The sequence below is a fragment of the Dipteris shenzhenensis genome, chromosome 13 (assembly GCF_047967505.1).
Source record: "Dipteris shenzhenensis isolate YYH24624 ecotype China chromosome 13, Dip_SZ_1.0, whole genome shotgun sequence".
In the NCBI taxonomy this organism is placed as follows: domain Eukaryota; kingdom Viridiplantae; phylum Streptophyta; class Polypodiopsida; order Gleicheniales; family Dipteridaceae; genus Dipteris; species Dipteris shenzhenensis.
In genome coordinates this window covers 13,721,533-13,782,480 of record NC_141608.1, presented here as the reverse complement: position 1 = coordinate 13,782,480, position 60,948 = coordinate 13,721,533, and the positions used below count along the sequence as shown (strand labels likewise).

The 60,948-nt window shown below is 40.2% G+C and overlaps 1 protein-coding gene across 1 annotated transcript; it reads right to left on the bottom strand.

Moving 5' to 3' along the window:
• Nucleotides 1-5,454: 5,454 nt before the first annotated feature.
• LOC147895058 (pentatricopeptide repeat-containing protein At4g13650-like) lies at nt 5,455-8,061 on the bottom strand. The gene has a single exon (XM_087383402.1). It carries the CDS (start codon nt 8,059-8,061, stop codon nt 5,455-5,457), a length of 2,607 nt encoding a protein of 868 aa, XP_087239528.1.
• Between the last annotated feature and the right edge of the window lie 52,887 nt (nt 8,062-60,948).

The window sequence follows — 60,948 nt, the reverse complement described above, 5'->3', positions numbered from 1 at the left end:
TGATGCTGCCAACGACTTATCAAATCTGAACTTCTCACATTTTATTTTTTAATAGCTTCACCCTCTAGTGATGCTACTTCACTCTTAGTGGATGTTTATTTTAAAGTTTATCTATATAACATTTCTCATTCCTACTCTAAATTGTCTTCTCGTCACTATGGAAAGGGGTGTTGTAAATGTCTTCTACACACACACACATGTAATCCTCTCACTCCTTTTGCGTTTACACAATTTTAGCTTATTGAAAAAGACTCTTTCCCCTGATTTTGCCTAATTATTTCTCTATATTTTTTTGCCTAATTTTTCCTAAAAATTTCTCCTAACTTTTTGATATCCCCCCCTTTTTTCTTTAATTTTCTTAATTTTCCTAATCTCCTAATTCTCCCTTTTTTTTCCTATTTCTTCATATTTCACCTAATTTTATAAATTCTTACTAATCGTTTCTTAAGTTTCCCTTATTTTCCAAATTTGCCTTCTTTCCTACTTTTCGCTAAATTTTCAAATTTCTCCCTTTATCCTCCTCCACCAAATTCTCCCCTTTTTTCGTCTACTTTTCCCTAATGTTTCCCTTGTTGTCTCCAACCTTCCCTAATTTTTCCCATGATTTTCCCTAATTTTTCTCCTAATTTCCCCTATATTACCCCGTTTCTCTAATTTTCTCTTAATTTTTTCTAATTATTCCCATTTACCCTTATTTTTCCCTAATTCTCCTTAATTCCTTCATTTCCTACTTTCTCCTAGTTAATTCTTAATTTTCCTAATTTTTAAAATTTTCTATAATTTCACTAAGTTTCCCGTCTTCCTTGTCTTTCCTATACTCCCCCCCCTTTTTTCTAATTTTCTCTTACTTTTCCTTCTTTTTCCCATTTACCCTTCTTTTTCCCTAATGCCTCTCAAATTCCTTCATCTCCTGCTTCCCCTAAGTTTTGCCTATTCCCCTTTTTTCCCCTAATTTTTTCTCCCTAAACAATTAACCCCCACTTGTTTCTCTAATTTCCCCCTTCCATTTTTCCCACTCTTCCACCCCCCCCCCCCACCTCTCTCTCTCTCTCTCTCTCTCTCTCTCTCTCATCTGCCTTCTCCACCCCTAATTTAACTTCTTCCCTAATTTCTCTCTCTCTCTCTCTCTCTCTCTCTCTCTCTCTCTCTCCCCTCTAATTCCTCCTCCCTCTCTATTCTTCTCCCTCTCCACCCCTAACCACCCTCTCACTCTTTTAATCTTCTCCAATCCCTAATCAATCTTCCTCTTTAAACTACTTGCTTAAACTACTATCCCTAGCAAACTCCCCCTGTGCAGAGAGCGTTTAGAGGAGACCAATGTATTGTCTCCATTTGTACAGATGGAGATCAACGTAGGGTCTCTATTTGTTAATCTTGCCATGATTACTACTCTCAATGAGCGAGTAGACAACAATCTAGTGTATGCTATAGCTTGTTTTCTGTGCTTCTCACAAAGGTGGAAAATGTAAACTGGGACAAAGCTATGAGTGTTTGTCCCTATTTTCATTTTCCAGTTCAACGAGTGCCATTCTAGAATCACAAAAAACAGGCTATATGATATGACTACACTAGCTCAAGGAACACTTGCAAAACCAAAAAGAAAAGATTCTCTAGCATGCAAGGGGGCTTGAAGACTTTGTTGTATGTTAGTAACCCTTATCTAATAGAAAATTAATAGACCCAAACAAAACGGGCTAATAGGAGCTAACAAAATGCCTTATCAACCCTTGTCTGCCTAAAACACCCGCAAAACCAAAACCAAAAGGGCCTGTAGTGTGCAAGTGATCCAAAGATTCCATTGTAGGTTAGCAACCCCTACCTAATAGAGAAAAAAGGATCGAGACAAAAAGGAATTACAAAGTCTTACAAAATATAAAAAGAAAAGACTAGACAAAAAGGGATAACAAAAGCTTGCAAAATACTCGTAGTCTCATTTGTGGTGTATAGGTCATGCAAGCTCTTTACTTTACAAGTGCCTTGATGAATGAAAGTTTTATTGAGTAGAAGATGCAAAACCAAGATAGAAAAGGCCCTTCGGGGTATAAGTGAGTTCTAAGACTCCTTTGCATGTTAAAAACAAAAATTGTCTCTGTTTTATAAATAACACAAAGGTTTGAGCTAGCCAGAAGAAATGTCTAGTTTAATAGTAGGAAAGTATGCATTTGATTTTTCTGAGATTGTGTACATACCATGTCATAGTCACCTCAAACCTCATCTACAAGCTCCGAAAGACAAACTACAAATCTCTCAAGTTCAAAATTCATAAGGATAAGCAACGCACATCAAGAGTGAATTAATCAAAATCAAAGGAGATGTCTTGTGAGCTTGTTTGAATTCAAGGAGGCTATAAGCTCAGTTGGAGGAACTATGGAAGCAATCATAGAAAAGTAATAAAAGGGTATAAGCTTGCAGTGTCTTGAAGGGAAGCTCATGAGCCTTCTCCTTGGATGTGATTCACTCTCGATGCATGTTGCTTACCTTTGGCGGACCTACAAATGTAACCAGAGAAGAAAATGGACGTCAACTCGCCATTTGATCATCCCTTTGCTTTCCAATAGTGTTTATGTTTTGAAAATTTTATTCGAGAATAATAGACAAAGAGACATAATGCAAGAAAAATAATACAACTTCCATATGACTCCGAAATTTCCCAAGGTAATTTTACGATGACTCCACAATCTCAATTCCTTTACTTCTTTGTTGTCTTTGTGCCTCCCTTGCTTGTATCTCCTTTTCCTTTTCCCTTGCCTATTTATTTTTCCCAAGGTGATCCTTAGGAGTGTTCTTGACTCTCAATGTAGGCCTGTAAATTCTCCAAGATACCGCCATTTTTGTAACCTTGTTCCTCTAGCCGAATGTCAGCACCTTGGGTGGTGGGGCAAAGATATGCCCCATAGAGCATTTACATGTCAATCTTTCAATTTATAACCTCATAATATTGGTAGTAGAGGTCAACCAAGTATGATTTTCTAGCCTCTGAAGTAGGTTTCATAGGAGCCAAGATGCATACTGGTGAAATTGCATGACAACACGTACACCATGAATCACAAGAAATATGATGCATTGATCTAGAAGTAGTTCTTGAGGCCAAACCTTGAAAGGTTTAGGAAAACTACGAAAACCAAAGGTTTCAAATCTCCAAAGTCTTTTTATGAACCTAACATGCCCTTGAAAATGGATGAAAGCAGTATGATAAGTATGGACTACATAAAGCATATTGCTACTATGAATATTGTAGATAACATAGATTACTTGGAAGGTATGACTTCCTAGGACTAAGAGTTTGAGGGCTACAAAGATGTTTACTCCTAAGAGATCTTAATTTATTGAGAATCCTTACATTGTTATTTATGTAGCGTGTATTAACTGATATCGAGCTAAAATTAGACCGTCTAATAGAACTTTCCACAAAAATTCATGAAGTTTATTCAAATATGATCTGGCTGAAACATCAAATTAGTCTCTGTATTGGTTTCTCACATGCCTAGAAGCAAAACAATATTGGGTGGAAGAGTCAAAAGAACCTACAATTGAAACTTATAGAAGTCATGCTTAAGTTCTTAGTAGTCAGGATGGTGTTTAGTTTTAGGATTGGAAAAGTAAAAAATTGTGTAGTTTTAGGGATTGGAAAACTCAAAAAACTTTGTAAAAACTTATGGAGGAGGCAACATTTGTCATCTACTAAAGCAGTCAAGTTGAATTCACAAAAGTCAAGGGAATGAATCCATCTCACACAACAAGTTTTAGGTATCTATGAATGTTCTCATGCAAATAGCTATTGTGAACCATTGCTGTTGTTTCATTTGTAGCTCATTGATGATATCATCAACTAGTGGGATCTTGGTTAATGATGTTATTGATTGAGCACTCTCTGAGCTGTAGCATATCATAGACCAACTACTCCATGATTTTTGGTAGTTAGCTGACCAAGAAAAAGCTTGCCCGATGATATCATCAATTGAGCGCTTACTCGATCAATGATAAGGTATTAGCTTAATGGTAGTTAGTAGCTAGATAGTCAAGCAAAATCTTGCTCGATGGTAGTTAGTAGTTAGACAACCAAGCATAATCTTGGTCGATGGTATCATCGAGTAAGCTTTTGCTTATCGGATGTTAGTTCACCGTGTTAGTATAGCATATAAGTTTAGTATTGTACATTAGTTTAATACATCATTTTAGTTAGTCGTGTTAGTACAAGATTAGTGCAACATGTTAGTAGCTCAATAGTAGTTCATAGCATATTAGTTGGGCCATGTTAGTATAGCATGTTGGTACTTTATAGTAGCTCCGATTGTTGCATGGTAGTAGTGAATAAATAAGGTCTTCTCATGGTTGTAGTTAGGCCTTACTTTGCATGGTTATAGTTTGGAATGCCATTGGTATGCTTGTAGTTCAAAATTATATGTGGAATTTGCATTAAAATAGAAAATGTATTTCTAATGCTTTCAAAATGGCAAAAATTTTAGAGACTTCATATCTTTAATGCAATTATAAAAAAAAGAAAAGCTTTATTCATGTACTTTTTAATGAAAATTTATATCTTTAGCTTTCTTTCATAATTTCATATAAATATTTGATGCTAATTAGTTAAATCTTTAAGAAAATTTTATTCATCTAAATATTTATTTATTTGTGATACAAGGATTGCTTGTCAAATTTTATAATTTTCTCCTATTAATATATTGAAGCACGCATGTTAAAAAAAAAAAAATTCTACATGTCAAATTTGTATTTTTCTCAAATCAGTATATTTGAGCATAAAAGTCAAAATTTTGAAATGATTTTGCATGTCAAAAAAAACATTCTTCTTGTATTCGTATATTGAAGCATGTATGCAAATTTATTGTTCTTTGCATTGTATTCTATATACTTGTTTTTGCCTAGAGCCTAGTAAGTCTTGGAAAACATATGCATGAATTGTTGCATTAGTAACATGTGGCAGATGCAGTATCAAAAGTTAGCTAGCTAAGTAAAACTACACGATTCATGGATGGCCCCACTAATCTAGCCTTATATGTTGATCCAAGTCTTGCTGAAGTCCAATGATTCAACAAGGGGCACTACCTACATCACACAAATGCTTGTGAATCTCATTGAGATCCCTAGCGCCTCACTTGCCAAAAGATTGGATGTCTTTCTATAAACAACCTCTTAACATGCCCACAGTATGCACACAAAGGAAAGATTTCAGCACCACTTTAGGACGCACCAAATTGGTGAGCTTGTTCTCACATACCCACCTTGCTGCCCTGGGCATCTACATCACCAAGATTCTTAAGCACCATGACTATCTTGTAGCACAAGCGACCGCACAATAGTCCTCCCATGAAGGGAGGAGCTTGTCTAACGACAAACCACTTACACTTCCAAAAAGAGCAAGGGTCCCATGGGCCGTCTCCGGCCCCTCGAGGACTATAATATATTCTTCTCTGTCTCTCTCTCTCTCTAATGACCTTATTGTGTGCCAGCTGCCGAATAGATTTTAGATAGCATTTCATAGGGTGAAGTTTCTTTTGAATCCAGCTCAAATATGTGCTTTGCAGCATATTTGCCTCGCTCCATATCAACCTTGTATCGGCAAGCACCCAGTAATGCCATAAATGACACTGCTAGAGGTTTAAATGGCATGCTATTGATCAGATGTACAGCCTCTTCCAACTGTCCTGCCCTCCCGAGTAAGTCTATCATACAGACATAATGATCTACACTGGGTGAAATGCCATGATCTCGCTTCATAGACATAAAGAAATGGCAACCCTCAGCAATCAGACCATCATGGCTGCATGCAACAAGAGTACTAATGAAGGTGACTTCGTCTGGCATAACTCCTTCCTGCTCCATTTGGTCAAAGAGTTGAATGGCCTCCTTGCCCTGCCCATGCTCAGCATAAACTGAAATTATGGCACTGGATGAAACAACATTTCGGGTGAGCATTTTGTTAAATATACTGCATGAATTGTCTAAGCTTCCATTTTTGCCATACATATTGATGAGGGCAGTCCCTATATTGACATCTTGCTGAAATCTGTTCTCAATAATCCTAGTGTGAATCCGCTTGCCTTCAACGAAAGCTGCCTGGGTGGCACAAGCAGAAAGAACGCTGACAAATGTAATCTTGTCTGGCAAGCAACTTTCTTGTTGCATCCAATTGAAAAGTTGAAGGGCTTCATCGCTGTGGTCATGCTCATCATACACAGCAATCATGGCATTCCATGAAGAAATACTTCGCTTTGGCATATTATCAAATATTCTCCTGGCATCCACCAGTCTGCCACAGTTTCCGTACATGGTGACAAGAGCATTACACAGGATGACATTCTGCTCAAGCCCGCAGATTAGAATGTCAGCATAAATCTGCTCGCCATCAGCAAGAGCTATATGGCTAGTACATGAAGCCAGAAGGCTGCTAACAGCAACTTCATCATCTAGAATGATACCTTCTAGACGCATTTGATAAAAGACTTGGAAGGCCTCTTTGTGCTGCCCATGCTGGGTATACACAGTCATTATGGCATTCCAAGAAACCACATCACGTGTGACCATTTCATCAAAAATTCTCCGGGCTTGATTTAGACTGCGACAACTGCCATATGTGCTAATGAGAGCATTTTCTATCATCATGTCTGACTGAAATCCAGTATAAAAGATGCAGGCATGAATGCTTTCACCTGTGGCTAGTTTTGCCTGGGTAGCACAAGCAGTGAGAATGTTGACATAGGTGACCTTGTTGGGAACTATTCCTTCCGACTGCATTTTATCAAGGAGTTGAAGAGCCTTGTCACCTTGCCCATGATTACTAAACACTGCAATCATGGCCGTCCATGAGACCACGTTTCTCTCAGGCATACTATTAAAAACACTGACTGCATCCTTCAAGTTGCTACACTTGCCATACATGTTGACAAGAGTGTTCCCCACCAAAACATCTGACTCAAGGCCGCTGCAGATGAAGTGACTGTGCATTCTCCCTCCTGCTGCTAACACTTCGTTGTTAGCACATGCAGAAAAAATGCTAAGAAAGGTAACTTTGTCTGGCACAACTCCATTCCAGTGCATTATGTTAAAAAGTTCAAGAGCCTCTTTTCCACAACCATGCTTTGTGTATACTGCAATCATAGCATTCCATGAGATCACATCCCGCTCAGGCATCTCATCAAATATTCTCCATGCCTCCTGAAGGCAGCCACATTTGCCATACATGTTGACAAGCGCATTCCCAACCACTGTATCTGGCTCGAGTCCATTGCTCAAAATGTAAGTGTGCATCCGCCTGCCATTAGATAAATCTTCCTGGCTACCACAGGAAGCAAGCATGCTGACGAAGGTAACTTTGTTTGGCAAAATACATTCCAGCTTCATTTGATGAAATACCTGGAGAGCTTCATTACCCTTGCCATTATCAATATACCCTGAAATCATAGCAGTCCATGAAGCCACATTCCTTTCAGAAATCTTGTTGAGTACCTTGTGAGCAACATCCAAGCGGCCACACTTGCCATACATGTGGACCAGGGAAGTACCGACAACAACATCTGACTCCAGTCCTGCATGCAAAACGTAGGAATGCATTCGCTTGCCATCAGCCAAAGCTGCCTGGCTGGCACAGGCAGCAAGGAGGCTGATAAAGGTGACCTTATCCCCCATAAAGCCTTCTTGCTGTAATCTATTGTAAAGATGAAGGGCCTCATTACAATTCCTGTGCTGAGAATACACTGCAATCATGGCAGTCCATGACACCAGGTTCCGTTCAGGCATATTGTCGAACATTATCCTCGCATCCTTGAGGTTACCATATTTGCCATACATGGTAATAATTGCAGTTCCCAACACCATATCTGAGCCAAGCACACTGTCCACCATGATGCGAGAATGCATCTGCTTGCTTGCAGCAGAGCTGCAATTTGCAGAAAGTAGGTAGATAAATGTGATCCGGTTTGGCAGTACTCCTTGCTGCTGCATCTGCTCAAAACATCGCAAGGCCTTGTGTCCCTTTCCCTGCCTGGCATGTGCTCTGATAACGTGATTCCACAGCTGCACGTTTTCCAGACAATGCCAGTGCATTGTCTAGGGCTCCTCATTTCCCATATTGCTAAAATTTTTCCAAAATTCGATTCCCACACAAATTCACTATGTAAAATGTAGCGAGCCATCGGAAAACGCTTTTACATTGTCAAAAAGAATCATCGGTCAGAGGATCCGGCAGACTGTTGGGGAGTACCATTTCTCGCCAGATCTTTTACCCATTAGAGACGTTCAATAACAGCGGTTGAAACTCGTATGAAAGCAAACTACTGATTTTGTTGGCATGCGGCCAGAAATCATACCCTGGCTTGGCTTCAGTAGTCAGGAACCACGCTGGCTGGCAGCGGCAAATACAGAGAGAGAGAGACAGCCGGTCCCTGGGCATGCCGACATTGTGAAAGTATGGGTTGAAGGTTTGCAACCAAGAGACGAGTCGTCTCCGACGGGTTAGTGGGTGGCCAGCGCATCAGAAGGTTTGACACAGTGAACAACGAAGCCAAAAATGAAGGAGCTTGTGAAACCATCTCGCAATTTGATTGATTGGCCAACCACTCTGCGAAGAGCAAAACATAGGAGATCATAAGAGAACGAAACGTTGCAGAGTTAGTTTGCCGCTGAACAGTTTGTGATAGCATTGATGAGTGTTCGATTCAAGGAATAGTTTTAAAGTTCAATTGCAATTTTGAAGCTCTTTTATGGTTGGTTTCTCTTCGTCGTTGACAAACATTTTGAGTTTGTGGCGGAAACTATAGTTTGTGATGGTTCTCAAAATGTAGCTGAATAGTTTGTGATGGTTTCTTAGGGCTTTATAGATGCTTTTTGGTATCCTTAGGGCCTTAGCACATGGATGGGGCTAGCATGGGTTTAGAATGGGAATATTTTTATCATCATTACTCCCATCCTACACCAAGTGGTCTAGAATGGGAGTAGCCACTTTTTCTCCCATCCTGGACCATGGCCTCTAGACCCTGGCAGCCAGAATGGGTTCCCCTTTTTTAGGGATTCAAAAACATGGAAGGATGACATGTGTCCTTGTCCCCACAAGGTCCCCACCTCTTAAACACATGAAATGATGCCATGTGTCCTCTTCCTCCTAAACCCATCCTTAATTCTTTTTTTGTTAGCACATGGTGGGATGGGAATAGGATAGAAATATGCATGGGACCACTTGGGACCACCTTTTCCCATTCCCATCCTATTTCTTCCCATGTGCTAGGCTCCTTAGCAACTTTGCAATTTTGGCAAAGCAAAAATTAGGCATTTCTTGAATTTTTGGAAGTGCATCTTTAGCTTGCCCTTGGGTAGCCTAAGCAATGGCTACGTTTTGGCAAAACCAAAATTCGTTGTTTTATGATTTAAAATAAACATTTTTTAAAAGTGGGCTCCCATTGGCCAAATTGACGGCGCATTGAGTGATTTGTTGTTTTATGATTTAAAATAAACATTTTTTTAAAATGGACTCCCATTGGCCAAACTGACGGCGCATTGAGTGGTTGGTGGCGCATGTGGCAGCATCTTTTGTGCATGTGTTCGTTTGTGTGGAGCCCTTCATTCCTCTGTTTCCGACGAGCCCTTCATGACTTTCCTTCACACCTCTGCCAACGTCGAGCGTCTCCCTTCATGCCTCTGTGAACATTACCATTTTCGACGAGCCCTTCATCCTCTGCAACATTGAGGCTCTTCAACTTGCATGCATTCAAAGCTCCAGGCTTATGCCAGTTTGTGTGGCGGTGGATGGTGAACTTCGACGTGGTTCGAAGTCATTGTGATGCTTATGCGTCATTTCAATTGTGTGTTTGAACTTTTCTGTTTTCTTTTGCAAGAAGGTTAATATGTGTTTCAATTTGTGTGCAGGTGTATGGTTGATTCATTCGAATTTTTCAGTGACAGCCGTGGAGAGTTTTGTTGTCCTGTGAGACATAGGTTGATTTTACTTAACCTATTTTCTCTATTTCGTCCTTTTAATCTTTCTTACTTTTTGACAAGTATGACTAAATAATGTAATTTTCTCTAGGCACCCCTACTGCCTCTGTTTGCTCGTATGCCGAAAAAATAACATCCCCGCCTAGTCCAAGGTCAACACCCTTTATCCTTGGTAGCTCAAGTAGGCCCCCAAAGGAGAATTTGCTGAAAAATTCTCCAATTAAGAAAAATCCACGCCGTTCATTGAAGCATTCTTTCCTCGAAGTGGCACAAGAGGCATACGCTCAAGGTGATCTCATAACTAGAATTGCTTTTTACTTCTTAATGAATACTCTTTAATTTGTGTTTTTTTTTTGGGTGCCAGTGAAGAAATTTATTTGTGAAAACCCAAAGTATGTTAACTTTAAATCTACCATAACAACTCATGTGGAACATAGTAAGAGGCATGAAAAACATAACAGCGAAGAACCCAAAGTAGTGCCCTCCAAAAGAAGCAAGAAGGATGTGATTATTATTGATTAATACTCTATTATTTTGACATGGCTATTTTGGCATTTGTGAGAGGTACCTTGTCCGAAATATGTACATGGTCTTTCTTTCATTGTATTATTTTACTATTGGCAAATATGTTATCTTTTGAAGCATTGGAAATATAATTCACATGAAATTTATAAGTGCTTCTATTATTGTTTCAACTTCTCGATCTTAATGGATTTAATTTGTACATGATATTGTGTTTTTCATTCAAACAATATGCTATTTCCAATCACATTGCAACACAAAGAAATATGATTGTTAAATAATATTGTTGTAAATAGTGTATTAGCTTACTTTCTTCCACATTTGTACTTGCAGCAAGCAAACAAGTGTTGTGCAAAGAGGAAAATGATGAGGTTAACTCCTACAATGGACCTAATCATTCCCAAAATTTGCAACCACCACCTCATAACTTCCCTTCTATTGCCAATGCCATATTGCCATCAAAGGAAAACTATGTAGGTGGGGGCAACTCTCTAGTGCAACTTAGCATTACTCAACTATCGGATTGCACTCCTCATAGATTTGTGTTTGAGGGAAAGTTACTTTGTAAGTATGGTACTTACAAAGTAGCAAATCCAAAATATCCCTCATTCTTGAAAGGTGACCTTACCGATAAGTTTTGTTCTCACACTGTCACTTTACTCATTCCTTCCACTTACATTCATCAATTTGTAAACTTTTTGCAAGTTGGAGAATTCTATAGAATCGAAGGAGCAAGTGTTGTAGTAAAAGGGCCAACAGAGGGTGGAACCTCTAGATTATCTTTACTTGTTGATGGTACCACTTGCATTGTTAGAGGTGAACCATTTGAAGGAAATCTTCATTTATTGCCTGATCATCCTATATGCACATACGTCTCTTGGGCAACAAAGCATATAAACTTTGGCAGGTTGAGCATATCAAATGTGATGGGCACAATTGCAATTGTGATAATCAAAGTGGCAAATGAAGAAGGGATGGTCGATTAGATTATTGTTGTAGATTGGACCAAGAGACGAAGATTGAGTTGTAGTGAGTTAATCCCAAAAGTTATTTCTTTTCTTTATCATGAAGTATGATTTGTCTCATGTTCATTTTTTTTTGTAGTTGTCATTCGTGAATGAGAGAAAACCTACATTGACTCAGCTTGTTCAAGAATTCAATGACAAAGATGTTGTTATGTACATCTTAAAGAACGTATCATTCTTAAAGGCAAAGAATACAATTTGTGTATTTGACTTCACCATTTTGGCGGAGGTTGTTGATGGTCCAACCAAAGATGCTTTGTAATTAGCATTTTCTAGCCAAGTTTCTCAACTAGGATATGGCACAAAGGTGCATAATCTTTCCTCCACACTTTTAATAATTATGAAACCATTAAATAATTTCTAACAAGTTGTGATGCCTAACACACAATATTACTATTCCTTGAGATTACTAAACAATGAACAACGTTTGCTTTTCCAAACAGGCAACGCAAGAATAGGGAAAACATTCACACTACTACTCATAGTACAAGCCCTTTTACGACACTACTCACACAACCAATCATTAGACGTAGATCTTTTGAAAGTGTTATTGCTTGCATACATAGGCAAGGCTACTTTCAACATTGGTGGCACAACTATACATGCAACACTTTATTTGCCACTAATGGCATCTCATTACACAAGCCTCTTAGTCAAAAAATTACAAGAACTATATCAATTGTACAAAGACCTTGAACTAGTGGTATTTGATGAGGTTTCTTTAATTGGACACAGTACACTTGTCGCTGCTATTGTTGACATGCATCTTTGCAAGATTAAACACAATCACTTGCAACCTTTTGGAGGAGTAGACATTATTCTTTGTGGAGATTTGTGTCAAGCAAGTCCAACAAAAGAGTCATGGATATTCATGGACCAAGCAACAGACACAAGATCAATGTCATCATTTTGGATAGACAATGTCCTACTTTATGAATTAATAAAGTCGATGCACCAAAACGACAACATATACATTGAAATTCTAAATTGCATTAAAATTGGAGAACACACTCTTCAAGACATATCATATCTTAACAATAAATACTTCCGTCAACCAATAAAAAAGAAAAACATACCTTAATTATTCTACACAAGTGCAAGCAAGGATGCACACAATGAGGAGGTCTTCTCATTGCTTAAGGAAAATCCATGCTCAAGGAAAATCCACATATCTTGAAAGGAATTGACAAAAGACACAAGACATGTAGCAAAACAATAAACATTCCTACATCTCCTAAGAACACACTTGGATTGCACCAAACATTATACCTAAAGTCGGGAAGGATAATAGAAATATGTTTAGGAAACTTGGACATTAGTGATGATCTAGTCAATGGTGCCAATGGAATATTCAAACAATCGTTCCCCACAATTAAGCCTCAAATTGTTTGGGTTCAATTTACTAATAATATCATTGGAAGAAAAACTCGCTTCAACAACAAGCACCTCTACACTAATGAAATTCCCCCACAATGGACACCAATACACCAAATAACAAGGGAATTTCAAATTGGAAAAAACCTTTTAAACATTGTCTCACTAGACGACAATTTCCACTACAACTGCAAGAACAATACATCATTCCCAAGGTCTATCTATGAACTATCTTGCATTTGATCCTTCTTTCATCAAGGCACATGGCCTTACATACATAGCACTATCACGTGTTCTCGCAACCCAAAGAACCTTTACCTCGTCAAGCCACTCGAACCTAAATACATCAAAATCGACAAAAATGTTGTGAAAGAAATAGAAAGATTGAGATCACATCGACAATGGATTGAAAAACAAATTAACAACTCCTTCAATAACACCCCACAAATGATATTGAAATCTTTAAATGTTAGAGCATTCTCTTCACAGCTATGCAGACATTGAAAAGCCTCATGAGTGCCACAATATTATGCCTCCAAGAGCTTCATTGCCAAAATAATCAATCACTCTTCTTGAAAAATTTCACAATCTTGCAAAACAACAATGGTGCTGGTATTGCAACATGTTACAAAACTCATGTTCAATTGCAAACGCAAGAATACATTATACATAAGAGATCAGAGTATTTGTTAACAATATTCAAAACACATCAAAATTCAACATTTGCAATAATTAATGTTTACAAACACCCTTCCTCACCATAATCAACACTTATAAATATATTGCAAATAATGATAAACAAAGTACAACAACAAATTCCAACTACAATCTTAGGGGACTTTAATATACATTGCAACAACACTACAAATACAACACAACTACACAAATTCATGGCACAAAACAATTTCAAACAATTAATAGAAGAACCAACTTGTGTTCATGGTTCCACAATTGACCATATGTGGAAAAACAAATATTGTAACAAAACTTATGGAACAAATTTTATTTACTGGTCCGACCACTCCCTCTTATACACGATAATTGATGATATTGGGCAGGCCTTATGAATGTAATTCACCTTGTTCTTATTGGCTCTTCTTCATTGGACTTGAATGCAAACTTTAAAGTGGTTGACTTTCTCTCTCTCTCTCTCTCTCTCTCTCTCTCTCTCTCTATCTCACCTCTCTCTCTCTCTCTCTCTCTCTCTCTCTTCCCTTCTTTATCTCCTCAAGTCTTCTTACACAAGATCTCCACCTTTTCTCCCACACCCTCTCTCTCTCTCTCTCTCTCTCTCTCTCTCTCTCTCTCCCCCCCCCCCCCCTTTATCTCCTCTAGTCTTCCTCCACACCATTTCCAGTGGATTCATTTTTGTTTACTTTTTTGATCTTGGGTAGGCCTTATGAATGATTGAATATCATTCACCTTGTTTCATCACCTTCGTGTGGCCACCTTCAATTTGCTTCCCACAGTGTGGGTGCGAAGCTTCCGATCACTCTCATTGCTTTCAGCATCCATTGCCAACTTTATTATAGTCCCAGTTACGCTAGGGTTATTGAAAAAATTGAAACCATGCAAAGTATTTAATTGGTACACGAATTGTGGGTGAGCTCAAGGTGGCATCGGCTTGCTTCTGGGAGTGGCCATGTTTGGAAGAGACCAAATCTTAGATCACCCTCAACATGCCCTTGAGCTTGATTGCATCCAAGATAGCCTTTTGGGTTCAGTATTCTGCTTCGTCCAGTAATTATTGAGCTTGATTCTCTATTGCCCTTCCATCTTATTTTAGGCTGCTCCAACTTCTGCGTTCAAGATCTCCCCTCAATGGCACATGTACTGCTTACCTTTGAACATGGAACATCCTTGTATATCATGCTTTACTTTTGCAAACCACCTCAATTGTTGATCCTCATGCTTGCATTCTTATACGCTTGTGTCGGTTTGCTACTTAATTCATACCCTCTGCCCGTCCCTACGCAGTTATGAACAATCTCAAGCTATAAAATTGGCCTTGCTTGCACATTGCTCCTCTTCCTTGGACTTCTCTCTTCCTCTAATGATTTGGTAGATATAAGCGTGGATCCTCCTTCAATTTCACCTTAAAGATCCTTTCATCCCTTGCATCTTCTAGGCTGTTTTCAATGCCTTCTTGGTGCCTCCCATCACTTCATTGTTCTCATGACTCAAAGAAGGCTAGTGGATTGTTCTCATGGCTATATCTTTGTTGTTGTAAGGTCCACAATTCCTAGCTTGCTACGTTTGGTTTGACACCTGCATCATTGATTTGGAGATCACTTGAGCTTTGAAGAGAGCCTAGTTGAGTTTGTGGAGATCCACCATATTCCCCCACCTGCATGTAGTTGCTGGTTGCACTGACCTTGCAATTATGGAGCAATTTAGAACACCGCATTGCAATCTTTGGAGGATACACACTCTTCACTCTAGAGTGGTGTTGGACTATTTCTTGGGATGCTGGGGGAGCTTGGTTTCCTTGAAGGTAAATAAATTATCCTCCTCCTCTAATACATGATTGGGAAATGATAATTTAAGGCCACTCCATTGACTCCAGCTCTGTTTGGTTGTTTCTAAGCAAAGAAGCAACCATAATCTTCTCCCCAACGACCATGGTATTGGAAGAAAAAGTTTTGTTGCTACTCCTTCTCCTCGTCCTCCATTGTAGTTAGTTGGAGCAGCTACCTCCTCCCTTCGCCAGCATGCGATGGCTATTTCTCTTTTTAGGTGACAATGCTTCCCCGTGTGCTTTACTCTTGACGACTGCCTTTTCCTTAACTACATCTACTACAGGCCCACAACATGCCACCACCACACCATTTGCCAATGCTCTAATCTTCTTGTTTCTATAGCAATCATCACTATCATCAGGCACAAACAACAATAATTAATACTTACCTCTCTCTCTCTCTCTCTCTCTCTCTCTCTCTCTCTCTCTCTCCCTCTCTCTCTCTCTCTCTCTCTCTCTCTCTCTCCCCCCCCCCAGGTCTTCTCTCATTCTCCTAGCCCGAGAGACTAGGGGGGTTCCTCACAATAAGAGCTTGCTCAATACTCCAAAAGTGCATCCATGCTTTCCTGATTGTTGATGACTTTGAGTCCAATGCCCTAAGCACATATAAAATAGGTTTCATAGCATTAGCAGCATCCTCAAACCGTTTCCATAATGTAAGGGATCCCAATGTTTCTTTCAGGAGGTCATGCATTTTCTCCTTTGTTGCCCTATCGGTCAACTCTGACATCCATCGTTCAAATGCATCACAATGAAAAGTCTCTATAAGAAAACTCCTATTTTTCATGCAATGTGTGGTAAGAGGTGGCTTGAAGCCCAACCCATAGTTAGCAATGCAATTCCATGCAGCTCTCATATCATCGTTATTGACCATACTTAGTGGATATCCTGATTGCAAGATTGATCTACCAAGTACATACTGTTCATTCTCGAAGTCTTGAACCCAGATGCTCTCAACTATCATGCGTTGCCTCAAGTTAGGAGTAGCGATTGCTAATCTAGCTTCACGAGCCATAGGTGGTGATCTATCTTGCATGCTAGTATCTACACAAGGAGTTCTGGCATGGGAGCCTGCAACACTAGTGCTTACAGACTCTTCTCCACTTATACCTTGACTTTCCCAAATTTATCTTCTTCGTATTTTTCCAGAAGCTTGCATCTTCTCTATCAAGGAGGTGAGCTGCTGCAACAGCTCCTGGGGCCACACAATTCTGAATGCTCTTTCTTGAGTCAAGTGGCCCCTTATGCAAGGTGCTCCCCCAGATTTTTGTATTCCACAATACTTGCATTTCCACTTAATGTAGTCATGAATATTAATAACAAAGTCCCACTCTGGACCATGTGACTTAGTTTTTTCCCCCTATGCACGTGGAACAAATCTTTGAGAGGATTGTGACACCTGCATAAATCCTCTCCCCGTATCTTGGTTAAAAACCTCACAGGGTGGATCAATTGTTGGGGTAGTGCCCATTTCGGCGATGAAATCCTCTTCTACAACTCCTTCTTCAACCCTGGGAATATTTTCAGACATATCAATACTGGCATGGGCATGACTTGATGCATCCACAGTTTCCCTAGTCACAACTTGGCTTGAAGATTGTGAATGAGCATTTCTAATTTCAGGCATTTTCGATTGTGCATTCGTAGTCGCAACACGTTCCCTATTTTTGCTCAAGTCATTGCCATCTCGTCTCCCCCTTCTCTCCATACCTAAGGCCCTTAGCTTAAGAGTCTCCCCCTTCTCTCCATACCTAAGGCCCTTAGCTTAAGAGTCAAGACTGCTCACTAACAATCGCATTCATTGGCACTCATGATCGTGGTCCGCAAGTTCCCCAAAACGCAAGGAGTCAGAGTATAGACCACCCTCAAGAACACACAACAAACACTCGCATCCACTAGCCCTCGTTTTCATGGTCTACAATTTCTCCAAGACGCAAGGAATCGGAGGAGCAAACCACACCCAGAGGTAAAATGAATGTTGACTCACTCTAACCCACTTAGCCTTACAACTATTCAGATCCAAATCGTGGTTCACTTTCTTTCCCAACTTATTGGGATATGAACCACAACCAGATCGAATGGCGAGCCTCTATCACCATTTCCACCAATATATAGCCTCGGGGCATGCAGGAAATTGGGAATCTGCACCCCACAGCACCACCGGAACCCAAGAGACTACTAGCGGTAGAATTAATATTCCCGACGGTAATATTAATTATCTCGATGGTATATATTACCACCGGTATTTACACTTCTAAGATAATTAATATTACCACCGAGAATATTAATTCTACCGTCGGTAGTGTCTTGGGTACCGGCAGTACATTTCTCTAGTTTACCGGTGATTTTTTCGATAACCTATGTGATCACATTGTTTTCACGTTGCTTGGAAGAGTAATTAACAAACATTAATAACCCATTAATGCGAATGTGAAAACACTACAAAATGCAAGGAATTGTGGCAATTGTTTAGGCCACGATGGGAGCAAGCTCATAATCCATTTCATAGTGTTTAGACCTCAAGTGGTGGAATATGAAGCCTGAAGAGATCCCAATTGTTATGCATGACTTTCATAAGGTGGTGGGACAATATTATCCCCACAACCATGAGTTTGCAAAGTGTTGTAACGAGTTAGCCAAGTATCGATGCAAGGAGGAGTTGTTTGCATCGAGCGACATGCAAGCATTGGTAGAAACTACATCTCCTTGGAAATGAATGGTGGCATGTGTGAGCTTCTATGCTTGATTGCAATGAGGGTTCTTTCTCAGACATGCTCAAACTCGGGCTCAGAAAGAAATTGGAGTCATTACAAGAACATTCACAGTACTTTACAAAATAGACTCTAGAGGATCGGGCTAAGAAGTTAGTGTTCATCTATGCCAATCATAAAATCCTAGAAACATTAGGAGATATGGGATATGAGGAGAAAGTTCCAAAATGGACCTAGATATCCTGCCAGATGCTATACAACCTGATGCAGTCCCATCGTTACAGATTCCAGAACCCTAAGAAGAGATGAAACTGGGACTGATAGTGCAACATCCGAGGAAGATAGCGATGAGAAGGATGAATCTGATGAAGATGAAGGAAATAATACACCTACCACATGGGTTTGAAGATGAGGACATTGATGATGAACATGATGAGGATAGCGACTCTGAATTGTGGCAATGATGGCAATAAGTTTTTGAATGTCTCATTGTATTATGACTGTGTTCTTGTTTTATAATTGCAGGTTGCAGTTTAGGGTTGGATAAGAGTTGTCTTGTTGTGCATTGTAAATATCTTATGCTAAGGGTTTCGGCTTTCATTCATTCTTGTTGCCATTGCATAGGCTTCTGGGTTGTAATGCCAATTGTTGTGCTCTTGACCAAGTTCAATTGATCAAGAGCATAGCAACTGGCATACCATTCTGTCTCATATGCAATAGAATCCTATGCAAGGATGTGAGAAGCATGTGCAAAGTTTAATTTCTTGTCTTTGGTAACACTTATGTTCAGTGACTTTAAAGATAAGTTTTAATTGAGGGAGAGAGAGAGCGAGACATGACTTTAGGATTGCTGTAAGGATTGTCTTGTTGTGCATTGTAAATGTCTTATGTTTAGGGTTTGGGCTTTGCTTCTTCCGTGTCGCCATCGCATAGGCTTCTACTTTGTCTCATATGCAATAGAATCCTATGCGAGGACGTGCAGAGGAAGCATGTGCAAAGTTTAATTGTGAGCGAGAGAGAGAGAGCGCTTGTGATGAAAGTGCATATAATCATATTTCAATGGCAAATAGAAAATGCTTTTAAAGTTTACTTTAATAGTTTATAATTATTAAAGTTTAAAGTTTACTTTATATAAGATTATGATAGTGTTTTACATTACAAATTCCAATTGATGCAACCATAGCCTTCCTTAAATTAGTTATGATGAAATAACCATAGCCTTCCTTTATGCAATTAAATTATTTGTTTTCAATTAACCATAGCTTTCCTTAAATTATTTATTATGAAAGAATATATTGACACTATTCCAATTGATGACCAACATGCAAAATAATTATGAACATTGGATGCATTTAAATTAAAACTAAGTAGTTAAATCTATGAATTCCACCACATCATATAGTACACCATCATATAGCTTCAATGAACTTTAAACAAAGGCATATATTTTCATAATAAAGACTTTGTATACATGGTCATGAACTTCATTCAGTGTCATGGTCCTGGATACAACTGTCACCATGTACAATGCGAGCTTTACAAAGTGGACAAATTGACCTAGTTGGCAAGTAATCTACTAGAAAATAAAGATGAAATTTGTGGCCACAAGGCAAAGAGTAATAGCTAGTACAATTATCAAACAAGCATTGGCATACTGGGCACAAGCAATTGTCTGGGCTATCGGAGGGAAGGGGTTCCATGGCATATGGTTGTGACAATGGATGGCAACAAATAGCTAGCCGTGCCTCCATGCTTGCATCTTCGATTAGTGTTGCACGTGCTTTGTGGGCCTCTTGCCACAATCGCATGTTGAGGTCCTCCAAGCTCTTCAATTGGGCATGTAGAGCAATATTCTCATTCTGCAACTCTGGCTTAGTTCGCGGTCTTTCAGTCTTTAGGCGTTGGAACTGCTCAAACCGAGCCACGTTCTCTTCATGAAGTTTTGCCACTTATTGCTCCAGTGGGCCACGTGCACCCTCCAATGCCGTAGACAATTGGGATTGGGTGATCGTCACTTTTGTACAACCATGCATACGCTTGTCCTTGTACGAAGAGTCCACCCATATACCCTTAATGAAGTGCACCTACAAGAATTTGGCAAAGTACATTGCCACTTCATTATGGTGTGGGGGCTTTCCATATACCTTGATGTAGATATCCCTCACATTTTGTCGAATCCATTCATCTTGGCAATTGCTTATCTTCCACCACCCATGCTAGTCTAAAGCTTGGGTTTGGGTGCTTCCATCTCCCTCTGTTCTTTTGCGTCTCCTCATCTGATTGCCTGAGCTTGCCTCTTCATCTGCCTCTAAAGGCCAGATTGCCTGGAGTACTTGTTTTGGAGACCAGCTTGTGTACTTTCCATTGCATGGCTGCAAAACCAATGCCCATGGTGTCAATTGCTATTTAGATACTTATTGGCAATATCTTTGAAGAAAAATTGAATTATTAAACATACAAACCTCTAGGTTGAGCATACACAGATGTATGTGCAATAGTCTCTGGTACATGCTTAGGCATTGCGTTGGCAACCCTACGTAGTTGCTCGAACTATAACCGTTGATGCTCGGCACATTGTGCCTCCTCTTCAACCTCCTCTTGTGTCACTGGGTGCTTGCTTGCTCTTCTGGAGACTTCCTCCTCCCTGTGCGGAGGAGGAGTATCCTCTCCTTGTAACATTTTCCAAAAGTGGTGCAGATACTATAGTTCAGATAACTCAGTATAGATAAATGCCCTGAGTGTAGTATGCAAAGTTTGCATGCATCAAAATCAATATTTGTGAGTTCATCTTGTGTGAGATAGGACACAAGACGTACAATATGCTTGATGAAGGATGAAGATGGTACAAATGCCATGCAAAATGTACATATTGCAATCTTGAATGAATGATTTCAAATGTTGCAATGTTTACAAAATATAAAAGGTAGTACATCCACAACATAAATGGCATCTTTTTTGACTTATAAATGCTTTGAAGGCCAATAATTTTATTTTTGAACAAGAAGTTTATTACAATAAGTTTGACAGGCACATGGTGTCTCAAAAATATTACAAGGAAAAAAATGTGGCTTATGTTGCAAGCCTAAGGGCAAGATACATCTCTTCCATAGGCCTCATAGCCAATTATCCCTCACATTCCACTCTCTTTAACAAATCACTGGTCTCTACAGGTGGCTTTCTGTGATCGGCAATGCAATGCATCATTTGTTCATGCGCATTATGTTTAATAGTATTAACAACATGAGAGGGAGGCATTTTTTAATCATTCTCAAGGTAACCCCAAGCATCTTCAAAAAATTGAATCATCTCAACAATGATCCATCCCAATGCATAGGTATCTGAATGGCATGTATATCCTCCTCTTAAGGCTACTTCTTGTAGCTCGGGTGCAAGCCACTTTATTCACCCATGCTCTTTCTCTTTCCTGTGAACTCTCTCAGCAAAGTTGGCATCTATCTCCAAAGACTGCTTCTTCATATGCTTGAATGCTTTTCGACTCTCCGAGAAGTCCATGGCCATCCCCCAATCTATGATGCCCACTCGGCATCTAGACTTTCCAACAAAATCCAATAAGATGTTGCCTGGCTGCAAGTTGGTATGCATCCACCTTCCTACGTGCAGCCTTGCCAAACCATCCACAAGTGCATAGATGATATGGAGGAGATTCTCACAAAAGACATTGATTTGAGCAATATCTTCCTTCTCCAATGTAGATGGGACTTCCCCGCTTGCTGTGGCCATTAGATCCACTCCTCCTCTTAAAACATGGTGGAAGTAGCATGTGAACCTGCCCTGGTCCATTGGAAGAATATGAAGAAAGTGCAACAAGCTACTACCATTAAAGTAAGGTGTGATGGTCCACAGTGGCTCTTCTCGAGTTGTTGCGATCACACATACAAGGACTAGGTGTAAAATTTGCATGACTTGTTATCTCCTTGCTTCTCGTGTACATGTCCCAATATTGCACTTGTACTGCTTTTTGGCATATTCCATGTGATATGGCAATCCTATAGCTCCTACCAACCGCACTTTAAAAATAGTGCCATAGGATCTTGAGCCGATTTTCTTGCCTACATGGATCTCCCCCTCTGTGACACAGGCCAAGAATGACACTCTATCTATGTTACTAGCCAGGTGTTGTGCCCTTTGAACCTTATCACCTCTCAATGGTTGAGAGGGTGTAGAGGTTGGCTGCTCTTCTCCTATAGCCAAGGACGTAGCTCACCCATAAGCTGCTACAGCCTTCTTTTTCTAGCTCTTAGCCACTATGACACGGCGATCTGATGCAATGACCTTACTCTTGTGCTTGGCCCATACACTCATCCATTGTGTCAATTTGAAGACGTCAAACTCTTGTGCAAGAGTAGGGTATGCATTGCCTGCTTCGTTGAAGTGGGTCTCTGCATTCCCAATAGAGCTATCAACCCAAAGCATGGCATCTATCTCCCACTGCACCTGGCTCGCAAGGTCATCCTAACCTTCAAATGGCAAACTGGTCTTAGCATCACTAAGAATCCTCCTCTTCATAGTGCTAACTCCCTCTAAACTAGATACGGTTGATTCCATCTCACTCTCCTCCGTGTTGCACACCTTAATAAAAAAGGCATCTCAAATGCTCCTCATCACTCTCTTGCGCTCGCCCTTACTTAGCTCTTCCCCTACTTTTCGCTTAGTGTCGGCAATTGAGGCCATGCTTGCAATTAGATCTTGTTGTGTGTATGCAGAAAGCTTTCTTGCATGACACTAGCAAATAGCTACAGTTGCTACACAATAGTGAGCAGGCATGCATCTAACAATAACCCCTATCCTATGCATGCGTGAAATGCAAATGCAGATGATTTCAATGCATACATGCAAATGATTTCAATGCACTCATGCAAATGATTTCAATGCAAATTTTTTAATTACATGAAATGCAGTGTGCACGCATGTAAGAAATGATTCTTTCAATGCATGCATGCATGAAATGCAAGATAATTTCATAAAAAATTTGCTTTTAATGCATGCATGTAAGATAATTTCATAAAAAAATTCATTTCAATGCATGCATGCAAGAAATGCAAGATAATTTCATAAAAAATTTTAAAAACTCCCCCCCCACCGTTTTAGAGGGCCAAGGAAACCTAGTACCAGGTCGTGGTCCCAACTAGGCCCTCGTCGTATTCAGGACGTGGGACTAGGAACCACATCCTAGACCAGGCCCCTCTGCTAAGAGATGGAGAGAGGAGGATTTTTACCTCCACTGTTAGTGGACAATAACACCAGCGGTTAGCATATATCTTTGGGTGGTAGTACTACTGTCGGTAGTTGAAGTATAACTGTCGGTAGAAGTTCTACCATTGGCGGTAAAAGTATGGATACCGCTGGTTGTACTACTGCCACCGGCGGTAATAAAAGTACCGCCAAAATGGCCACAGCTACCATCGATAATAATGTCATTTTATGGACAGTACTATAACCACTACCGCTGGTAGCTAGATATCGTCGATAGTATTACTGTTATTGCCGGTATGTATCCAGTTTCTAGGTCAAGGCCACCTAATAGCACAAAGCCATGATTGTAACAGTGAATGCATGAAATACGTCATCATGACACGTTATCATAAGAAAGTTCACGTGATTATGTGAATATGAAATCCTTGCTCTCTCCGCTTGCTACAACCCCAAACTCTCAAAGATTTTAACATCCATATGTGGTTACATTCTTGCAACTCCCATAATGATTTGCACACCAGGAAGGGCATGGCCGGCCTTAGGATCACTTGCCTTTGCACGTTCCCCTCCCTATTTGCTTGGGATCCTGTTTGCTTTGGTGGTTTAGAAGTGTTGAGGAAAGGGAGAAAATTATCATGCTTTGAGTTCCATAGGCTTAGTGTCATAGGTAGTGGTCACGGGCTTGCTCTTGGAAGGGGGAGACTTGGGATCTTGGCTAGATCCCTCCCTAAACAACTTCCTGCTTTACAACTCCTTGTAAAGCTTGACCTATGTTACAATGATTTATGGCCTTGTATGCAAAATCCCTAATCTAGGCATCTGAATGATACATCATTTCTTGGCAACCTTGGCCTTTGTGGGCTTTCTTCGAAAAGCCTACATAGCTAGCCTGGGCCCAAACAAAGATCAACATTCCCTCCTTTTGAGGCCTTTCTATCATTGTTCTTGCTACTTTGGCATTCTTCTTTTTGGGCAAATTCCTTTGGTATTTCTCTTGTCATCAGAGTCCAACTCCTAATAATATTTGGAAGGCAAGAAAGGTCCACAATGGACGATCTATCAACTGCCACTAAAGGATACAATGCCAAAAGCATGTTTATAACTTGGGATCATGTAGAGATTCACCAAAGATGGGCTAAGGTATGGAAGCCACGATTCTTTGAGGGATATTTCAAGTGCTACGCCATTTATGCTTCGGCACTTGATTACATTATCCAGGCTTGTGAAAGGCTGGATTGCTTGTGAAACTCCCCTCTATTGTGGAATGGAAGGCATCTCTTTGTTATCACTGCTAATCACTGTAGATATGGCAAGACTTTGGAAGAACTTCCTTGCGATGAACTGAAAATGAACACACCCACCACGCTTGAAGGCAAAAGCAATGAACTTCTCCTGTCACTCGATCTATGTTTGAGCAATGTACGTATTGGAGGCTTCTCATGTGAAGAAGCATGGAATGGATACCACTCACCCCTTGTGCAAGGCAAGTGTTCTTCGTGCAACTAAAAGAGAACTAAAACATCTACAGTTGCAAATGAGGATGGTAATGCTAAACGTCTGTGTCGCTTCAACAGTTGGGAATGAGGGTGGGAATGCTAAACATCTACATCGCTTCTAATTCTAAAAGAACTCTGGAATTATAGACACATGGGATGCTCTTCGCCTCAGAGCTACCACGTGTCATCCCTTTTTTTTCTTACTGTCCGTGGTTAATAGGTAAAAGATTCACATGGTGCTTCAGAAACCATAATGGTCTGCACTTGATGATATGAGACATTTTGTGTCAATGGACATCAAGTCACATGATTTTCCAAAATAGACATGAAGTCACGTGATGCTTGAAAAATTAGATTATACTTTAAAGGAACTGAATGCTATCGATAAATCGGAAAAAGAGTAAGCCAGTACAAGTACGTATGAGCACTGCCCTTAGAGGGATAAGTTGATTTGGTAGGGGCAGGGAGAAGAGGGACGAGCTCAGGGGGGTCACTCATCATATGTAACCCTATCACGTGAGTTCAACAAAAGGATATTTTTTATTTCTAAAATTTACAGAAATAAATATACATAAGGGACTATTTTAAATAGTTTTGGAAAAAATTTACAGATTTATATAGAAAAGGGGTACATTTTATTAATGAAAAATTTTACAGATAAGGGATTTTAAATATAGGCCTTGAACGCACGTGATATTGAGGGTTTATACATAGTGACCCCCCTGAGGGGACGAGTTGATTTGGGAAGCGGGTGGGGAGGGAGAGAAAGAGAGAGAGATATGCCACTCAAAATAGAAAGTGTAAAATGTGGCCTAAAATAACCAAAGGGACACTTTTTAAGAAAAGTGTAAGGAGAGCATTGCCTGCTGCAGGGCATCCTTTAGTGTAATTTGAACAGGCAAAAATGGAAGAAAACCATCTTAAGTGGTGAGAAGAAGGTTATTTAAAAGGATAATATATCTTGAAAATCAAGGCTAGATTAACAGTAATATATTAAAGGTTATATTATTATTATTATATATTATTAATAAAAATTTCAACAAATTGCTCCATGTGGCTTGCATGATACCTTGGTCAAATGGATCAATCATCAATCATCACTATTGATTGCTCATTAGATCTATGGTTCTAGTCTGTTCTCTTTTCCAAGTTCCAAAATCCAACGTCCAATTTTGCCGCCTTCTAAAGTCGAGACTCCTTTCTCAAACTCTGCTCATACTATAACATTTTGATTCCATGCGCTCTATGCCTACTAGTTGCAACTTGCTATCAACTGACTTAGCCTTTTCTTGTGAGTTGTGATTCACGAGCATGTCTACATCGATCTTCAAAGGAAGCCCCATTGCCCACCTTTCAAGGCTCAAAGTTTGCAAATTTGAGAAGTTCAAACTTAGCATTGCCAGTCGTGACTCATCAGCTCAAACCAAGGACTTAGGACTCAGGAGGATCTAGATACTTTCACTTTGAAGTTTGAAGCTTTGATGTTTAACTTTCATGCGCATTTCAAAATTCACATTGCGAGTCGCAACTCAAGTTTCAAGAGTTTTGGGAATTGAGACTTGTTGTACCAACTTGTAACTACTCGTTGGAGTCTGTACAATGGATGTATTTGAATAATTGACATCTAAATTATGTTAACTCCAAGTGAGACAATTAGCTAGTAATCTGAATTCTATAACTGCCTAGGTTGTTATCACAATGGGCATGTTCTGTTGGGCTCATGCGCCTATCTTGTTTTCTACATAAGCCGGTTGGCTACATGCAATAGACACACAATCATCGTTTGGCCTATTCTTATTCTCTCTCTTCTTGTTCACATATGTTCTTGCTTGAGCTCTTCTCCCTTCTTCTTCACTTGATTCGTCTATTCGCTTACATGGTATCAGATGTTCAGTTCTTACTACTAATTCAATACTAGCCCCAGCCTCTACCTTCTTGTTCCTGGACCTACGACCCATACCTTCTCCTTAGTTTTTCCCATCACCTCCCCATGGCTTCTTCTTCCAATACCTCGCACTCCTATAAGCTAGAAAAGCTCTCCAACACCAACTATCGCATATGGGTGATCAAGATGGATATGCTTTTGTGCAGAGATGAGCTATGGGAGGTCTTGCCTTACAAGCCACAGCCCCTGCTACAGCAACACCTGCGGGTACTGCTCTTGCTTTGCCTCTGCCTACCCAAGCCGAAATTCAAGCTTGGCTTCTCTTTGACTCGAAGGCACATTCCAACATTATCTTGAATTGTAGAGACCTGCAAATACAACTCGTACACAACCTTAGTATTGCTCAATCTGTCTAGGAAACCCTACGTGCACACACGGGCCTTATTTCAACCATGTAGATATCTCTACTCACTACTACACACGGGCCTTATTTCGATGGTTAAGCATCAATGTTTAGCGCGTGTGGGGCGCTAATCGTCAGTATGCAAAGCGGGTTTATAAACGTCGCTATATAGCGACACTTGTTAGACTTGTGTAAAGTCATTCTATAGTGACCTTTTCCCCCTCCCCCCCCCCCATACTAAGCTTTAAAGATAGTTTTACCCAATGACAAAAAAATTTTCTTTTCATACATGTTTGATCCTTTGAAAGAATAAAAGTAAAAGAGCATGTACATCAAGTTTGAAGCTCATATATTCATGTCCATGTTTGACACTTGGCTTCAAGTCTAGTGCGGCAAACAAGTCTATCTCCAACTCTATACTAAGTTAATCTCCTATATCATCATCGTACTCTGGCATTGTACATCTCATATTGTGATCTTCATCCTCTTTTCTAAATCCATCTAGATCAATTGGATCTGGCATTGGTAGTAGCATCTCCATATCCACATCTCTATCTTCAAAAATTTGCTTACTTTGTGGTGCAACTTGGATCACGTACCACCATCTTGGATCAGAACGATCCGGATGCAAAACCACCTATATTGAAGATGGGTGCCAAATGCCATCAATTATATAAAACTATGCTTAAGTACATGTACTAATTGATATTTAAAAACAAAATATTTAATTAATTAAATCATTAGTATGCACCTGCTCACAATACTCGGGAAGAACAAAGACCGTTGTAAATAGTTCTAAATCATTTTACATCAAGAATGAAAATACTAAATCGTCTGAAATCAATTTCATAGATTTTGTGTATGGTCCCACAATAATTCAACTGTGAGAAGAGAAGATTGGTATCCGAAGCACTTGCTTGGCTATCTTGTGTGAAGTTAGCCATGACTTCACAATCATATGTGACTCTCTTTTAATCGATGTGTTCCACACAAAAATGTCATTGGTATGCCTAAGAGCTATGGAAATATCAGACTTGCACTCCTGTCCATAAGATCTGTAACTCCTCTATTAAAGGTACCATGTACACGGCCTCAGACTCGGACATCATGTGCATTGCTCCTAAAAATAAAATCCATCATGTCCACCATACCCTCCTCATCATTTGGCACATTCGGGAGACTACACTCCTTCTCAAAGTGTGAAGGTATACGCACACCACCCTCACCACCCTCCTCATCTTGTCTCAAGGTTTCGTGTAAATATAAGATCTTGTCTCAAGATTTCGTGTCGTGTGCGCAGGCAATATTAATCACAAACTCAAATAGCATTGACTTTTCGATGATCCATCACCACATGCACCACCAATAGTGGGTATTGGTTTGGGCTCCTCCCCATACATCCTCAAGTGGTGCATGTCAATACGGCATTGATGTCGTACTTCTCACTTGCAATGAGTGCAATGACAATACAACCTCTCCATAAGCCATACTCCTTCTCAAAGTGTGAAGGTATACGCACATAACCTCGCCACCCTCCTTATCTTGTCTCAAGATTTCGTGTAAATAAAAGACCTTGTCTCAAGATTTCGTGTCATGTATGCATGCAATATTAATCACAAACTCAAATAGCATTGACTTTTCGATGATCTATCACCACGTGCACCACCAACAGTGGGTACTGGTTTAGGCTCCTTCCCATACATCCTCAAGTGGTGCATGGCAATACGGCATTGATGTCGTAGTTCTCGCTTGCAATGAGTGCAATGATAATACAACCTCTCCGTAAGCCACTCTGCGCTCCCGAGCATTGGAGCATCATCTGACAAGCTTCCACTCATCCCTTCCATCTGCACACCTCTAAAATCACAACACAAAATGCAAGGAAGTCCATTAAGATCCAAAAAATAGCCACCCATGAGCTCCTTCCCTCTCTTCTTAGATCAAGTGCCCTGAATCGTCGCTATATAGCGACGCTTTGCCCTATTTCATCACTATATAGCGACGCTTTTAGGGTATAAGTATATAGCGATACTTTTAGGGTATAAGTGTCACTATATAGTGACCTTTAGGATATCAGTGTCGCTATATAGCGACACTGATGTACCCTGTGTCACTATATAGTGACGCTTTTAGGATATAAGTGTGGTTATATAATGACTGCCCAGTGTTGCTATATAGTGACGCTGGGGGACTAAAACCCGAAACCCCACACGATGTCATGTCATCTTTCACAACTCTATTGTAAGAAAAGAAAAAATCTCTCCTCCCATGTTATATTCGGCGATCTTTCTTTCCTCCTCTATTCCCCATACTCCTCACCCCTACCAAGCCTCTCTCCCATTGACACTTATGCTCCCTCTCCACCCTCCTCCCTCTCTACATGTGTGAAAGGAAGTTTTTCAAGAAGGTGTGTCTCTTTAAGCAATGTAGGTTCATTTTTTGTGAGATTTCATTTTGTGAGTGTTGAAGCATGTTTCTCCTTGCATTGCTAAGCCTATGTGCTAATTTTCATGCTTGATTTTCAGAGATCAAGGACAAAAAACGAGATTTGCTCTTCTCTTTTTGGTATTTCTCTTTCTCCTCTTTCCCTTCCTTTCGGCGCTTTCTCTTTGTTTGTAGGCTTATGCTTGTCTCCTCAATCCAATCCCTTTGGAAAGTTCCTTCTCCAAACTCCTCCTTTCTCTAACTAGTTATCTAAAAAATGGTATGTTTCCTCTGTTTTGTAGGGCCAATCCACGAAACACTGAGCATAACTTTTCCAGGTAAGAAAGTGCTTCCTCTTTTTTTCTTTTTTTGTTTTCGTTATTTGCATTGGCTTGCAGCTAGCACTTTAAGCGCTAGTTGTAGTGATGGGCATAGGAACCTTTTCTTCCCCTCTCTTCTCTTATTCCCTCTTCTTCCCCTCTTTTCCTCTTGTCCTCCCTCTTTCCCCCCTCTTTCCCTCCCTCTCTTATTTCCTCTTCTTTCTCTCTTTTCTTCTTTTCCCCTCTTCCTTCCTCTTCTTTTCCCCTCTCTTATTTCCTCTCTTTCATCCTCTTTTCTCTTCTTTTCATAAGCATATGCATTTGCCTATGCTTATGCTCATATGCTTATGCTTATGCATGAGCATATACTCATATGCTCATATGCTTTTCCCCTTTATTTTTTTCTTCTCTTTTTTCCTCTTTCTTATCTTCTTTTCCCCTCTCTTATTTCCTCTCTTTCATGATCTTTTCTCCTCTTTTCATAAGCATATGCATTTGCCTATGCTTATGCATGAGCATATGCTCATATGCTCATGCATAAGCATATGCATATGCTTTCTCTCTTTTCCTCTCTTTTCTTCTTTTCCCCTCTCTTTTTTCATTCTTTTTCCCCCTCTTCCTTCCTCTTCTTTCTCTTCTTTTCCCTTCTATTATTGCCTCTCTTTCATCATCTTTTCTCTTCTTTTCATAAGCATATGCATTTGCCTATGCTTATGCATGAGCATATGCTCATATGCATTCCCCTCTCTTTTTTCCTTCTCTTTTCTCATCTTCCTTTCTCTTCCTTCTCTTCTTTTCCCCTCTCTTATTTCCTCTCTTTCATCCTCTCTTCTATTCTTTTCATAAGCATATGCATTTGCCTATGCTTATGCTCATATGCTTATGCTTATGCATGAGCATATGCTCATATGCTTTTCCCCTCTCTTTTTTCCTTCTCTTTTCCCCTCTTCCTTTCTCTTCTTTCTCTTCTTTTCCCTCTCTTATTTCCTCTCTTTCATTTTCTTTTCTCTTCTTTTCATAAGCATATGCTTTCTCTCTTTTTCTCTTTTGCTCCTCTTTTCTTCTTTTCTCCTCTCTTTTGAAAGGGTAATTTTGTAGCAAACAATGTTGTATATCTTTGACATGTATATGCTTCTGTCGCTCAGCTCATTTGAGTGATTTTGTATCACCCTTTTCACAAAGGAAATTTTGTAACAAACAACATTCTTTTGAATTACTTTTAAAAAAACATTAGTGGGGCAAAACAGGGCTTGATGTGGCCCTGTTTAGCCCCACTAATGTTTTTTTTTAGCTTCTGTAAAAATCATCGCTATATAGTGACATTTACCAGTGCCGCTATATAGCGATGCTTATATAGCGATCATTCTTTTTCGACGCCCGTTAAAAAAAAACTTTTTAGTGTAAAAAAGGTAAGTATTTTTGTCGGAAAAGGGCCTGTGCCTTGTAGTGACTCAAATTCATGCACAGCATCATCTCATACTCCTCCAACTTAAAGAAGGAGACTTTGTTCTAGACTTCATCGATAATTGGCAAGGTCTTCTTGATGAGACAGTCAGTGCAGGCCTTTAAGTTTTGGACCTCCAATAAATAATGATCCTACTATCAGTGTTACCCCCTTCTTGGAGGTCATTTGCCACTACACAAAGCAATTTGGCTGGCCTTACTCTTCCCACTCTCATCGGTTGTATTCTTCAAGAAGATACAATGCGGAAGAATTCCTCCACCAGTAACTCATCATAGCCTCAAGTGTTCTACACTTACTCAAGGGGAGGTCATCAAGGTAGGGGAAATTGCCCAAGTTGTGGTTTCCCAAACTGCACCAATGCTCCTCCACTCTTGTCCATACCAATGACTAATGGGTCATTCACTCAGGCTCGGCGATCAACAAGAAATCCTTCTTAGAACAGACATCATGGCCGAGGAAGTTTCAATGGCTCTATCTCTTCTGCATGATCATCAATGCCGTCAACAATTGATGGTATGTCTTCATTTCATCTATTCTGTACTTTCACAGATGCCCCACTCTCGGTAGATCAAGCAGATGACACCTGGTTCCTTGACACTGCTACATCCCAACACATGATTTCTTAGAAGTCTTGGTTCGTGGATTATACGAGCTTTTAACCCTGAGTGTCTTTCTTGGAGATAACTCTGAATTGCATGCTCATGGTAAAGGTAGTGTAGTCCTTAGGTTCTTAAATGATCAAAAACTTACCTTGCCTGATGTCTACTATGTACCACGAATTTGGAAGAACCTTTTCTCAGTTGCTTCAGCGGCACTTCTAGATGTAGACATTCGACTCCTTAGTGGTTCATGCACAATTCGATTAAAGCATGTCAACTGTCCATAGTCAAATCACCTTTATCCAATCGGCTCAAGCTCCCCTCATCCTCAAACCTTGCTCATCTTTGGCATGAAAGATTAGGGCACCCCAATTTTCAATAACTGTGTTGACTTGCTCTAGATGGCACCGTTGATGGTCTTCCCTCAACACTTACAATAAATGATCTGTTTTGCCATCACTATGTCTAGGGCAAGCATGTGCATGTCTCCTTTCGCAACGGAAAAGGTCACCGTGCCACTGAATTGTTAGCCTTGGTTCATACTGACATTTGTGGTCCAATGCAGACAGCTTCCCTTGTAGGTGCAACATATTTTCTTACCTTCATCGACGACTTTAGCATGTTCACCACTTTGTATTTCCTGCATCACAAAAATCAGGCGCTGGATTATTTTAAACAGTTTCACCATCAAGCAGAGCGCCAAACTGGAAAACTCCTCAAGATTCTCTGATCTGATAATGAGGGAGAATATTTCTCACATACATTCAAGGATTATTTGGTCACGTACAGCATCATCCGTCAATTGACTACCCCACACATCCCTGAGCAAAATCCAATAGCTAAACGTAAAAATCGAACTCTTGTTGAGGCAGGTCATGAAATGTTATTTGGCGCTAGTCTCCCAATTCGTTTCTGGGTCAAAGCAGTGGCCACCAAAGCATACCTTCAAAACATTTCAAGCTATGCTCACCGAGACCGAATTACTCCGCATGAGACTCGACGTCCCACACTGCATCATCTCTGAGTCTTTGGTTGTCAAGCCTTTTCTCAGGTACCAGATGATACTCGTCGGAAATTTGATCCAAAATCTCAGCACTGCATTTTTATTGGATACAGGCATCCTTAGGGTGTTAAGGCCTATCGGCTCTACAACACTCACACATGCCGTGTTCTATATTCTCATAGTGTAATTTTTCGTGAGAATAAAAGAGGAATCACCTCTAATGAAAAACCGGACGATGATGAAGATCATTGTCTTCCACCACAACCTCAACCGAATTTGCCAGCTGGAGGTCCTCCACCACCCAGCTGCAGCACAACCCCTTCCGCATGCAGTGGCTACTGCCAATGATCTCCTAGTCCTTCCTCATGGCCGCCTACCAGCTCGTATCAAATAGAGGCTCTTCCATATAGATGAAAATCCCCGTTCCTTACTCTCAGATAAACATTCAACCGGAATCCTCCTCTGCATCGATGTCACACCACCTCCTCCACAAAATATGGAGGATCACCCAAGACGATCCACACGAGCAACGCGAGGAGTCCCTCCCCCTAGGCTGCGAGATTCCTTCGCCACTACAGTTGTTGACAACACCCATGTTTCCTTCTCTGAGGAAGTCGGAGATCCCCTCCCTGCAGACGATCACATCCCTGTGCACCTCGCCTTAAATTCACCCGATGCTCACCATTGGCAAGCTGCGATGCAAGACAAAATCGACTCCCTGATCAAGAATAAAGCCTGGCAGTTGGTGCATCCTCTTGCTGGAAGAAAGATCATCAGTTGCGTGGCTTCTCAAACGCAAATTCAATGCTGATGGTAGCTTGGCCAGATACAAAGCAAGGCTGGTGGCTCGTGGCTTCACTTAGATCCAAGGAATTGACTACACCGAAACATATGCACCAGTCGTTAAGATGAAGTCCTTCTGCACGATCATTGCCCTTGCCGCTCAACATTCGCTAGCACTTCATCAGATGGACGTGAAAACGGCCTTTCTAAATGGGGTCTTGGCTCCCCATGAACGAGTCTACATGCAACAACCGGAGGGCTTCATCCCTCCCCATCAAGAAAACAAGGTATGCATGCTTTTCAAAAGCCTTTATGGACTCAAGCAATCACAGCGGGTTTGGTACTTGCGCTTTCACAATTTTCTGGCGAGCACGAATTTCATACGCACTCTCTTAGACAATAGTGTGTATGTCCAACACCTTGGAGGAAAAATCTGTGTGATCGGCCTCTATGTGGATGACCTTCTCATAGCATGCAGATCTCCTCGCAGACGTCAAGCTCCAGCTCTCACTAGAATTCCAAATGACCGATCAAGGGCCTGCATAGTATTGTCTTGGCATGCAGATTTAGCGGGACCCGCGAATTGGCAACATCAAACTGCTCCAAGGCAAGTACGCAAGAGATATTCTCCATCGATTCCATATGCAATCTTCACGCCCGATATCCATGCCGATGGATCCAAATGTACGCCTCAACAAATCAATGTCACCAGTCACAACTGAAGACATTGAGCGCATGAGTGCTTTTCCCTACCGATAGGCTATTGGAGCACTGCACGGTTACCTAGTAACATGCACACGCCCGGATCTCACCTACTCTACATCTCAAGTCTCACAATATTTACAAAATCCGGGTCCTCTTCATTGGTAAGCAGTAAAATGAATTTTTCATTATTAAGTTGGTACAACTGATGTGGGCATCTTATATACAGCTGGCAACAGTTCATCCCCTCTACATGGCTCCGATTGGGCCAGTAACCCAGACACCCAAAGATCCACCACAGGATATGTTTTTGTCTTTGCAGGAGGACCAGTTGCTTCGCATAGCAAAAAGTAGGCCACTGTTGCCCTGTCGACTACTGAAGCTGAGTATGTGGCGCTGGTGAGTGCTACAACGAATGGCATGTGGTTTCGCGGACTCATGCATGACCTTGGCTTTGATGTGGCTTACCCTCTTCTCATCTACTGCGATAATCAGTCCGCTATTGCTATAGCAAATAACAACAGTCAACCCAAGCGGCTCAAGCACATCGACTTACGACATCACTTTCTCAAAGACGAAGTCGAATCTGGCAAGCTTAAATTGGAATATGTGCCCATGTTACAAATGGCCGCTGATGTCCTTACTAAGTCACTTCCCAACATTCCTCATTGGACCTGTTGCAATGCTCTTGGCATCTTATCTCCTCCGGGATGAGAGCCACAGTAGTCTCTTGGGGGTATTTGAATAATTGACATCTAAATTATGTTAACTCCAACTGAGACAATTAGCTAGTAATCTGAATTCTACAACTGCCCACGTTGTTATCACAACGAGCATGTTCTGTTGGGCTCATGCGCCTATATTGTTTTCTACATAAGCCGGTTGGCTACATGCAACAGACGCACAATCATCGTTTGGCCCATTCTTGTTCTCTCTCTTCTTGTTCACGTACGTTCTTGCTCGAGCTCTTCTCCCTTCTTCTTCACTCGATCCGTCTATTCGCTTACAGGATGCATTCTGCACTACGTAGTTACTACTACGCTCCATTCAGCCTCCAAGCTCCCACAATCGATGTCCAGTGTCCTTGAGGCTTGCATTGTTGATTCATATGTGCAATCGTTTGAACTAGTGTTAAGGTCTATTGGTGCGATCGTTCGAGCTACTAGAGCTTGCTAGTTGCATGGCCAGAGCGAGGTAGACAATAGACATGATAGAGAAGGGAGGGCAGTTCAACTTGGATTCTGCACGTCGCCAATCACTCTAGAGTCCACGGCTCCAGGACCTCCACACAAATAGTTAGTTTATCCGTAGATGGTCGCACTTTGTCGTCCAACATAGAGTCCAGGACCTCTTATGTTGCTGGCATCTGAAACAATTCGCTATGGCAATTTTCTGCTCTTTGGGTGCTTCAGTTTGCGCATAACGCTCATCTCCACGGTACCCTTTAGCTTGCTTCGCTCTTCATCGTAGTGACACCCAACCAAGTCTCTCCGCCCTTGGCTATGTACCCTTTGATGAGTCTCTCTTCGCACCAAGGCCCGACCCTTCGTTAGAATTCGATAAGTCCCTCTCTCTGCTTGCTTCCCACGTCTTGAATCTTCGAATGCATCGTCTGTCATGGTAGAAGCTTTTTATTAATAATTGCCACCATGCCCGCAACAAGATGTGAAGTATTGCCAAAAGGCTACATACATTCTGAAGCTCCCAACTACGATTGCACGTAGCTGATGTTGCTGCGAGGCTCTGATTGCAACCTTGTATACTCGCTGAGAATGTATTTACCGTTGACAGCACCAAATGACCTTACAAACGTCAAATCTTGATTGCAATTTGCGAGTGGAGCCTGCCTTGATGTGGTAAAGATGAAATCATTAGGTCAATGGCAAATTAGATAAAAAAGCTGCGATTTTCTAATGTCATTCGTTGCCTACTCATCATTTTGGATAATCTCGCAAGCTAGCGGTTAGCTTTTCGATTCGATTGTTACTAATTCCCTACATAATTCATGTCATCCATTGAATTCTCACAATGGCACATCGTTAGGTATATGACTTTACACAATGCATAGTCGTTTGAACTTTGTAAGCCTGTTTGATTTCTTAAAGTAGAAGATTTGCGTGCCAATTTGTAATTTAAAGTTCACGGTAGGTGGTTCAAGCTAGTTCCTCAATTCATTATGTCATTGTTTCAAGAGGAGTGAGTCACGCAAGCATACGCTACAATGCATAAGTGGAAGATGTCATGAATTCTAGAAGGAAGCCTTTTAAAGTATATTTAATTTAGTTTTAAATATTTTGCTAAATTAAATATACTTTAATTAGATGTGAAAAGAATCAAAATCTCTTTATAACTCTTGTCTTGTAGGTAACCTATTAAAATGAATATGAAAAAGAAATTATTTCTTGCATTTTCTTCGATTCGACGGTTGGTATAGCTTAGATTAGCATAGATTAGTTTATCCATAGAGGAGAGAACTCCAAAACAGCCAATCAAAGCCATGCTAAAAAATTCCCGACTAGTTCCTAATCGGTGTCAGTCCTACATTCCCATGCGGTTTCACACCCATAACACAACCCTATGAGCAAGGTTTCAGATGACAGATGACACATTAGAGTCAGAGTTTCAGTGGACACAATGTAATTGTTAATGATGGATCATAGTTTTATTTTTTATCATCTCATTGTAAAGCCTTATTGGCTATTATTTTTTAATTTATGTACATATATTGAGCCTTGTAAAGCCTTTGGGGCTATTTTTGATCATCCATTCAAAGATTTTGTTAAATGGACACACACTTAATTGTATCAATGGACACATTATAGCTTGGGAACATTATAGTATGATGGGCAAAATGCATTATCTTTCAACTTGGGCACATTACAGTATTATGGGCAAAATGCATTGTCTTTTAGCTTGGACACATTACTATATGATGGGAAAAATGCATCTTGGGCACATTACAGTATTATGGGCAAAATATATTTTCTTTCAATTTGTACTTTAATGCCTTGTTGGCTATTTTATTGAAGCATTGTTTCTAAAGTCTTGTGAATTATTTTTCATGTAGGGTTTTCTACTATTATGAAGCACTCTGAAGAGATTAGAGCTTTTGTCTCTAGCACCACCTTACATTTCAATGGGAAATAGTATGCCCTTAGTAACTTTTAAGGGAAGTGGACTCACATGCACATGGGAGGAAAAGTTTGGTTTCTCATTTAAAGAAAAACTAAGCTACATCTGATGATGTCGAGGAAAGATATGGAGCAAAATGAGGAGCCATGGAATGTAAGCTTCTCTAAGAAAGATATAACTTCTAGCATGGTTGTGGGAATTGCTATGGAACTAAAGAGCCCATACATTTTTGTGAAGTGTTCACAACCTAGTATTGGGGGTTATCATTTTATCTTATCAAGAGGTCTAAACAAGTTCACAATGCGGCCACCTCCACCATCAAACTTTGCAGAATTACAAACTCCATTACAGGCTCTCATGGATGAATGGAGTAGATTTCCGAATGCGAGGGCAAGTAGGTTGCATCAAAAGATTATGGTTGAGTACTTTAATACATCATCACTCAAGTAGACCATGAATTCAGTCAAGAGCAAGGAGGGCACAAGCAGGATCAGATGGATGCTAGTTTGGTTTAGAAATAAAGAGGAGACAAGCAGGATGAGAAAGCTCCTAGTTTGGCTTAGAAGCAGCCTAGACAAGGAGCCCCACATGAAGGGTCTGCACGCAAACTCTTTGAGATAGAAGAAGAAGTAGATGCTACATTCAAACTGAAAAATGAAAAAGCGACACAACCATTGTGGCCTAAAGAAATACAAAAGATAGAGGAAGAGGAAGGACGAGCCACAACCACTTCAATCCAACCTATTAAAGGAAAAGAAAGATGCAAAATAGAAAAGATTAGTACTACAAGGGCCACATTTCCAAAGGCTACTTTCACAAAAAGACAACATTCCTCCATTCAGAAAGTATAGGTAAAAGATAAAGATGACACAATTCCAAAGGCTACTTTGAAAAAAAGGCAACGTTTCTCCGCTTAGAAACTTCAGGTACAAGAGAAAGAGGAGGACAGAGAAAATATAGAGGAAGAAGAGTCAGATCAAGAGGTTGAGGAAGATCAAGATAAGCTCATGTCAATAAAGAATCTCAATCTGCGTCTCAATGAGACGATCACAGTATATGATGTTGGATATATATGGGGACAAAAGCCCTATGGTGTGAATCCTCAAGATGTGGAGTCAGCATCTATTTTTACCAATAATAGGAATCTTGATATATTCTATGCATTTCAAATATTCAAGGCTTTGGTGGATGGCAAGAAACCCATGGTCTCTAATGTGGCCTTACATCCAATCATGTTCTATCCAAATATAGGTAACCATGATAATGGAGTTATGTTTGAAGGACCTACCCATTTTGAGGAGACTTTCAACAAATTCTTCACACAAAGCCTTTGACAAATTCCATATGAGACGATCACAGTAGATGATGTCGGATATATATGGGGACAAAAGCCCTATGCTGTGAATGCTCGAGATGTGGAGTCAGCATCTATTTTTACCAATAATAGGAATCTTGATATATCTTATGCGATGCAAATATTCATGGCTTTGGTGGATGGCAAGAAACTTGTGGTCTCTAATGTGGTCTTACATCCAATCATGTTCTATCCAAATATAGGTAGCCATCATAATGGAGTTACGTTTGAAGGACCTACTCATTTTGAGAAGACTTTCAACAAATTCTTCACACAAAGCCTTCGACAGATTCCGCATGAATAGGGTAAAGAGGCAAATTCTGATAAATTTTTGAAAGAGGCAAAGAGAAATTTCTTGTTGCATTGTAAATTTGAGCCGATTGATGGTCAGCATTATGCATATGCCTGTAATGAACTTGCTAGACGAGCAAGGGACTCAAGAAGGCTCACTATAGAGCAAATGTCAAAGGTTCTTCCCTTCAATTTTTATATGGCTACAATATGCATTTTTAAGCATCCAACAAAATATTTGATTGAGTCTAAAAGAATGAATCATGATATTTTTACAAAACGTAAGATAACCTCGACATCGAAAATCCTAATGAAAGCAAGGAATCTATGGACTACACTTGGTTCTCCAGCAACACATTTGAAAAGAACTCCACAAAAGTGGATGCAGACACATTAGTCAAATTTTATACATGTTTAAGTGCAGTTGTACCAAGGGGAAGTCAAGAATGGGAAGAATCTCTCACAAGCTTCAAGGTAGCGAGAGATAGATATGCTGACTATACAAGTATAATTTTTCAACCTGATGAGGTGTTTAAGCAAGTTGTGGCAATTTGCAGTTCATACGAGAAGGGTGAGGTTACTTATGAAGGTCCATTGTTACTATCACAAAAGTCAAATGTTGAGAAAAAAGAGGTGACAGCAAGAATGTGGAGGCCCATGAAGTATTTGCCGGATAGCTTTGTAACAATGGCAATAAACAAACTCCTCAAGAAAGAATGGTTTTTTGGCAGGAAGGATAAAGATCATTGCATGGAGGAGTGCATCAACATACATGTGAAACGTGATGCAATGGATAGTGCAATCAGATATTTGCTCACAGAAAAAGTAATTCCTACTGGTCAATGCAATATTGACCCTAATATTGTGAAGCATATAGCCACTTTATCCACAGCTAAGGAAAAGGCATGGGCGCATGTGGATGAAGAATCAAGAAGATGGGGCTGAAGTAGTCACCTCGTTCATGAGAGACCAAATCCCACCACAGGTGATTGCATATGTTGATAAGCTTGTGAATGAGCATAAACTGAGAATAACAAGTGCAGTCAACCACGGATTTCAATTCAATGTCAACATCACTTCAGAATCTAGAAAGCTTGTAGCGTAAATGGGCATTTCAGATGAGGACTTTTTATTAATGAAACAAGCTGGGATAAGCCAAGTATTCTTTATCAATGAGGTTTCTTCTAATGATATTCACCAATTCATTGATAGAATACTATATACCACCATTAGTAGAGCTGGAATTTGCAATATTGTGATTTTTGTCAATAAAGAAAACAAGGAAGAGATACATAACACTTTAGAGAAAGTTTATGCCTTTGATTCTCCTTTGATTGCAAGATCTACAATGGTGTGTATGCATCTAAGACAAGCAAGAGAGAATGTGGATTAAAGATCCAATGCCTCTAATCATTCCTCTTATGCATGCGGAGTCCATATCCTGACCAGTCTCTACAACATAACATAAGGGGGACTTCCAAGAGCTTGCATCTCATGCTAGAGGATGTTAGATATGCTCAATGCCCCACCCTCCTGGTAACCACCAATGGTCCAAGGTGCTCAAGTTGTAAGGCCCCCATATGAGGAGAAGCCATGTGTGAGCTCGGGACACTGGATGGATCCTGACTTGCATGTCATATGAGGTCTATCAATGAGACCGTTGATGGTAGAAAGATGATTGTCTAGGAACCCTTATTCTTGCTGGGGCCTAAGGGCCAGTTGGCCCCCAGCTAGGAGGTCCCACGGGGGCCAGTAGTCCCCCTGGTGGGGGTTCGGGGGCGAGAGCCCCCGAGGTGCTCAAGTTGTAAGGTCCCCATATGAGGAGAAGCCATGTGTGAGCCCGGGACACTGGATGGATCCTGACTTGCATCCTAGATGAGGTCTATCAATGAGACCGTTGATGGTAGAAAGGTGATTGTGTGGGAGCCCCTTATTCTTGCTGGGGCTTGGGTATAGGGAATATTCCCTAAATATTTCATGGACGACTAGTCGGTTCCGTCGACTAGGTTGACTGGTTGGCTTCACCGACTATGTTGATGTGACTACCACCCTCATAGCTATAAAGAGGTGACCTCCCCAATCCATTGTATCAGATTAGTTCAGATCAAATCAGATCTTCCAACTAGTAGCCTTCACCTAGTATTTGTCGAGATCGCCATCTAAGCTCCACTGTGGGAGTGCACGGGTGGATGGAGCCATCATCTATACTACATCAATATTGAAGGAAAATTTTGTTCCTCTCCAATCTGCTGTGTACTCTCTATTCTTTGTTTAGTTTTTGTTCCACTATGCCATGTAATTTAACATGATATCACCGGCTCTAAGGATCAAAGAATAGAAGAGAGGCGAGGACTTCAATAGCATATGGAGTGATGACAATAGGAAGCGGCTCGAGTTCAACAGTTGCACCAACAATCTAGGCACTGAGGATTTGCCCACCAGCCTTCATTGAAGGCAAGCTAGATGGTACGAACTACACTCTATGGAAGTTTAAAATTACTGCTATTCTGGATTCATATGAGCTTCTGGAGACAGTATTGGGGACTAGCCTAGAACCACAAGGAACCCCCGACCCAGGAAATCCGGGGAGTATGATACCTCCTAATGCCAACCTTCTATGAGCTTAAAAAAATAGAAGCGCGGATGCTTTGTGTTCCCTGGATACAACAATTACTATTGATAGTGTTTTCACCTTGATTTAGCATACATCTAAGGCAACTGTGGCCTGGAACATATTGAAGAATCAGTATGGGACGTGGAATCAGACAAAAATCCAGAACTTAGAGAATCAGCTCACAGCTAAGAAGTTTAATGAAGGAGAGACAGCAGAGGCGTTCATAACCCAAATCAAAAATTTGCGTGACCAGATGGCTGGTACTGGGATATAAAAGACTAGCAAAGAGCTAGCTCGTGGTGTCTCCGGATATGTCCACCAAGGTTTGATGGACTGGTAATAGGGCTTAACACTTAGGTGAGACCCCAACCATTGTCATTTGAGGAGTTCTGTGCTTTACTTATGGAGGAGGAATTGAGGCTTAAAGCTCGAGATGGAGGTAGCAATAGGGATGTTGCATTCTCTGCCACTGCAAAAGGCAAAGGTGGTTCCTCCACCAAAGGTGAGTCCTCTACTAGTGGTGACAAAAAGAAGAAGGGCGGCAAGAAGAAGTTTCAGGGAGAATGCTTCTACTGCAAGAAGAAGGACCATGTGATTGCAGATTGCCAGGTCAAGAAAGCTGATGAAAAGAATCGTACCTTGAAGAAGACAGATAAGGGGAAAGAGACAGCTAACACAACGGAAGCAGAGTTGGATCTATTTCTGGCCATTGAGGAAGAGTGTTCCTCAACTCAAGAAGCGTCAACCATTGATTCATGGGTGTTGGATAGGGGTGCCTCCCGTCACATGACCTGCAAGAAGGGTCTATATTGTTCCATGCAGCCTCTACAGGAGCCCATCACTGTGATGGTTGGAAATAATGCAAAATGCCTTGTTAAGGGTACAGGTACGGTTTCATTTGTTTTTGTAAATGGAGATGTTAAGAAACTATCTAATGTGCTGTATGTTCCACAAATCAAGAGAAATTTGCTATCAGTTGCTTCCATAACTGACCTTGACCATGAGATGAGGTTCAACAAGATAAGAGTAAAAATTCTAGATAGTGCTAGCAATCTTGTTGGCACAGGAGTTAGGAGGAACAACTTGTATGAGCTAAGAGTGATGTTGTACTCAAGCATAGGGAGAAGGAAAGGATCAGCAGAGGCCACAATCTCAACAAACCAGTCTGCACCAAAGAAAAGAGCGATACATTGTTGAAAGAAGATCTTGCTGCTCAATATGATATGAACTGATATATATCAAGGAATTTGAAGGGGCTGATTGGGTCGGATGGGTAGGTTCTGAGGAAACATTGCACCTCCTTCATAGATACCTTTACAATTAGCTCAAAACACTCTGCAAACTTTCATTAGACACAAAGGCCTATAACTTTCAATAGAGATATGATATCAAACATTCAAATACATATAGAGATGTGCTTCACACTAATATATATTTCATAAGAAACAAAGAAGAGGCTAGAAAGTTATGGGCAATTTACTAGATGGGGGTAAAAATTGTCATGAAAATAGACTGTCAAACACAGAGACTCACAACTTTTTGATGTAGTATCAGATTCAAGGTTTAATCACATAGAAAAATGCAGCTTCAAGAGAGCTTTGCGCTGATATGAGTTTCATCAAAATCAGACTACCAATTCAAGGTTTAATCACATAGAGAAATGCACCTTCAAGAGAGCTTTGTGCTGATATAAGTTTCATCAAAATCAGACTACAAGCAAAAAGTTATGAGTAAAACACTAATAGGGGGTCAAACTATCATAAAGCCTGCCCTCCACCCATGCTAATTTCACCTGAGCAAGATGCTCCCTCAATACTCCACCTTAATTAATGATCCACCACTCATAGATTTTGCCTAGAAGAGGGTAAGTAACTCCCTTGGTGGATCAGGAAATGGATGGACCATGTGTGTGCAATGAGCGGCCGAATAGAAAGAACTTTTAAGGCTTTGAAAGAAAGAAAAGGGAAGCGAGACTCAAGAGAGGGGATACGAAGTGATCTTCATTGTCAATAGAGTGAGACTCCACTCCAATGCAACTCAAAATACTACAAACACAAGGGAGAAGAAGAGGTTTCATATGTACAAGAGGGAGCAGAAGCTCCAAGACTACTCATAGAGAGAGATGGACTCAAGAGTCTACATAAGAGAATATCTACAAGAGGGAGAGAAGGCTCATGGAAGAGGCTTGAAGAGACTAGAGCTACAGCAACATGAGGCCTAATGGTGGAAGAGATGATGAACAAGGGAGAGGAGGGCTCCTTTTATAGAGATTTTATCACCCTCCTTCACCCATTTACAATTGCTGCCTGTAGATTCCTTTCCCCATCAATCACATAAGCCTGTATGCCACCATCCATGTCCTTTTTGGCTACTCTTGCCATGTGTCCCATCAAAATATGCTCAAGACTCTTAAAATATTGAGAAAGTCAAGAGTCTCTCCACATGGAGCCCATAGGGACTCTCTCTTTTCCATATGTCCACGTCTTCCTTATTCCACATAGGAATTCTAGAAGGATTCCTCTTGACTCCACACTCCTCCACATGCCTTCCACACGCATGTAATCTCTCTTATATTATTGGAACACATGGACATGAGCCCACCTCTTTATATGACTCACGCTTCCTATTTTCTAAAAACCCCATAATATCCCATACACAAATAACTCTCACCCCATACCAAGGTATTTATCATTCATACACATGGTATTTACAATGATCCATTCCACTCATCCTCTCAATCCCATACAATATCTTAGAAAGTAGAAATAAGTGAGAGCCGCTAGGCTATCACTTGATACTCAAACTCTTATAAAAAAACATAGAGAAAAACAATACCAATGCCAAATAAAAAATATCAAATTTTGGTGTCACATCTTTTCCCCCCCAGCAGATCCTCTCTAGTAATAGAGAGGGTCTGCTGGCCCTCAAGGTCGTCGAGCATAGAAGAATTTAAGGTGATACTCATTGGTGCGTCCAGGTATCACCGTGCCTTGGCCTTTGCTCACCGAGTCGCATAATCTATGACCACCAATAAATAATGCTTGCCCTAATATGAGCGAGGGAGTGGTCCCACAAAGTCTAACCCCCAGCTTTCAAATGGTCCATATGCTGGAATAGGCCTACCTCAAGGGCCCAAAAATCAACTGTCGCCTTCCAAACTTTTGGCATACTTTACAACTTCAACACCATTCATATACATCCTTGTGGAGGCGTGGCCAAAATTAACCTGCATCTAGAATTCTCCTAGCTGTGCTCGCTGAAGCAAAATGACCAGAGCATTCATGACACATTTCTACGATTCTCCTAGTCTCCATGGGATGGACCACTTGACGGAGCACCTTATCTTTTCCCAATATATAAAGAATGTCATCAACAATAGTATAGGGACAAGCCTTCCTTACCGATCTCTGCTTCTATTGTGGAGTTAACCCTCAAGGAAACATCCCTTCTTCCACATATTGTTGAACATCTTGCAGTTATGGCCATCTAGTGTCTACCAAAGAAACCATCCCCCCGTCTTGTACTACAATGGCTTGAGTAGCTAACTCATCTGCCCTTTGATTTTCTTTTCTGTTTATATGAACAAACTTGCAAAAATCAAACTGACTACATAATGCCATAGCCTTTTGATTAAGCTCCTTCAAATGAGGACTTCTTCTCTTGTAATGCCCTTGCATTTGCTTTATAATAAGTTGAGAATCTCCTCTTACTTCCAATTCTTTAACTTGACTTTGAAGACAACCCTCCAAACCAAGAATCAAAGCATTATATCCAACTGCATTGTTAATTGTGATACCTGGAAGCTCTTGTCCTCTAGCCCATACTTCTTGACCTTTAGAATTCATCAAGACCATCCCCTCGACTCCTTGTTGGCATGAAGGACTAAAAGCCCCATCAAAATACAAGACAAAAGCTATTGGTGGTGTATCCCTTTCATCTTTAATGTTCTCCTTACATTTCTTTTCTTGTACTAGATCCTCCCGTCCTGTGACTAAATCTGCCATAGTGGACCTAGTGGTATTTTCAGTGACAAAAGAGAAAGAGAACTCTTGAAGCTCTGACAACCATTTTGCAAATTTTCCCCCAGGATTAGGCTTGCGAGCTAGATATGCTAATACAGACTGAGAGGTAAGGAAGAAAAATGGTCGAGGTAATAAATAGGAGTGAAACTTTTTGAATGAAAACACCAAAGAGAGCTTGTTGTTCCATTTCTTCATACCTTGTTTCCACCTCTGTAAGCTGTCGGTCGGCATAATAGATGGGTTGCATTCTACCTGCCTCTCCTTTTTGTAGCAATCATGGATGATTTTTTCAAGTTAGTTTCATTAAGAAGCTAAACTTTAATACTGGCATCGAAAGTTTGTATGCCCTAATAAAAATAAATATTTGAAACATTCACTAGGATTTGAAATTTTTATGCAAAAAAGTTTTAAAGTTTCGCTAGGATTTACATTTTTTAATCCAAGATTCAAAAGAAAATATACAAAAAAGTACTACATTCTCTATTATTATGAAACTAAAAAATTCACCTTGAAAACTTTTGCCAAGATTTTATATTAATATATAAGCATAGCTTCGATAAAAACGTCCCTTGTAGCAATATAACACCAACTGAATGCAAAGATACACTTGGATTTACATAAAAGTCTTGAGACCAATTAAGGGGCTTTAATATTGGGCCCTTACTCATGGCCTCCTTAGGTTGCTGAAAAGACTCTTGTTGCTCCGCACCCCATTGGAAAGAAACTCCTTTTCTTGTTAACACGTTCATGGGATGCACTATCTATGTGAAATCATCACAAAAGCGTTGATAATACTTGCTCTTTCCTAGAATTCTGCGAACACCAGTGATACTCTCAGGACTTGGCAATGCCATGATTGCTTGAACCTTGTCAGGATCCATTTGCGAACTTTTGTTTGAGCCAAATGACACTTGCTAGACATGCTTTTGCTTCATCAATCCTAGCTAAGGCCATCTTTAACTTCTCCATGTGATCTATGCGCTGAGAATAAATGCAAAAATCATCTAAAAACACCCTTATGAACTTTCCCAAGTAAGGCTCAAGCACTTGACTCATGAACCTTTAAAATGTAGCTAGTGCATTGGTCAACCCAAAAGGCATCACTCTATAATAAAAAACTCCCCAAGGTGTGACAAATGATGTTTTCTTTTGATCTTCTTCCTGAATACGAATTTGAAAGTACCCAGAATACCCATCACATATAGAATACATCTCTTTCCCTACCTGCTACTTGGTCTAGTATTTCATCTTGGAATGGCAAAGAAAAATGATCCCTCTTAGTGCATGCATTCAAAGGATGAAAGTCCACACAAACCCCCCACTTATTTCCTTTCTTTGTGTGACAACTATAGGAGATATCCACTCTGAATCATCAACATGAAAGATGAATCCCACCTCAAGTAGTTGTGTTACCTTTTTCTTTAGTGCCCTAGCTTGGATGACCCCCAATCTCCTTAAGCGTTGCACAACTGGCTTGCTTTCTGGCTTCAGCTCAATCTTATGCTCCATAAGAGAGATTGGTCGAACCTGTGAATAGCTTGTTGCAAAGAGATATGGAAAATCATCTAACATATCTAAGTACCGGAGCTTCTCACTACCTGATAGAGAATCACCAAGAAGCTCTTCATTGTGTTGGCATCGTTTAGTGTGCTCCACATCCTCCACATGAAGTGTGTCTATAGGATCTTCTTGTACCACCACCTTGTTCCCTCCTGACTCATCTTCATCGACACTAAGACAAAGACTAAAGGCCACTCATTCCACCTCACCCTCTAAGCTGGACTCCTCGGAGCTACCTATCTCTTCTTCTTTATCGGTTAAGTCAGAGCTCGAACTCTCTGATGTTGAAGACTCCTCCTTGACAACTTCCTTTTTATGGCTTCTGATGTCGTAGCGCACCTTCTTATCATTTTCTTGCAAAATCAATTCTTCAGTATCCCACTTTTGAATAGCCTTCACCTTGCGTAGCCAAGGCCTTCCCAAAATCAAAGGATAGGCACGTGCATGTGGCTTGGTAGGGATCACCTGAAAAGTAGTCGGCAAAGAAATTCCACATACATCCACTTCTAGATTCTTCACAACTCCCAAGGTCTCTACCCTAGTGTTGTTGGCCAATTTGATGCGATAAGGAGAGGTAGTACTAGAGTATTTTAAATCAGCATCGATCATGGTCTTCTCACTCATGACATTAATCGATGCACCTCCATGAATATACACATTAGAAATCACTTGACCATCAATGATCACATCACTCATAGGTACATCATCAACGAACCTCTGTATCTACCTTTTGAACAACAGAAATGACACTTTTCTTCTTTTTCTTCTTTGACACTCTTGCGCTTGCTAGCTTTCCCCATTCCTTCTGTAGTTTTGTCCAGACAAAGCAAGTAATTGATCAAAGGCAATATGAGCTTCCTTGTCGGACAACAAGTCATAGCTTCCAATGCCTTGTCCTAAAGGAAAGTCTAACTGGCTAATTCTCCTTCTAGATGCATTCTTTTTCTTACTACGGCATTCCTCTTCCTGATGTTTCTCATCTACTTCTTCCTTGCTTTCTTTTTCTTCTTTTGCTTTACCACGCCCCCGTTTAGCCATCATTACCTCTCTTTCCTCATCCTCTGAAGAAGCTTCTAGCAAGGATACTTGTTTTTCTTCTTTCTTTCTCAATCTAAGATACTCAAGGCGATAGTGACCTTTTTCATTACATTCATAGCAAGTGACCCCACTCTTATCTCGAGGCCTATCCTCACTCTTTGGTGCTCTAGGTTGTCGTGCATTAACCAAATGCAATTTCAAATCAGCAAACTCTGCCATCAATTGGGAGATATTATGATCTAACTCAGAGGACTTTGGTACCTGAGGAGTGCCCATTACCTCCACCTTAGAAGTTGAAGCTGTTGAAGACACAAAAGAGAATTTGATCTTTAGAGAAGCTTATTTCTTGGTCGCAATGCGAAGTGCCTCCACATATGTTGTTGGATCTTTAATCATTACTTTTAAGCGAAGACAAGGCTCCAAAGCCATAACAAATTTGCTCATCTTTAAGTGCTCCATCCCTATGAGACTTTGAGGGGCCGATGATGTAGATGCCACAGCTCGCAAAGCTACCCTTTCATACTTTGTCCATAAAGTTTCATATCGGATTGCCAACACAGAGACCATCTGACCCTCTCCTTTTAATAGAACTGGTCCAACTGCAACATCAAAGAATTTGGCGACTCCACTGCCCCAAATATCCGCTTCATTGCAGCCACCACTTAGTCCCAGTGCTCCTTGGTAGAGTTCGGCAAGGCTTCATGCCAATTCAAGGCTACACCTTCAACAAAATCAAGCAAAATCTCCGCCCGATCCTTCATGGACTATCCAGAAAGCCAGCATCCTCGAACAAAATCCCAAAGATAAGACTTCGGGTCTTCCCCTTGGGTCCCTTGAAACACTGGAATCTTCACCATGATGAAACACAAAAAGGAAACACCAAGATCCAAATAATATCCCAAACAAGATCCAAACAAGATCCCACAAAGCCTTAGTATACCAAGACCAACTTATTATGCATAACCACTTGTTGAAAACCCTCCACAATGTGATCCTCAACAAAATCTTCAAAAATAAGTCACCAACCAGCACCATGAAAATATTGTGTATACATGCACTCAAGAATCACCCTTGTCACAATTGAAAGTGCACATAACAGCTTCAAGATATTGTACTCTTCATCATTTTCATAGCAAAAGAAGTTAAAAGCATTGAGAATCACCACTCCACTATTATAGTCAAAAACTACCCAAAGACTCAACTCTTCTTCACACCAAGCTGCTAGTGCATGAAACAATCCCCAATCTAGAAAGCTTAAGCCGACAGAGTTCAATTATAGCACCTATGACAAAGAATTGATAGCAGTTGTACATGCCCTAAGAATTTGGAAGCATTATTTAATGGGCTCAGAATTCTTGATCAAGACTGATCAACAAAGCATTAAGCACATCTTGACGCAACCATTGATTTCTGATAGACATATCAAATGGGCTTCTTTTATTCAAAGTTTTCAGCCAATGATTCAATATCAGCCCGGAAAAGAAAATACAGTTACAGATGCATTAAGTCGAAGACTAGAAATCAACATCTCAGTAATTGAAATATAGCCATTTGAGGCAATGAAAAATTCTTATATGATGACTCTGATTTCTCTGATATATGGACTAAGCTTTAACAAAACAATTGGAGTCTTATATCTAGCTATTCAGTGAATGATGGATCTCTTTTATACCAGTCCATTTAGATTACAAGTAATGGAGGAAGTGCATCAACCTCCTTATGTGGGACATCGAGGGGTGACTGCAACTTATCAAAGTATTGTCAAAAAATTTCATTGGCCTTTAATGAAGAAAGACATCTCTAAGTATGTTGCTGAGTGTTTAATTTGCCAAAAGATTAAAAGTTTCAAGGGGAAAACACCATGACTATTAATGTCTTTGCCTCTTCCTTCATAGTCTTGGAAACAAATATTTATGGGTTTTATTATTGGATTTCCTTTGACTTTTAATCAGAATAACATGATCTGGACTATCATGGATCGCTTTAGCAAGCAAACATATTTCTTGCCTTATAAAAAGACATTATCTGCACCACAAGCGGCACTCATATATTTGAAGTATATTTTTCCACATCATGGATTACCAAATATTATAGTATCAGATCGAGACTCCAACTTTTGTAGTGCCTTTTGGATAACTTTATTTGAAAATCTTGGCACCAAGCTGAATTTTACTTCAGCTTTCCATCCTGAAGCAAATGGACAAACGGAGGTAACCAACAATACTATCTTGGATATGCAGCGGATATATGCTGATGCTCAAGGTAGAAATTGGGATAAGTATTTGTATTTATTGCAATTTGCTTATAACAATACAATCAATTCTGCTATAGGAAGAGCTCCATTCGAAATAATCTATGGAAATTTATTTCCGATCCCCATTAGGAAAAAAGGGAGCTCATTTTGGGGCCTTTTACGGTTTGGAAAAATAAGCTCTCAACCAATCAATAGAAGGCCAACGTAACGTTGAATATTCACAAAAATAAGAGAAAATAGAAAAAAGAAACAATACTTTATGTAAGTACAAGCGTGCTACATTAATGAGGAGATTGGTTTTTTATTCGTAGAAGATCTTTGGACAAGAAGATAGAATCTAAACTGACATTTTATCTGACAAGATCCTTCCCGCTTCCACCTTCCTTTGAATTTTCAAATATTGTGCCGCCTTTCGTGCGAAAGGTCTACCATTCTACACCATTGCCTCATTGTGCAACTGCCTTCCTTTTCCAAAACTGCTCCCTTGATCCTGTTTGGCGTAGAGTAAGATGTTTCTCGTCTACTGTCTGTTTGCCCACTTTCTCTTTCTTGAAACTTCAAATTGTTATCTTAGTTACATTACTTTGCTATTGTTACAGATTCAGAAAATCTCCATGGTGAACCAAAACCACGGCCGTTCTTGTGCAAGACGCTCTGTGGATGATAATGCTACGAAGGCAGAATTATACCAAACATCCTTACCCCGTCGACCTGCTTCTTCTATTTCGTCGGTAGAGAATTCAAGTACAGTCAAAACAGAAGGAACTTGGGAAAGGTTTAGTGTTTCGAAAGGAGCATGGGTGCTCATGCAACCTAGCAAAAGAAAAAGACCCCAGACAAAAAACATTTTCTTGGCATCGTGGAAGGGAAGAGTACGAGATTTTAAAATCACCAAAGGGAAGATATCCGTGAAAGAAGTTTTGATTCAGCACGTGTATATGCATAAAGAACTTGTCTTGCGAGACTATCCAAAAAATCTTCCGCAACACAGGCCTAATTGTATATTTTTCTATTCTGGTTTTTTCCTTCATGAGGTGTATGGATTTTTAAGATGAAGCTTTCTCTCTTAACTTATTGACATTCTTGTGTTGTTTTATTTCAGATTTATATCCTTCATCGTATGAGACATGGCAAAACATCGATTGTATTCTGGGATTTATAGATGTTCTGCATGGATCGATAGGAGAACAACAATACCAAGGTCGATGTGCAACAGAGCTAGCTCAATCGGGTATATTTTTTACTGATCATTTTTATCAGTTGCTGGACAAAGCTAACACACATGGTGTATTAATAAAACAAGACCTTCCGGCGTGGAATTCGGTGGATTGGCCTCACCCACATTCTAGTGTTACAGAGGCATATAGGGCGAAGCTTTTTACAGAAGTACAGAAAGCTCTGAGGCCCAATATTGCCACTAGGATAGTAAAAATTTCTTTGTGCATGCCTCTCACAGTTTTTGTAGACTTGTTTAATACCTTTCCAGTAAAGGTTTCAAAAACAATGCTCACAGTTAAAGCAACAAATTCGGCATGCATGCCACAATTTTTGGATAAAGGTTGGGATAAGAAGACATGTAGTTCAGTGTTTTGTGAGGTGGTCCAACCTTCTATGCAACTGAAGTACATGGTTGCATCACAAAATTTTATTTTCTCTTTTTATTACAAGCGCAGTCGAATGCTAGGTTCAAAGCTTGTCCCAATGGACCAAGATGAAGAGTCGTTTGGTGCACAAAATAAACTTATTGATATTGATGTTATTGAGAATGGTGATGTGGTAGCCAGTATCTCGTTAAGAGAATGTTGCTCCCTAGCTCAATTACGCAGTGACATTCTGTTTGAGACTGAAGGTTCTATCTCAAACGACTTTTTATTTATCTACAAGAACAGAAAGGTACACCATCTGATTTATCCTAGTCTCTATAAGCATTGCTATTAGTTTTATTTACCACTCTAATTCATATTGCTTTTTTGCAGTTACTCAGAAGAAGAGAGAGCTCAGTTAAATGCAAAGACATAGAAAATTTTAAAATTGAGATCACACATACTCCATAAAGAAAGGTTTTGTATTCAATCAAGTAAGATTTTGTACAGAATTGTTTAGCTGAATCTGTAGAACATATTTCTAACATCCATTTTCTATTTATGTACAGTTTCATCCAGAGGCTGCTCTACATTTTCTGGAGGATCTTCTCTCTGCTGCTCCATCCTGTCCGTGCTCCATCCTGTCTCCTCCACTGCCCCAGAAGCCTCTCTTTGCTGCTTCTCCACCTTCTCCTCAACATCAGCAGCAGGTCTTTGCTCCTGTGTCTGCTCCTCCTCAGCACTCTGTGATTGCTCCTGTGGCTTCTGGTCCTCAACATCAGGTGCTTCATATGTGGGATCAAGGTGTATGACACCTTCATGTACTTTAGAGCTTTCACCCAGCTCCACAGTAGCTGCTACAATAGGTCTGGGGGAGGCATAGCTCAAAAACCTCAAAATTGTATGAGCTCTAAAATTATGTACATAGTTGGGGCTGAAGCTATCCTCTTTCATCTGCAATGGCAGAGGATAATTTAGAACACTTTGTATCATTATGAATTATATTCAAGCTAAATGAAAAGTATTTTTCCTTACCATATCTGGCTGTTCCTTTTCAAAGTAGCTTGAAAGTATATATTTTGCATTGATCAGCACCCTCCATCCACAACTACTTGAATCATTTTGTTGTGGTGTCTGGACAGTTAGAAAAAAATGTTAGAAACTGTGAGCATCAGCACAAAACAAAATTATTCAATAAGTTCAAAGACATAGCATTTAATAGACTTTTTACCTCTAGACTTAATGGCTCTATTGAATCCAACAGAGAGACATTTGGAGGACAATGATCCAATGCATCTAATAGCCTTCTAATACAACTGCAATATGTATAATTTAGTTAGTATGGTATCAAAATAATAAAGTTTTGAGTTCAAAAAGCACACACAGTACTTACAATTTCAGCTCTCTGTGTGTGTTTTTTAGAGAGTTGAATAGAAAGCACTGCTTCTGCTGGATGTCAATAGACACAAAACTCCAGTGGTCACTGCATAAGGAAAAAAGCATAAGCAAATGAAAGGCTACAAGAGTTCCCAATATTAAAGAAGAATCTTAAAAGAAGTAGTCACCCACATACCTGCTATGATATGGAAGTAGCAAAATGTCAATTACTTCAAAATTGCAGTGTTTGAACCAGCTGGAAATACTCATGGGAGTCTCTTTTGCATCTCTTAATCTAGAAGAAATGGCTGGATCAACAATATGGACTGTATGTTGTACAGAGGGATGAAGCCAGCTTCTCATCATGCTGCATAGGATCAGAACATAATTAGGGTAGGTTATAAAAGAGTTACAAGGAGGATTGATTTGCAAAAAATGTAAAATTTAAAGACACTTACTAGAGCATTGCAAGAATGAGAGTATCTGAGCAATACTCATTCTTGTTAGCCAATGCTGCTAAGCATTGTTTTGTCAAATCAAAATCATTCACTGAAACTTCATCCTCAATATGTACAACTACATCAGGGCCCAGCTCCTTCAACCTTCTATGTATGTGTAGCTCCTTCTTTCCAGTTTCCACATCTATCACAGATTTTGTTTCTTTTACTTGCTGCTTCAGTGAGTCCTCATAAGCAGCCTTCCCTCTGGTGTTCTTTGAGTGTGTTACCTCAACAACCTTTACCTCATCAACCTTGACCTTCCTTGTGGGTGGAATTAGCAATATATCTCTCATTTTGATGTCCTGCCATTCCACAGGATGAACCAGCTTGTCATATCTCCATCTCACTCTGGACAAAGTGTTGAAATCTTTGGCCATCAAAGTCACCCTGTGAGCATGGGCTGCTACAAGCATTGCATCCTCAAAATATTTCTCCAGGTAATCCTCTGCCATTTCCTGCAAGGAAAGAATGGCAGTTCTATTCCACCTGAACCCAAGGTTCCAACTGTCACAAATTTCTCTCACCAGTCTTTGAAAGGGTGCTTTGGGTATTGCAAAACCTATGGCTTTCTGTTGCCTCCTTATTTCCCTAAGCACACCTGCACCCTTATTCAATCTTTTGGCCTTTTGCTTGAGCAAGCGCATTGGCTTACCCTTCCTGCCATGTGAAGCTCTTCCCTTTGGAGGCACACTAAACTTCTTGGAACCTGTCCCAGCTGCTGTTGCTGCAAGACCTGGTCCTTTGCCAACTTGCCTTGCAGTTGATTTGGTCCTTGCCATCACTCTGAAAAACTGCATACAAAGGATTGGAAAGAGATCAAAGACATGAAGAACATGTTCTAACAAAGAAAAGGCAATCACAGGGGTGGTAGAAGCCAAATAGAGAAATTTGCAATAAAATGCGATATGAGCAGTTTGGAATTTCAAACAGGTCCACATCGCATTTTGCTGCAAATTTTTTAAATGAAATGTTGGTGCACTCCTACAGTGATTTCTATGTTTCTCCAACCAAATACAGTATGAATGGAGGTCATCCAAGAAGATCACATGCAAATATCACACTTGAAAATCTGCATTCCTCCAGTGATTTCTCTGTCTTGGTTTGAGCCTATGCATTTCCATACAGGATGTAATTTTTCTATTTTAGGCAAGAAGATTGCAGAGACTAAGGAGAGTCACAAAACCAGACATGTTCTCATGAAGAAAAGGCAATCACAGAGGTGGAAGAAGCCAAATAGACAAATTTGCAATAAAATGCGATATGAGCAGTTTGGAATTTCAAACAGGTCCACATCGCATTTTGCAGCAAATTTCTGAAATGACATGCTGGTGAACTTCTACAGTGATTTCTTTGTCTCTCCAGCCAAATACAATATGAATGGAGTTTATGCAAGCAGACTACAGCTATGGAAGTCAAAAAACCAGAACATGTTCTCACAAAGAAGGCAATCACATGGTGGAAGAAGCCAAATAGAGAAATTTGCAATAAAATGCGATATGAGCAGTTTGGAATTTCAAACAGGTCCACATCGCATTTTGCTGCAAATTTTCTAAATGACATGCTGGTGCACTCCTGCAGTGATTTCTATGTTTCTCCAACCAAATACAGTATGAATGGAGGTTATGCAAGAAGATCACATGCAAATACCACACTTGAAGATCTGCTTTCCCACAGTGATTTCTTTGTCTTGGTTTGAGTCTATGCATTTCCATACAGTATGTATTTTGATTATTTTAAGCAAAAAGATTGCAGAGACTAAGGGGAGAACCCATTGTTCCTGACCTGGAGTCTATCTGTGGATGTGCTGTGCTGCTGAGGAGTAATCTGTGCTGAGGATGATTCTGTGCTGCTGGACAAGATGCTGATGCTGCAGAGGCAAGAGAGCAGAGATTGGAGGGCAAGAGTTCTAAAACAGGATACCACAAAGAAGTGCAAATAGAATTAAAGAATCACTAAATCCCACACGTGTGGAATCTAGTCGTTTTTCACACGTGTGGATGGGACCCAGATCTCTTGGAGTTTGAAATCTGGCACGTGTGAAAGTACACTTTATTCCTTGGAACTTGTGCCATTCATTATTTCATCATGAATACCACAACCACTTTTCCCTCCCCTGGATTCCAATCTCTCATCCCTGCCACGACTCTCTCCTGATCCTTTCTCTCTGATTCTCTCCTACCCAGCACACTCCATCCAGACTGCAACCTGCCTCAGATCTCCAGGTTACCTAGAGTGCAAGGTTCAAGATAGAGAAAGAGCAGGAGATTCACCAAAGCAACTCATTCAGCATGGAAAAGGAAAAAAAAGGTCAGAGTTCTAGTTTGGTTTCAATGTTTTTCAACATTTATTTCTTCCAGCCATTGGATTTTTTATGTCCCAATGTCTTCACTCAGCTCCATCCTTCTTCCACAATGTGGTAAATCACCCAGAAATTAGATTGTAGGTTGATATGAACAGAACCAAGAAATTTGCAACAAAATGCGAGGAGAGTGGTTTGGAATTCTCTAAACAGCCCATCTCGCATTTTGCTGCAAATTCCTCTTGTGGACTCCTTGCTCATGAAAATTTTCATTCATTCCATTTTTTCTCTTGCATATGAGAGCATAGTGTCCAGGAATCACTGAAATGATCCAAGTGCTTGATTTGACATGCACATGAACAGAACTTGAGAATTTGCAACAAAATGCGAGGAGAGTGGTTTATAGTTCTCTAAACAGCCCATATCGCATTTTGCTGCAAATTCCTGTTGTTGACACATTCCTCATGAATAGTATCACTCATTCCATTATTTCTCTTGTATATGAGATCATAGTGTCCAGGAATCACTGAGATGAACCAAGTTCTTGATTTGACATGCACATGACCAGAATTTGAGAATTTGCAACAAAATGCGAGGAGGGTGGTTTACAATTCTCTAAACAGCCCATATCGCATTTTGCTGCAAATTCCTGTGTATTATTTGTTTCTCACTTCTACCTCATTAATTTGCTACCTTTAGCCCTGTGGAGATCTTCCTTGATGATGAGAAATGTTTTTGTTTTGGAACAGCTGGCTCCCAGGCCCCACCTTTCAAGAGGAAGCTGGACTTTTCTGCTGCTATAATAAAACCTCAGCAATCACCAGGTGAGTAATGAGATGTCATGAAGGAATTATCTGGTGATATACAATGCACTCACTGATTGCTTATGTCAGCATATAGAATTCATAGTATATAAGTTTTTGAACAGGCAAAAGGAAGAGGCTGGAGCAGAGTGCTGATTCTTCCAGCAAAAAACAAATGGAACCAGAAGAGGACAGTTCTCCAGATTTGCTCCTATTTGAGTTTCTTCACAAATGCAAGGCTCAGAGTAACTTCCATTTATACCACAGTATTTTCAACATGGAGTTCTCAATGAGCTCTGTACTGGAGCAACACAAAGATTTTCTTTCAGACTATTGGGATGCCTTCAAAGAACTGACAGAGGCAGGAAGAATTGTGGGAGGTGAAAAGGTTTTTGTGCACATTAATCATATTGTCTCCAATGACAGGCTGAGGTACCATGTGAGCAGAAGATTTGACAGCCTGCCTGATCACTATAAATTCAACTGTACTTTGCACACCAGAAAGTGCAGAGTGCTGGAGGAGAGCATGGCATTTCTCATGTACATTGTCTTCAGTCAGGAGTCTTTGGATGAACAAGGGCAGGAAACAGAAGAAGAAGACACATCTGAAGCTTCTGAAAAGGAGGATGTTTCTTTGGGCTCTGAAATGGCAGAGCAAGAAGAAGATATCAACCTTCAGGATGAGGGGCTGCAAGTGGCTGCTCTTGACCTTGTTCAACTGAGGAATAAAACTCTGAGGGGAGCAGAGCCAGTTGAAGATTTTGATGTTCAAAGCAGCAACTATGCAGTGCCCATGCTTCCAGGTGTGTTGATTGGTGGAAAGGATTATGTTTTCCTCCATGATATAGAGTATATGTTTGATTTGAGGGAGGACTATGCCATTTCCCTTATTGCCCAGGCTTCAAGGCTTGACAAGGAGGTTGGCATAGAGGATGACCAATCACTTCTGGCTTTGGAAACAATGTTTGATCCTGTAGAGGCCCTTTCATTTTGTTTCAAAGAGGCTGAAAAGTTCCAAGAGCCAGATGAAGCTGCCTTCCAGCTCACACAGGAAGCTATGAATCTCCCAGCTCTATACACAGAAAAGACTAGAGAAGAGGCTGTACAAGAAGGGAGAGGGATAAATCTTTGGAAAGATGAACTGCTTGTTGCTGATGAAAATGAGAAGGTACTTCAAATCATATACTTTGACTTCTGCTTAACTTTAGTTTTGTAGGTTGTGTATTGTCTCACTCCAATCCTTTGATATGTTGCAGCTACAAATTGAGGATGACACATTCCTCCAGAGATCAAGTGGAAGCAGGCAGGTTGGGTTTGGCAAAATGTCAGGCCTAGCTCATTATATTCATGATCTAGGCAGTGCCAAGATCTTGATTTACCATAGGCAGTTGAGCACCAATGGAGAAGCCATTGTTTACTTCCTAAAATGTTTGTCCAGGGCTTTAGGTGGACATGCTCTTTCATGGCAAAAGGAAAAGATCATTTTGATAGAGAGGTTGTCTGCCATAGATATATTTGGAGATTATGTGAATAAGCAGGCCTCTAGGGCCGCTTACTTTTTGTCTTACACTTCTTATGCATTAGCATGTGGTGTTAAGGACCCCAAATATCTGGAGGGCTATGGAAAACACCAGCTTGTAAGGTTTCGAGAGCCACCCATGATTGCATCAGGCCACACAATCCAAGAAGAGGAACAGGTGGAGAGAGCTGAAGAAAAGGATAAAGAGACAGTCAACATCAAGCCAATAAAGAAGAAAAAGACTCCAATCAAGATCAAAAAGAGAGTTCCGATGAACAGGCCCTGGGAGAAATAGGATTTAGTCATCGAATATAGCACAAACATTATATTAAATTTGAACTGATTTGTATAAAGTCTTTGATATCTGGTATGATCTTGTATAAATGATTAATAAGTTGATGATGAAATGATTTGTATATTTACATAGAGTGGTGTCGTTAAATATTAAATGAACAATATATTGAAATTGTAAACAAATTGTATTAAGTTCAGATCATATGTTTCACATTGAAATTTTTTTCATGCATAACACCAAGAGTCACTTGTTCCACTAAAAAAATTTATATTGAATGAGTTTGAAAACATGTGGACATAACCCCAATATGTTACAAATGAGTCCTATTCATGTTTACTTGTCCATTTATGGTTTCTAAATATCTTCGATTCCCTCCACTGTCTATGTCTCTCTGCTGCAATTGAATTCGTCTTTGCTTTTGGGCTAGAAGAAAAGCAAGCTTGATTTTGGAGCTAGCAACTTTTCTTTTAGCATGCAGCCTTTGTAGTATGCCTCGGTAAAACCATTGGAAGACTTCCTTCAGACTATTCGCCTTCTGACTCCCTCCATAGTGTTGTGTGTGTCTAAAAAATGCATTACGTGCCATGTAGTGAGACTTCTCCATGCCTTGGGTAGACCAAATAGCTGGGCATCCATACTTTTTGACAAAATAGGGAAGGTGGTTGTATATGATATGCTGTAAGACATAAGAATGCATAGTAAGTAATAAAAAAAAGAGGATCACACTTAAGTAAAAGAAAAAGACAGAACCTTACCATGTAGTGAGTTATATTGCAGGCTGTCCACGCGTCTTTCATTGACTTCCCAAAATGTTTAATTGCCTCCTCAAAGTTCTTGTAATCACTCTTTGTCCATGTTACTTTGTCACAGAACATGAAGAGTTGATCAAGAGACCTCCACACCTCTGCCTTCCTATTTCGTGCTTCCCCATCAGCCTCATGATCTTTCACAGCATTATGGACTTGCTTCCACAATCCATAATTAATCTTTGAAACTGCTCTACCTTGCCTTACTTGCTTAATGTGTTTGGGTCGAGACAAGAATCTTCTTGCCTTAACACCACCAATAGAGGGCTTGATTGGTACCTCCTTGCCATTGGTAGACTTTTTAAAATCCTTTGTGATTTGAACATCTCCTCCATGCAGACCTATATCGGATAACACTTTTTCCAATGCTTGAAGAGCATCCTTTCTATTTTTTTCGGGACGGAGTTTCCAAGCAAATCCAATATATAAAAATACCAATTTCTCAATAATTCGACATAGACCATGCAATGTGCAGATGTGAACATTACATAGTGGAATGTCCAGAATGGCCTTGAAGTCAGGGTCAACTTTATCTCTATTAGGTGCTCTCTTCCACCATTTTGAATCCATTACTTGAGCTGATTCTTTGCAGTAAAGACAAGGAGACTTTGAGTTGCCTCCTTTACTAATGTTATACATGCACTTAAGTGTTTTAAGATCCCCGGCCATGTGCCACTCGACTTGAAAATCACCTTTTCCTGCAACATGGAGATTCTCGCCTTGCACTTGTCTTTTGATTATTGTTGGTATTTCCGTGTGATGAAACACCCAATCTAGTGTTTCATGGTCTTCGGTCTTCACCTGCGAGATTATAGAAAACAAAAGTATTACTATATCAGATTTGATAACAATGATCAAAATCAAGTATAAAACAGCCCATGATCATACCTGGAACGAGCCTAACCACCATATGTGTTTCTCTGACTGCACACTAAAATACTTCGAACTCGCTTCAGTCAATGATGTATCAATCGCTCCATTCATCAATGTAATAGTAACTCTTTCCATTTTCTTTTCCTTTACAACCTCACACTCATCCAGTTTGATAACAAATTTCAAAATGCCTTTGCACTCCTCAAATGTTATTCCATAAAACTCGACCATTCTTTTTT

Coding starts and splice junctions, on each gene's coding strand:
- LOC147895058 (XM_087383402.1), bottom strand. CDS start 8,061: ATGCACTGGCATTGTCTGGAAAACGTGCAGCTGTGGAATCACGTTATC.